General features: G+C 37.2%; 2 protein-coding genes across 3 annotated transcripts; both read right to left on the bottom strand.

Annotated features, from left to right (window-relative positions):
• Positions 1 to 29,144: 29,144 nt before the first annotated feature.
• Positions 29,145 to 53,890, bottom strand: LOC129756254 (uncharacterized). Of its 2 annotated transcripts, none has more exons than XM_055753061.1 (4): positions 53,363 to 53,890; positions 30,694 to 31,342; positions 30,377 to 30,629; positions 29,145 to 30,314 (listed from the first exon to the last, which is right to left on the bottom strand). In XM_055753061.1, exons 1-4 carry the CDS (start codon positions 53,527 to 53,529, stop codon positions 30,136 to 30,138), a joined length of 1,248 nt encoding a protein of 415 aa, XP_055609036.1. In that variant the 5' UTR covers positions 53,530 to 53,890; the 3' UTR covers positions 29,145 to 30,135. The 2 variants fall into 2 exon arrangements, with proteins under 2 accessions (XP_055609036.1, XP_055609034.1); XM_055753059.1 differs by lacking the exon at positions 53,363 to 53,890 and adding an exon at positions 52,639 to 53,226.
• A 16,623-nt stretch (positions 53,891 to 70,513) lies between these two features.
• Positions 70,514 to 71,926, bottom strand: LOC129753882 (uncharacterized protein K02A2.6-like). Its single transcript, XM_055749733.1, has one exon. It carries the CDS (start codon positions 71,924 to 71,926, stop codon positions 70,514 to 70,516), a length of 1,413 nt encoding a protein of 470 aa, XP_055605708.1.
• Between the last annotated feature and the right edge of the window lie 163 nt (positions 71,927 to 72,089).

The following is a 72,089-nucleotide window of genomic DNA, read 5'->3' on the forward strand; positions in this document are numbered from 1 at the left end:
GGCAACATAAAAGGAAAAAAATCAGTAGCAGCCTTAAAAATCTGCGCTTCCTAAGCCAATCCGTCTTTTTCCACCGGAAGGCCATATAAAAAAAACAATCAGCAGCAGCAGCCTTAAAAAATATGCGCTCCCTAAGCCAATCTATCTTTTCCACCGGAAGGCAACATAAAAACAAACAATCAGTAGCAGCCTTAAAAATCTGCGCTTCCTAAGCCAATCCGTCTTTTTCCACCGGAAGGCCATATAAAAAAAACAATCAGCAGCAGCAGCCTTAAAAAATATGCGCTCCCTAAGCCAATCTGTCTTTTTCCGCAGGCCGCATCCAAACAAACAATTAGTAGCAGCTGCCTCAAAAAATCTGCGCTCCCTAAGCCAATCCGTCTTTTTCCACCGGAATGCCAAATCCAAAAAAAAAACAATCAGTAGCAGCCTCAAAAATCTGCGCTTCCTAAGCCAATCCGTCTTTTTCCACCGGAAGGCCAAAATCAAAACAAACCTTTTTTTATTATTTATTTATTTTTTCCCCGGATAGGGAAAGCCCAGTGGAGTTAAGCTTATTTCAAGCCTCTTCTCCAACAGGCACAAAACGCTATCAAAACAGTTTAACAATTAATTTAAATGCAAGTTTTTTTAGTAGCAGCATCCTTAAAAATCTGCGCTTATTCAGCTAATCCGTCTTTTTATATCGGAAGGCCAAATCAAAGCAAACAATTAGCAACAGGAGCCTTAAAAAATCTGCGCTTCCTGAGCCAATAATCCGTCTTTTCCACCGGAAGGCAACATAAAAACAAACAAGCAGTATCAGCCTTAAAAATCTCCGCTTCCTAAGCCAATCCGTCTTTTTCCACCGGAAGGCCACATCCAAACAAACAATCAGTTTTTTTTTCATTTATGCCATTTTTGTTATTGAGATCATTTTTGTCACTTTTGTCACCTTTTGCACATTTGGTATTTATATCATTTCGCTCATTTTTATCCTTTTTGTCATCTTAGCCATTTACGTAGTTTTTTTTTGTGATTTTTAAAATTTCGTTTTTTATCATTTTTGAGTTTCTGTCATTTTTGTCATTTCATTTATAATGGAAATTTTAATCATTTCCGTCATTATTTTATTTTTTTTTCATTTGTGCTCTTAAAATTTGTCATTTTTGTTATACAAAACTTTTTTTTTATTAAAATCCTTTTTTTTAGTTTTTCTGTCTTTCATGATATTTTGTTCTTAAATGTTATTGTGTAAATTGAGTTGAGCATGAGATTTTTATTTCTGGTAACATTTTTGTTTGTAAATTCCACATTGAAATCTCCGGAATAAAATTACTAAACTTTCAATGTAAGGTCACAAGCCTTTTCTTCGACTTTCTATCCTTTCTCAACCCGATACCAAAATATTAAACAACTTTCATTCCACAAACGTTTTTGCCCAATTCAACTTTTGCCAAAATGCTGTACAAAAGAAAAAAAATATATATCCACATTCACCGTTTTCAATTGATGGAAAGCTGGCTGCTGCTGCTGCTGCTGCCGGGGAAATTTTTGGGCCATATCGAAGTGTTGTTGTTTACTGTCGGCTACCATGGGACACCCAACATTGGCGATCCTGCCACTTCAATTCCTCCCCACCTTGGCCAGGGATACGCGTCCCTTTTCTGCTGATGATAACCCGAGTAACAACAACGACCAGCGCGAACTTTGTGCACAATCAAAACATAAATTTCGCCTCAGAATTGGAGGGAAGCAGAGGGTGAACGGAAAACGAAAAACAAAACAGACAAGTTCCGGAATTTCAGCTTCTGTTTCTCTACACTTGAAAACCATAGGAAAAAACAAAATTCTGAAACGGTTCTGGGAACACAAACCTTTCTGTATGTGTGTTGTATGATTGGAGCTGGAGCTTTCGCGTTTTCTGCAAATGCATTTTCAGCGAATGACGTTCGGGACGCGCTGCGAAAACCCAGCGAATTTGCTAGCTGCACAAACCCGGAGAACACGAACGACACCGGATCAATTCGGTGTGTGAATAAAGGAAGAGGTGTTGTCGGAACATAACGCTACCTGTAGGTATTCGACAGACACTCGCACTTCGAGTACCTTTGTACCCAGTAGGGAATGAATAGAACTGCACCACCACTAACAAAAAAGGGCGAAAAGCTGTGCATTTTACGCCGCCCCTACGAATTGTCTGGTATCGGATGTGGGAGGAAAAATGAAATACTTATTGAACAGGGTCGACGGAGAAGGAGGAAAATCGCAGGGTAAAATCTAGACCCGAATGGAGGGGGACGTGTTTTATTGGCGTGACTCTGAGTGACGTGCGAAAATAAGCATTCTTCAGTATTTAGTACCTAACCTACCTATGTATGTAAAAGCCGGCGCGCGGTTAAACAAAGTATGAAAACAAAACTAGCTTAATAGGTGGGATCAACTGCTGAAGGCAGGAAGGAAGCAAGAAGACGAGCTAGGAAGCAACGAAAGGTTCTGCTTTGATGGAAATCGTAAATAAACACCGAGACCGAAATGGTGTAATTTTCAGTTGAAAAGGTTTTATTTTCTATGGCCACGAGCTAGCAACCGCCACTTAGAATATTAAAACGATAAAAGTCAATGAAAATTGAATGCTTCTAGAATTAATGTCAATATACCATTTCGGATGATTAAAAAAAATGTTAGAAATGATTCAGTTAGTACAGACTTTGTTCGATTTTGGCAATACGCCAAAATACTTTGTGTTACCAAAATCGAACGGTTTTTTTTCATAACTTTTTTTTTACTTGTCACAAAGAATAAATAATTTCAATTGTCATAAACGTCATTTTTCGTTAATTTTTGCCAATTAGTAATAATTTTTTATCATGTTTTACTAGACACATGTAGCAATTTTGATATACGGTTAACTACGTTTGATGTTAATAATTTTAGTCATTTTACAGTTTTTTAGGGTACTTTTTGTCGTTATTAGTCTTTAGTTTGTATATGGTTTTGTTTTTTTTCGAATTTATAATTATTTTGTCCTTTTTGAATACTCAATGCAATTTTTATGTTGTTTGTCTAAATGGTATTGACCGTGTAAAGGTGGAAAAGGTACCGTTGTTCAAAAAAAAACGTTCCATTTAAAAAGGGTTCCACTATGAAATTGCCACACACAAAGTTGATTCACAAAATTCGAGTTTTCATCCGATTGCCATCAAATTTTCTTCAGGGTTGAAAAATAACTAATAAACTTCATTTTACCATTTTACTCGTATTTTATTTACAGTCCATACGCAAATGCCCGCACCTTGGCCTTAAGATTCTGCACAACCTGTGAATCAACCGTTTGTTGCATGTAAACCCATACTTTCTACAGTTCCTCGACTGTCTTCACTACCTTGGATCGAGTCGTCAGATTCCTTAGTCTTGAATCGTAACAGGAGGCAGGGTATATATGCTTTTGACTTGAAATTGAGTTAACCGATGAGCGCTTAAGCGCGGACTTGGTCCCCCATTTCTGGTACAGCCTTCGATGCAGGTCCGGATGGGAATTATGACCAGAGGTCCCAGATGCACTGACGAGTACTTCTCGAGGGAGGGTTGAACATTTTCGGCAAGAAATTGACCTTATTGCCCGCTACTCTGGGTCCATGGGTGCAATTGGTCGACTCATGATACTAAGTACCCCTACGCTATAAAGTGTACCTGGGGCCTCTGGTCATAATTCCCATCCGCACCTGCATCGAAGGCTGTACCCGAAATGGGGGACCAAGTCCGCGCTTAAGCGCTCATCGGCTAACTCAATTTCAAGTCAAAAGCATATATACCCTGCCTCTTGTTACGATTCAAGACTAAGGAATCTGACGACTCGAGGTACGGCCTTTACTCGTAACTCAAGGTTCGCTACGGCGTAAATATTCTTCCCCCTACGAGCTCGACTGCGAAGAAGGTCAAGTCTTATCCCCGCAGCTTCCCTCGTAGGGAGCGCGTTCTACTCAGATACTCCGCGGGGGTGGAGCTCGGCCTACGCAGGGTAAAGTCTTATCTTTGCATGCTTCACTGCTAGGATCAGATGCACACTACTCGAATGCCGCCCACCGAAAGGACATTCTACTCCAACCGTGGTCCGGTCTTCCTCCTTCCTTTGGCGCCGAGTGCCGAATCGAGAGCAGCTTATCCTAGACTCGCGCCTGTCACAGCACGCGTCACAGCACAGCAGTAACGCTTGCGACTCAGATTAATCCCGACGGTGACTTCAGTCTACCCGACTCAAGTGACTCATCCGACGGCGACGTGAGACCAGTGAACTCTCCGCGACGTGAATACTCTTCCCTCTGCGAGTTCGACTGCGGTGGCTTGCTTATCCCCACAGCCTCAGTCGCAGAGGGCGCGTTCGACTCCATGAGCTAGATGTAGAGGTGTGGATGAACTCGGTTTGCCGTGGTATAGGTGATCGAAAAAACGTAAACATTGTGTGTATTACAGTGATGACGTCATAACATCATCGGGGCTGCAGTGCGTAATACAGTTTACTAGAAAAGTTGGTCAAATTAACATGATTAAAGTACTATAATACTGAAAATAGTGAACGCTCGTATAAAAGGTGAAACATATATCCTTGTTGAGTGAATTTCCCATCTCAAAATGAGTATTGAATGGCTTTTTTCAGCGTGATTCTGTTGTTACAGAACGCGTTTTTTTTACCGTGGATTGTTCCGTCGTCGTGGAATAACCATCTTAGAAGATCCTTTATTGTAATCGAGGGCGATGACTTCAACTGATCCCCAAATTTGCATTTCTCTGTAGAAATTCTTCGACCACTTGCCTCCGGTTCCTCAGTTTTGCTCTGATGGATCGAGCAGACTCAGTTGGAGGGCAACGAACGGATGGCAAAGCTGAGAGAAAAAAACGAAACATAAAGAATATTGCGACAATGCCCAAGTTAGAAATACTTACCAGATTTTATAAGAACCCTCCTTGCGTTTTCCATATAAACAATGACAAACTCCGTTAATTCGAAATGCTGAGAGCACACGTATATGTCGGATCCATCCTTACGGCCACAGAACGCGAGCCATTTTTTGCGTACCGCGGGTTCCTTCGGTTGCTGATGAAAACTCACTGCACTATTTTGCTTCTTAGCGTCGACCTGCGAAATTTTGCGGGATTTTATGCAGCACTTGGTCATTTTTTCATTAAACAAAAGTTATCTAAATCAAAAAGTCTTCCGTAATTGCAACCCAAACAACTCTTATGACGTCATTGATGCGAATCAGACCGCATTGCACGCGCACCAGTCTGAAGATACTGATGTATTTGTGACAGCATCAAAATATCTCCGCACCTTATGTAAAGCTCATGGCGTTCGACTCGGATACCCTGCGACGGTATCGTTGAAGGTATCCTACACACAGACGCGCAACATACCAGGCTGCTCGACATACGCAGAAGGTAGAGTCTTATCTTTGTATGCTTTACTGCCAGCATCGGACGCACACTACTCAGATGCTCCCCGACGAAGGAGTCACCCTACACCGATCGCGGACTGATGATGGTTCCAACTCCTCTACAGGGCAGTCATGATCCGGGTGAACCCATCGGTATGCGCTGATTACTCGCAGGTTCATCAGCCGCTGCACACTGCAGAGCTTTTGCAGGTTACACTGCCTGCTCAAGGCTGGTGCTCCGTAGCGCAAAATGGATGAGGTCAACTCGCCAGGATCCTCCTTCTGCTGCAGCGGATCGCCGAGTAATTCGACATGGCCCGTGAGAGGGCTGCTGTCGCCATTGCCGCTCTTTTACAGGCGTAGTCGACGTGGGCCGTAAAGCTCAGCCGGTCGTCGATCATCACCCCCAGGTACTTGATCGCACGCTTGGATTCGATTGCGCACGGTTCAGCTGCAATCATCCCAGATTGTGCTGAAATCAGGTTGGTGATCAGCACCATCTCGGGCTTGTGGTGAGCCAGACGCAAGCTCTTGGAGCGCATCCAACTTTCTACCTTCTCAATAGCTGTAGCGAGTAGCTGGACCTCTCCGGTTGATGGGCCCGATGCCAGGAGAACCACGTCGTCCCGTGGGAAGACGCAGTCTCAGCAGTTCGACGTAGACAATGTTCCACAATACCAGGCCAAGTATCGATCCTTGTGGAACCCCTGCCGAGACACTCACTGTTTCCAGTCTCTCGCTGGGCATATACTGTAGTTGGCGGTTACGGAAATAACGCTCCAACATCATACGGCGACATCTTCTGAGTGCGGACATGCTCCGGAACGCTGAAAAACAGGTTGCCGGGGATCTGTTTGAAGTCGGCCTTCACATATTTTTCGTCGTCCATGATGCAACATTCAACTTTCGTCAGCATGTTGAAGTGCAACTTGTTGGCACGGGTTTTGGCGGACTTGTTCTGCTTCTCGTCGCGATTAGGGGCCTTTTGTACCTTGAACGTTCGAAGCCCAGCCTTAGTCCTGGCCTTCTGGACAAAACTTCGGCTTAGATGCAGATTCTTCTCCCGAATGGAGGCGTTCGGGTTTCGGTTGAAGGCCTCAACTACGCGTTTATGATTTTTGGTGTCCTCTCCCAGCTCAAGACATAAAACGCTTTGTTAAAGACAGAATGAGAGCTGAGTGGGAACAAAATTTGTACGCTTCTTCAAATTTCCTGAGAAGGATTAAGAAATGTACCACTAAATGGAATGATCGCAGGAACGCTTCTGAACAGCGAGTCTTGAGTAGGTTAAGAATAGGACATACTCGATCAACTCATTCATTCCTTTTTGAGAAAGACTCGCCACCTGTCTGTCAATTCTGTGGAGTACGGATTACTGTTCAACATATTCTCGTTGATTGTGATGGATATGACCAAGCCAGACGAGATCATGGAATAACCGGAGATATCAGTGGAATTCTACACACTAAGATTGCAAATATTCCCCTCGGGATGATGATCCTTCGAATCACAGGGGAATGGCTTTACTTTCCCGAAATTCGAATGAACATCCACCCGAATCACGCGACACATCATTTTCCCTGTGATTTTTGATGAAACTTCTACGTGCCCACGGGAACTCCAACAAACGTCATTAATTCAGGACAGTGTTTTCCTGAATTACGTTAGACATACTGGTTGTCAAATCTCCTTTCTCTTTTCCGCCACTGCAGATAATTTTAACCGCGAATAATTTTCAACCCTTCATCCATTTGTCGGTAGCCGTTTGTCGTTGTTTGTATTGTTCGGTGGAAGGTTTTCGCGCAAAATGAAAATTATTTCGATTGAGTTCGTTTTTTTGATTTTGAATGTAGTTGATGCCTGCCAGTTTCCGGCAAAACTCGTGATGGGACCCATGGAGAGTTTGTTGACTTTTTTTTTGCACGAGTCTTTTGCCCCGGTTTGATTCGTGTTTGGCCGGTTCGACTTGCATAAGTTTGATGGCATGACCACAAAACGCAAGGATCCAAAAACTAAACTTGCATAAAGCATCGGTAAGTTTCACTGCCATTCAGTGCTTTATTGATAATTATTGAATTTGTTTTTTTTTTGTTTACAGATTACCTGTTTCGATTTTGTGATGTAAATTGTTATGGTGAAAATGTAATTAATTTGCGAGAAAAAGTGTGTTTTTTTTAATTTGATGAAAATAAATTCGTATTGTTTTTAACGCCATGAACGTTTCTTTTATTTAAAAGCGATTTGGTTGAAGTTTAAAATTAAAAGAAAAGGGGGAAGAGGTTAGCAGCATTCATTTAAAACCACAGGAGGAAACCGTTTCGAACTTACAGGAGATTTGCAAAACTCCCTGCAAATTACAGGAGAATACCTTTTCGAACCTACTGGAGGATTTGACACTTGTTTTCCTGAGCTGTTTTTGTGTCCTGAAATCGTCCTGTAATTTCAGCTGTTGAAAATACAGAACGAAATCGTCCCGACCACAGGAGAAAAGATTAAGTGTGTACATAACGATTCATCGAGAGCAAACAGCAATTATAAGCTCCATGAAAGCTATTGAAATGTTCAATAAGATTTAAGTTAGGATATCATTATGTAAATAAGCTTTTAAGAAACTTTAAGACACGAATACCATGAAAATGGTAAAATGTCTTTAATAAAATAATAATAATAATAATAATTTTTGGTGTTGTACGGAATACTTTTTCCTTCACTTCTGGGCTTCCGATCGGTGGTCAATCATTCCACGAACTACTTAATTACTCGCGACACCGGGGAATTCGCGATTCCCAACGTTTTAGCGATGGAACTATGCGGGAGATCCTTGTTCTCGTGATGAATGCGCAAGATTTTATCACGCACGAGCTGTTCTTTCGACAATGCACTATAAACTAGATCCACCCAGATTTTCATTAAATTCTACCCAACGGTTAAAAAGTTACAGCAATTTCACTGTGAGAACTGTGAAAAATAACACTAATTCAAGTGACAAAAACATGATAAAAAAGACAAAAGTAAAAAAAAAGGAAAAAAATAGACAGAAAATACCAAAATGACACAAAATAATATAAAATTACAAAAATACAAAATATGATTCAAGTTACAAAAATTAACAAAATCACCAAAATAATTACAGAAAGCCAAAAATAAAAAATAAATGAGAAAACCACCGATATCCAAAAAATAACAGAATATCTATATATACAAAAAGCTATTTCTATGTGTTTGTTTTTTTGTACATATGTTTATTTGTCCTCTATAGAATCAGCCGTCTTGAGGCCTATAGAGCTGAAATTTGGCATGAATGCTCATTAGGACCAGGAATGCTGGAAAATGTTTTCAGATTTTCGGAAAACCCTTACAAGACAAATATTGTTTCATCGATATTGGCGTTATACATCGGATTGTGATGAAAATTTGCACATGAGTGTTTTGAGAGACAAACAATTCATTCCAGATATCAAATTACACGAGAGAATTTAAATGTTAAAAGTGGGATATGAGCAGGAAGAGGCGATGAAGTGATGCTTCCTTGAAAATGTGTGTTCCGTAATATTTTGCCACAATCTGTCTCGTTTCAAAGCAAAAGTTGCCGAAGGCTGCCACAAAAAGCCGAAGGCCTGCCACAAGTTGTGGAAGACCGACACAAGTTGTGGCTAAAATGAACTATGTTCGACACACGATTTTCTCTTCACCGCCTCCTTCTGGTTTTGCCATAATCTATCTCTCTCTCATTTTAAGGCTGCAACAAATTGCCGAAGGTTGTCACAAGTTGTGGCTAAAGCGGGCCATAGACCACATTTGCACAAATGCGATGAAATATGATGAAATTCTGTCGCTGTGAACACGATTTGCATCGTGTATGACACTGTTCAATCAAGCGCGCAAACGGTTTGGGTAAAATCCGTCGGGATCGAAATATTTTGTACAAACAACCCTCTGTGGCATGGTGTATGGTGCTGTTTGTACAAAACTCAGTTTGTTTTGTTGTTGCTGTTTCTGTTTTCGCCAGCAATCGTTTGTGTTCGCGTGAAATATGTTTGTATCGTGCGTGGGCGATCATAGAACCAAACAATCGTCGTGGAATCATCGAATTTGCACAAGCCATTGCTGTAGTCTACGACCCGCTTAAAGTAATTCATGTTCGACACACGAGATTCTCTTCACAGCCTATCACTGTGAAATCCTGTGGGGAGCTTTATCATTACACTAGAAAGCATAAACTACCACTTAGCGCCCGAAATTAAAATCAATCTATTCTCTTGGAGCTTGCGCATATTTTAGTATAGCGATAAAATCCTGGATTGGCAGATTTAGACCAGGCCCACCAATGGTTGCTAAACCTCGAATCGAGTACATTCAGCAACATATTTATCAACCCATCATCGCACCAACAGTTGCTTACTTGATTCGAGAAATAGCATTCGAGCAGTAGGTTGTTACAGGATGCGTTTATGTAGCAACCCGGTAGCAACGCATCCGGTAATCGCTATCAGAAAATGAACAAACACAAATACCAACCTGGATCGCAACAATGGGTGCGAAAATAAGTGAGTAGATAAAAACGCAACCAATCAAAACTTCTAAAATACCGACCGAAATAGCAACTTGCGGTGGGCTTGGTCAGTAACGAAATAAATATCCACTTCTCCAACCAGCTTTGGTGGAGTAAAACACTCAGCCAGGCGGAAGAGGAAGGATTGCGCAGAGAGGGATTCAATTCTCAAACAATTTTTTCAAAACGATATCGTAAAAAGCATCGGCCAACAACATGGTAGTCTCCTCATTGTCGCCATCAATGCCGGTGGAATTTGCTCCTAGAGTACTCAAATTACTTTTCTGGTTGAGGGATGCTGGTCAGTCGGTTTCATTCCCGTTTCCAGAGTAGGTACTGAAGAAAAAAAATGAATTCGAGGCATAACTTTCGAAAAAGAGGACTTGGAAATAAAAACAAAGCTCGAACCAATACGTTGAAAGCTGCAGAAGGAAAACTGAATAAGCTCTCCCCTTAATTCCCGGTGTCTGGTAAATTGAACGAACGTATGAACGAACATTTCTGCAAACCACTCTTGTCTCACTATGTGGGGCTGATGTTGAATGTCATCGATGGGGATGTAAACAGTTGGGGGTCGACTTTAAATGGAGAACGAGTTTTTTTTTTTTGTTAGAAAGATTCGTATGTTACCATTCCTTTTCCAGCATACTTTTCATTTGTAACGAGAACGGGAAAAGCATCAAACGAATTATCATTTTTCAATTTTAACAGAAAAATCTAAAAATAAGAATGCCGAATAATTCATTTCTTAGTTTCTGTGGCAGTTTACATGATTTTATTGAAGAAAACTAGCTTTCATTCGACTTAAATAAACTACCTTTGTGAAGGACACTCAAGAAGTACGATGCTTTCTTCCAAAAGTAATCTTGAACTCATCAAATGTGTATGCCCAATTAATGTCCTCCCTTCCTTTAGAGTCAACGCTAGTCGAGATTTTCAGCTCATCTGTGGGGCAATTCCACACCACAATCCGGGAACGGCTTTGTTCCTGATAGGGGGACGGCAGCTTCTCCCCAAATCTGCTGCCAGGTCCCAAAACTGGACAACTTGCTGACCGAGGAACTATCATCAGGCTTACAATACCAATACAAATTTGTTCGTTCGTGTTAGCATCAATTTTTACTCTCTCCGGAGCCACTGCTACTATTGGAGAAACAAACCATGCTCTGTTCCGATAAAATATAGCATATAGCATACTCTCATCCATCGACCGGCTTCTGACTGAATCTGTGTTTTAATTCCTCAAACGCCCCTCCCCAATTACATGCATTGGGTGGGCAGCGAGCAGCGCAAACGACCACATGACCTCCCTTGTTTTCGTTCAACACCCAAGAGCAGCACCGGTTCTCGACTCGACCATCGTTTCCAAGAATTCCGCTGGCTGCGTGATCTTGAACGCTCTGCTGGCCAACAATGAGCCTAAGGTGCGCTGCAACTAAAGCAACCTGTTATTGAAGTTAGTTTTTAATAGATTTTTGAGTTCAGTGAAGTAAAACAATAATTGTTCATAGATTATGGTTTCAAATCTCTGCGTTATACCGCATGATTAAATATTTAAACGTTTTTTTTTGGAATAATCACCATTCTGATAAATGAAAGTCTCAGATAATTTAAATACAGAGGTCGTCAGATTTGAGATTTTTGACAATTGGTTTACTTATTACGACACATAAAATAAATATACAATATGTTGTTATTTTTAAATTACATTTCAAAACTTTATTATGTATTCGATATAAATTACTTCAAATTTTAAATACCATTATACAATTTTAGTCGATATTTTCTAATACAATCGTTTAAATAAATAAAACTTTCATGAGTGATTTAAAAAAAATTACTATAAACTTATACACTGTAAAATGTGAATAGGGATGACGTGAAAATGGTTGTGATTCGAATTTAACTCGAATATTTTTTTTACGCTTTGAGATAATAAGTAGGCTGATTTAGTACGTTAAAGTAGATGTAAATAAATTTAAAAAAAAACTGCATACAAGTTTGATAAACAACATAGCTTAACAAACGTGGCTTGGGAAAACCACAAACAGTGTTGAAGACAAACTTCTTGATGTTCAGTGAAGTGCAGAGGTCCGCAACCGGTAGAAAGTTCGGGTCATTTATTTGAATAAGGATTGATAGCATTTTGCGAAAAGCGGTCCCAATGTTGAGTTTAAAAATTCTTTAACAGATAGCGTCTAATGAATGAATTCATTGACCAAAAATTTTAGGCAGGACCACGAAAACTATAAGAAAGTGCCATTGACAGACCCCAAAAAAAGCTGAAAATCAACTATGTGACCAAAGTTCATATATGATTAAATCTTCTAAGAGTCCTAGAGGATTTGACAGTTGGCTAAAATTAGATTGATTAAAAGGGAAGATGATTGATTCAGGGTGACCACAACTTTTTCATTTTGAAATTCCCGTCTTTTTCCCGGTTTTCCCAGTCATAAATACAAGGTTTTCCAGGTTTCGATGGTCTGAAATTTTCATCTTATTTTATTGATTTGGATGATTCATCACATTCATATCATTGAACATTTAGACAAACTTGATTCTATGTTAAGGTTTCTTTCTGAAAATGATTAAAAAATGCTACGTGACGGTGTAGAAAAGCTGGAGTTGACGACACTTTAATGCATTTATAACATATTTTGAAATGAGGCTTTGAAATCATGTTCACAATGGTTTTAAAATGTTGTGTTAAATAATATTTTCAGTTAATCAGTCGTGTCACAAGTGTCACAAATAAAATAGTTACAGATACCAAGCGTGTCATTACAGTTCACAAAATTCATGTCACTGGGAATTGAAAATTGTTCCGAAGTGCTTTCTTAATTTCCGAAGTGCATTCAATCATATAACTCGCTCGTCACAGTGAATTCGATTAAAATGTTGATTTCAGCAATAGATGCAATTTCAGGTGTAATAAATTATTGCTAAAATTGATCTCACAGACTCTCAGGGGATTTTCCATAGTTGCATCATATTTTTCAAAATTATAGTAAAATTTTAGTTAAATTATAGTAGTTATGAACACTTGTCTTAATGCATTTATTAATTGTTTAAACTTACCATTTATGATTAAAATACAACATCTTGAAAATAGCCGAAACATATGAAACATATGAAATGTCAAAACGAAAATACCCCATGACTAACGAATTGTAATTTTTGAAAGATCACAAATCCTATCTAGAATCTAGACGCAGTATTCAGAATCCTCTAGAAATATTACCAATACTAAAAGCTTTTACCTAACGAGATATCAGAGTAATTTTGATCATAATCACCTAAGTTGACCCTACCATTTTTGAACATAGGGCTTGTGATATAGCTCAGTTGGCAAGTCTGTTGTCTCCTGAGCCGATGTCCGTGAGTTCGAGCCCAAGAGTAAACATCGAACATAGTTGTACCGGATAAGTTTTTCAATAACGATCCGCCAACTGCAACATTGATAAAGTCGCGAATGCCATAAAGATGATAAAACGACTATAATCGAAACAAAACAAATTTTTTTTTTCAACATACATACTTGTCTTTTGTTTTAACCTGTTCTATTTTTAAAACAAATTACAATTAAATAAAAAAAAAAATTTTTAGTTCTGAAAAAGCAAACATTTTTTTTATTGCAGATCCAAGCTTACTTATGGTTTTCTTCCAATTTTAGGTGAATTAATTGTTTTGCAATGTCATGCCATTTCGCAAAAGAAATACCGCTATTCAATTGCTGATAATTTTTTTGCCTAATAAGAAACGCAGTTACAACCTTCGACGAAGTGGTTAAGCGGTAATTTACCTTATAAATTGGCAAAAAAAACTGTGAGCAGGCTTGGTTCTACAGAAGAAAAAAAAACAAAAATGAGGTTTATTTTTCAAAATTAAATACAAGCATAAAAGTTCCAATTTACTCAACATATCGTTACTTAAAAATTCTGCCATAAATAATGGATGAATTAAGAACCAAAACAAAGCTTTTTAGACCCCAGATTTAAGGAATTAAAAAATCAACCTATAACAACTATTTTTCCACAGTTTTTAAAGCTTGATCCAGTACTGCAAAACGTTGTAAACTAATTTAAAAAATAGGTATATATATCTTGTTTCTTACACTTTTCAAAGAATTCAAATTTTTGTTTGGTCAAATTTTTTAAGTTAGTGATGAATTAAATTACTTCCATCGACAATTTTTTTTTTCTCAACTAATTCATAATTCATGCAGTAGAGGGTTAGCTTTGTTATGCAGAAACAAGGAAATTTCAGCCTTTTTCAAAAGTTAATACTTTTGTCGCAAGATAGAAATAAAGCAAATACCAAATTTGGATTCGGCGCCCTCAAATTAGTCAAAATTAGCTCTTAGACCTTTGGCACCACAGAAAAAATGTGAATTTGGTTGCCTTGTTTTATCGAACAAAGAACCAAAAAAAAAAAAACAATTAATTCTGATGCAATAATTTTGTTACTTTGTTTGTTTGTTGAAACAAAACCTCTTTTTAACATTCAAATAACTACAATAATACACTACCTGATAAACAAAAAAAAAACAATAATACTATCTGATATACTTCATTCTAAAACAAATATATTATATTTTGAGTATGGTTCCATGCAGTTTTGAATAATTGTTACAGTTTTCATGTTTCTAAATACACTCTCATTGAAAAGCTGTTATAACTTCTTTACAGTAGAACTAAAAAGTTTGTTTCAAGAATATTTCAAGTAAATTTTCACTGGAAATTAATCAAATTTTCGTTGTCACGGATAAAGGAAAAAATAAGTTCATTCAAAATTTTTGTATTTTTTTTTTTTAAATTTGAATTGTAACACATTCAAGCTTTGGAAAGTGTTTTGAAAAGTCTTCTGATCGTTTCCTATTTAACTCCGCAAATTTTAAGAGATGTCGATTTATTGTTATTAAGCTACAAAAAATACACGGTGATGTGAGTAAAATTGATTTTCAGATTTATTTTTAATTTTTGTCTTGTGTTTAACTCTTGAATTAAACACAATAACTGGAAAATATTATATTAGTCTCTTTTTACTTTTCCAAGTTTTCAATAAGTTCAAAATTCAAAATTTAACATTAATTTACTTTGAGCCCTGGGTTCCGGTGAAAATTGAGTTTTTTTTTTAAATCAAAGGTAATTGAAGAGAGATCAGTGAAATTTTAATTAGTTTTATATTTCAACCCATTCATTATGAATTTCTTACCACACATTTTAAAACTGAACAATTCTGACATAGAATTTAAATGATAATTTTGAATTTTGGGTTGAATCCCTGATCTTGGAACCAAAACTAAATTTTGGCTTTATTTTGTAAGTTTTCCCATTTTTGGGCCTGGATACCCGGTTTTCCCGGTGCGATTTCCAATTCCCGGTTTTCCCGCTTCTGTGGCCACCTTGTTGATTCCACGAAGGTGATGAACGTGAAAGGTTTCATCAAGCGCAATCCTAAAATTTCGAATGGGGAATTGATAAAAAAGATATTTTTTTTTTACTGGTTCATCCAGCTGACTCATAAGTGTCGCCAACGGTCCGTTCGGCACATGTGCACACTCACATGGCGGTCGAACCATCCATAATTAACTGTATCGAAAAATGTAGTGCCTTCTCTATTGGGTACTACTTCTTCAATACAGTTAATTGATGCGGGACAAAGAATTTAGCATGTGGTCAAGCTTCTATTTCAAATGCTCTTCGCTCTTTTCACCACCTTAGAATTTTCTTCTGATCTTCTATCCGTCTTTCATTTCAACTCTTTAACCCTCACCGATAAAGCCGCAAATTCATTTCATAAAACAAATTCACGGTGATTTCTCCTCTTAAAATAATATAATGTTTTAGTTTTGCACCTAAAACTTAACCTAAAGTTAGAACATTTTCAAAAAATCGCACTCAATATTCAAAGCCAATCATCTCGCGATAGGGTGAACCAAATTTCAAAATTTGAGTTGCATTAGAATCCTTATTCTATACTTCTCAAAACACAATAAAAAAATTTTGAGCAAAAATTTAAGAATGTACAATTGATTAAAAAAATAGACACTTAAGTTATCGTCCAAAAGTTTGGGATCACCCCTCAGTATGGTGTATCGGCCAAAAACATATAAATTTATCTCATTCATATCTTTCTCATCTAATATCGTATTGCAGATCTGAACGGTGCATTTGAAGGCTTAGGAATTGTTGTTTTTTCATAAATTCATAAAAAAAAATATATTTTAAAGTGATAACCATAAAAAAATTACCTGAAATTAATTGTTTTTTTGAAAATTCACACTTATGATTGTGATTTTTTTATGGTTATGGATTTAAAATATATTTTTTTAAATGAATTTATGAAAAAACAACAATTCCTAAGCTTTCAAATGCACTCTCCAAATCTGCAATACGATGTTAAATGAGAAAGATATGAATGAAATTAATTTGTATGTTTTAAAAAGAATGATCCCAAACTTTTGGCCGATTCACCATACTAGGGGTGATCCCAAACTTTTGGACGATAACTTAAGTGTCTATTTTATTAATTAATAGTACATTCTTAAATTTTTGCACACAAGTTTTTGATTGTGTTTTGAGAAGTATAGAATAAAGATTCTAATGCAACTATTGAGTGCGATTTTTTGAAAATGTTCTAACTTTAGGTTAAGTTTTAGGTGCAAAACTAAAACATTATTTATGGGAAAAATACCTCCGAAATAGCTATTGCTCATTATCTTTCAAATGAGATCAGAAGATTTGCAATATGTCCTAAGACGGCTGAGATATGAACGATCAAAATTTGCATGTTTTTTAGCGGGTGATCCCAAACTTTTGGCCGGCAGTGTAAACACACCTTGGGTACCACAACGTTGGTACACTGAACGAAATCGGGCTATAAGGTTTATTGGGAATTTTAGTGTTTTTGCACTAAAAGAAAATCCAATACTTTTTACTAATATACGGTCGAAATAGGGTTGATTAATTTTATAGGAAATTTCAATGAATTTTAAAGTGCGCCAAGATAATATAATTCATTATGAAAAGAAGTAAAATGAATAGTGTAAAGATTCAATAAAATATGTCCTAGTTCAATTTGTTATTAAATTTGAAGTTTTTTTTTTCACTAGAGCGTAAATAAAATACATTATTGAGATTAATTATTAAAAATTTATTGTTACTGGATTTATCCCGTCTTAAAAAATACATCCATCTCTGGCCTTTGAAATTCAAGGAAAATTTTCCGTTGAAATCAATTGTACCATGTAGATTGGAGCATTTTCCGGATTCGGTTATTGTTCTCAGCCGTTCTATTGATGAGGATTCTGTAGTGATTCCCCTCGCCAACTCGTACTCCGTTTTTATGTGATCATCTGAAATCAACATTAATAATAAAATCATTACTCGTTGAAGATGTATGTATGTTTCAAAACCCACCTATCTAAGACTTTCCATAATCGCGAAGGTATAGGTCTGGAAGTTCTTCTGGTCCGGGTTACTCCACTCTTCTACAGAAAGGATATCATCCGAAGAACCAAATCTCGTCGGGAGTTGAATGAAGTATCACGTACTACGTAAATTCTGAAGTTGTAGCTTAATTATTCTCCTTTCTGTTGTTGTATGGTGAACCTTTTGAGCATATTCGCCTGATCAAAATCTTGCGCCCGCAAGTTACTCTGACCAGACGAGCAAATTTCAATTAACGATGCTTCCGTTTAAATCAGATGAAAGCTGAAAAAAACATTAAAAAAGTTAATTTTATTTAATTTTGAATTTGTGTTTACTTACTTGACCAAAAAAATAATGGAGTTTATTTTTTTACCCCTTGTTGTTCGATTCTTCGCTGCCAAATGATTTTTTGATTCCGCACCAACCAGATGTACAAACTAATGGGCTCAAAAACACATCAGCCGATTTATTTTTGGGCATTTAAGTTTACCAGCAGCTAGGCTTACTTTCCAAGTCTAAACAAGTACCGAAAACTAAATAACGAACAAAGCTACTGTATTTTCCTATACGTTTCAAAAAGTGCTACAAGTATATACGATTCATTGGATTTTCTAGTATGTTTTACTGGATACTGTCGGATATCGACGAACTTGTAGAAAGTATTGGATTTCGTAATGTTTTTTATAAAATTTTTCATTAGTATTTATCAGGCAATGAAATTATAACAATTATTGAAATGAGCCTATACATTTTATAGCCCGATTTGGTTCAGTGTAATACCTTTTGGTTACACGGGTTTTTTTCGGTTTTTTTAAGCTTTGACAGAGGTGCCAGGTGTTCTGTTTGTTAAGAATTTGTTTGGATTTTCTGTTTGTTGAGTATTTTATTAGAGATTTTAAGCCTCTTTGGTTTATTCATCCTATACACACAGCAGTCTTGACCAAGGTCTTTTAAATTACTAGGTTCTCTGACTTTTACAGTCAGTAGGCGTGGAGAGCGCGATGAAGTGGGGTGATGCTCGTTATCTTTGTTTACAAATTTGCAGTGTGCTAAAATGAAAGTTAAATCCCTGGAAAAAAAAAAGCTAAAATGAAAAGACAAGCTTAAGTCTCAACTGTCCTATGGACTAAAAGTAAACAAACGCAACGAAACAATCAATATGGCTGATTCTGAAATTTGAGAGATCGTATCACCTCCTATTTACCCCCCTTAGTCTTGACTCTTGATTTTCGAAATATCCTTATTTTTTTAAGCTGTCCTGATTTTCAAAAAAAAAACATCTCAATAAGGATCACATTTGTAGTGAAGTTGTGAGAACATCGAATAAAGCTGCAATACAATATTTAAACTCATTTAACGGATGGTAATCTTTGGTCCAGATGATATTTCAATGGTGCTTTTCGATATGAACTTCAGTCCAGCCAGGAAGATGCTGAATTTTGATGCATATATTATAAAGGTAGGGACCACTTTGAAAACAACTGATTTAAACGAATTCGGTAGTGAATTTTGATTAGGGCGAATGCGCCATATGTAAACACATGGAGTTATCAGCATGGTGATAAAGTACGTTCGGAGACCTACATTTTGATGGTACAACGTTAACTGAAGGATAATTGGTTTTCGAAAAATAATGAAAACAAAATAATTTTTTGCTGGGAGCTTATGGAGATGTCAAACTTTGAACGCGTTTTTCTCGAAACAGTGATGTTGGCGCATTCGCCGTATTCAAAATTCGATACCGAATTGTTCTACATTTATCAGTCATAACTTTCATTAGACCAAAACATCTTTTAAACCTGTTCAATTGTTATTCGAAAAAAATGATAGAATTCCGTATACTGAGTATGAATTTGTGGCAAGGGCTAAGCGCCCTTATGTCCACAATCCGGTATTCTCGTTTTTCAATCATTACCCGACCCACGAGACCGTCCAGCAATTGGATGGGTGCGGTGCGGTGGGTGGCATAGCACAACGAGCACGAGGCGAGGTGCATAATAAAAACGTGTTGATTTCATGCTTCTTTGTTTTTCATACATATTCCATGAATGCGGTTGATTTAGCTCTCACTTCCTCTCACCGTTTTTTTCTCTCGAAAGAGTTGTTTTCTTGAAGCCGGAGTTTCTCTTCTCTCTACGCTAAGAATATTGGTGGGAGCGGGAGCACAAGTTTGCACATGGCAAGCAGTGTGTTGGTTGTGCAAAAAGAGCGATCGATCCACTTAAAGGCCAATGGCATTTTTTTTTGTTGCTGTTTTGTTTCTAGGTAGAAGTGTGAATTCGACTGTAACGGCAATTCGTAGCAAAAAAAAATCGCATCTAGAAGGGTGGTATCATCATGTGATCAGCCAGCAGCAGAAATGGATGGGGGCCACCGCCTTCTTTGCGGCGGAGTTCCGAGCGTTCCGACCATCCGGAGAAGCGTGTGTGAAACATATGGATAGGAGAGAGAGGTGGTGATTTTGCACCATCTATGGACGTACGAACGACCCAGGGATGTTGTCGGTTGGATTCGTTGGATTGGATTGGGCAGCTTCTATCATGGCATGAGGAGTTCCGCGTCATGTCACGTACACTTTAATGTGTACGAAATCGCTTCGAGTTGACTTTCGGTGAGGGACATTATACACACCCGAGGTTTTATCGACGCCACTGGCCAGTGCCAGTGTGGCGTGTTGATGAGAAGAAAATGTCAAGATTGTAAATTGTAATCCAAGAGCAGAAATGCGGGACGCGCACGCACACATCCACTCTCTATATATAGAGGGTTAAGATGAAATAGTCACACCATCGCCATTTACTTGTTACTTTGTTCCACTAGTTTTTTTTAGTAGTTAAGTACAACAGAAAAAGTATTAAATTACTAGTTAAGGTACTAAAAAAAGTAAAGGAGCAAAACGTCAAGAACCATTATTTCCAGGTTCCGTTTTCTTCGTAAGAGAAAGATTCATAAAGAGAAGGTATACTTACTATTTTTAGCAGCGGTGGATGAAATTTGTGTTCAATTTAAAAATATATTTACACTCCCGCTGCTCACGGCTATTTTAAAATCACTTCAATTAATGTTAATACTGCGAAATTTTGTTTGTGAAGATCTCTCAGTTCACGGCAATATAAAAATAATTATTTACAAGTTAAAATCAGTGCTGTTCGGATTTAGCACACACTCGACGACGAGCAAAGGGGGGACACGACGAATCAAATCCGAATCGAAACCGGGGGGAAGCCACTTGAGTCGCTCTTTTTTCGGCTTCAGCAGCAGTATTTCCACATTTTCATATACGCAAATTAGCACCCGATTAAATTTTGCAAGCGGCTAAACAGTCGTCGACCAACTACTATACCGTATATAAACACTGGAGTGGAGAGTATAATGATTGGCGTACATCCGCTGCCACTTTTTTCTCCTTCTATATTTTATCTTCTGTACACTACACGATCGTATACGGGATACGGATCAAAACGCGGTACTGAGAAAAAAAAATATAACCCGGTAAACGGCACAGGCGAGGTGTTGTTCTACTGATACTTTTAGTTGTCGAGTTGGGATGGATGGTGAAAAGTGTAAAAACCGAGACCGGAAAGATGGTTGCGGCGCGCCCGTTTTGGTTTCTGTCGTCGTCGTTCGAGAAGAAAATCCGTCCAGCTTGGGGTTCGACACAGTAATGTCGAACGTTTTGCTCTGCTCCGAGCACGAACGCAGCGCAGCCCGTTGCTTGCTGTTGTTGAGAAGGGAAAGACACGCGGCAACGGTGATGAGGATGGAGCACGTTACGTTTACAACACAACGACGGCCCAAAACAACCGGAGGAATAGAACAGGAGAAGAAAACAACGCTCTCCCGTACACAAAACAAACACCACGCCACGCTCAACTCATGCAAGAAACGGAAAGAGAGCGAGAAAATACGGAGAAAGAGAGTAATCAAACCGGCCCGGCTTCATCAATCCGCGTCCGCGTGGAGTTCTTCAAAAGAGGAAGGTAACCTGTTCTGTTGCTGTCACTTGACAAGAACGTGCTCCTCTGGCCATGGCGGGCGGGCGTCGCGAATCGCGATACCAACACACACGTCGCGCCTACTCGACACGTTGGAGTTTTCTCTCCGTTCTCAGGATCTTCTCTTCGTTTTTGGAAAATTCAACTCCCACAAAACACACACACCCAAATGAAATCGAATAAACGCCATCATAGCCCCCCGCCCAATAAACGTTGCGAATTTTAAAACGTTTCACACAACTTTAATAAATCAGTAATTCGGGATTAAACGGTCAGTACCTTCATAAACGACATGAAAAAACATAAGTATTCTTAACTCATTATTCAAATTATTGGCATTCAACAAAATATTGCCCAATGTTTAGTGAATATGCAGGTTTGATACCAATTTTAATAAAATAAAAAATTACATCCGTCCGCACGCTCTACAGTAAGAAAAATATAAAAATATGTTTACAGTAGTAGTTTTACATTTTCATAACACCGATAAAAAAAAAAAAAGAAAAAGAGTATACCACAAATATTTGTGTTACTAAGATCTTGCGAGATTTCGAAATTGCAGCGCACGCGTTTTTCCCCCGTCTGTAAAAATCGTGTTTTTAAATTGTTTGGAATAGTGAAATATATGAAATAGAGAAAAATTTCAACAGAAGCTAAAAAAAAGATGACTCGTGGATGGGTCGTCTAAGTTTTGGTTGGAAGTGATTCAATCAACCCCCTGGCAACTTGACGTTTTCCATACAAATCGCGTGTGCCAGTTTTTCTGGTTCTCTGGTTCTGTCAAATCCAAAATCAAGCAACTTAACATGTCGGAAGGGTGCATTTTCTTTTGATTGATTCAATAAATGGAAAAAAACGTTACGAATTTGAAGTTTATAGCTTAGTTTTATGTAAAGTTTATCTGTTTTCAAATGTTCAGTCCAAGGAAACTACACCCAAAATTCAGCCTCTGTGCCAATGGCGTGTAGTCAATTACATAGCATCATTGGTACAAGAAGATAACGCGACCGGTGCTGATTCGATTTGCTCCCACCGGCATTAATCTCCCAAGTTAACCGAATTGCGTATGTCTGAAAGAAACAAAATAAAAACGCTTTCACGTCCCTCCCTATCGCATCACAAGACGAAGAAGGATGGAAATAAATACCGGCCAACACCAGGCAGCCAGCCAACCGAGCACTGTGCGTGTGAATGTAGCAAAAGCAACAACAAAAACATCCTTCTAATTCAATCCCTTCAATCCACCAGCAAACTACCACGGCCAAGCTGTGCGTGTGTATGCAGTAAAAGCAACAAAAAAAACATTGCTTCAATTCAATCTACCGGCAAACAACCACGGCTAAGCTGTGCGTGTGTATGTAGCAAAAGCAACAACAATTCACCGGCAAACAACCAACGGCCAAGCTGCCCGGCTTTAGCAGCTGTGTATATGTAGCGTGTGTATGTAATAGCAGGCAGTAAGCAAAGCACAGTTCTCATTCAATGGGTTTCCCGTTCCTTCGCTCCCGTTCCCTTTGCCGTTTCCATCGCAAGACAAAGGCCTACCTTGAAAGGCGGCCAAACGCCGGGAAGCCACCGTTGTGCGATTTTTTCGGTGGCAGAAAGCCTATGACAAATATCCCTCGTCCTGCATGAAGCTCAAATAGTACACTGGTTAAGATGTCGGACTGGCAAGACGATATAATTGGTGATATGAGTTCAACTCTCCCTACGGGCGCTGTAATTTTTTTTTCTTGTTTCTGGGGTGAATTATCCAATAGGAAAGAAATCCCATAAAATGTTTTTCTTGTTTCGCTTCAATGTAGTGGTCATGCATCATTTTAGTTGGAAGCCGAGTCCTTATGCCAGTTACGGTTTTTCAAACATATCATCTTCGGCACAGTGCACATTTCAGCGCATTATCGGCACAGAGATTTGCTAAATAGGCATTGGATTTTTGCAACCTCTTCTATGGGTGTAATAGAACGTCAATCTGTGTGTTCTTCATGTGTTCTGAAACTTCTGAACTGATTAAAATATTTGACTGATATCTAGTAGATCTCTCTACGAACTAAGATCCGAATCTTCAACTCAAACGTCAAATCCGTATTGCTGTACGGGTGTGAAACTTGGTGCACATATGCGGTGACGACGCGAAAACTGCAAGTTTTTGTGAATCGCTGCCTGCGGAACATCATCCGCGCTTGGTGGCCTGGCAACTGGATCTCAAACGTTGAACTGCATCGCCGGTGTCATCAAAAGGCGCTAGAAATCGAGATTCGGGAACGTAAGTGGAGATGGATCGGGCACACGCTGCGAAGAGATGAAAACGAGATTTGCAGAGAGGCGCTTGACTGGAATCCAGATGGGCATCGAAGAAGAGGCAGGCCCAAAAGCTCGTGGCGGCGAAGTCTAGCCGCTGAAATCCGCACAGTTGACGAGAACCTTGGCTGGCAGCAAGTGAAGACGCTGGCTCCGGATCGCCAGCAGTGGAGATCTTTTATCTCAGCCCTATGCGCCGGTCAATCGGCGCTGGACCCTTAGGTAGGTAGGTCTAGTAGTTTTCTAGGACAAGGACCCCCCATCGAAACCATAGAAGGCAATCGTCGTCAATACATGTAAAATACAACGTCACCACGTCAATCATCAAGTGATTTTCATAAACTACGATGCATAAGAATACTTTGGAATGGCAAAAAAGCCACATTTTAGCTAAACATTAACCGTTAAATGGAAGCTATGCAAAAAGTAAAAAGATATAATATTGAATGAGAATAATAATTTCGGTTGAAACATCCTTTCCTTCATTCGAAAGTTATGAATTTGCCTGATTCGCACCACATTTGATGATATGCCCTTTCCATGTTCATGACTCGAAAAGTATGTAAACAAGCGGTACACATGCGACATCTGCGATTTTGAAACAGACACACGAAACTCGGCCGAACTGTCAAGTTGCCAGGGGGTTGGATTCAATAGCGCATTCAAAAGTGTTTGTGAAACCGCAAGACGATACCGTGGAAAAATTAAAAGGTTGTGGGATTTTCGTTTGCAGTTGAGGTTAACAGAAAAATATTTTCTAAATCACAATGTCCAAAGATGAAAAGTTGGAAATTAAAAATGAAAGTGCGTGTTGAGCAATTTTTATTTTGAGAGCAGCTGAAAAATTCATTTTAAAACGGACGTGAAAGCGGGAAATATTTGTGATTTAGTTTTCATTGAGCAAACGTCTTGAAGTTGACTTGTTGCATACCGCGGATTACTGCGATTATGTAAATTGGTTAACTGTTTAGGACGTAAAAAAGTTAGAAAACGTGTTGTCTGGAAGGAAAGGGATTAGTTTTTGATATTTTTTTTTAATATACCTCCGGCCGAAGCAGTACCGAAGTATCATCACTAATGACGAAAGTGATTCCCAACGAGAGCCAAAACCCGGTGAGCCAATTCCAATCTTTCGCCTTTATATTTTTTTTTCACTTATGCACTAGTTGATGGTTTTTAAATGTTTGTATTTTAATAATGTTTTTTAATCATATAAGATATACATTTTTAATTATTAAACTGAACACAATCATCTACTTTTAAAACAGAAAGTTCATTATTTGCAGAGTGGTTTTGAAGTTATCTCACTATCAAATTCTCTTAAAAGGGTAAAATATTTGAAGAACCTTTCGAGCTCTTAACAGACCTCGATAGGTTTAATGTTCTATTAATGTTTCCGTTTCTTTTTTATTTTCAAGAGCGAGTAAAGGCGCTTTATCCTTGGTCTAAGACCAGAAATGATTGTACACTGAAATCCAAAACAGTTCAACGCAGAAAATTACAAGTAAAATTAAAAAAACTTTCATCGAATATATCAAATTATTAAAAAGATTTCTAGTCTTAAGTTTTGTGATTTCTGTGTACCAAATAAATCATTTCCAGCCGATGAAGAATGGCTCTAGTGATTGGTGAAGTTATTTTACATTCAGCATGTTATTTTCATCACGGAGCATTTTTCTTAGCATGCTTCCAACGATCCCCTTTGAAACGTATGGTACTGGTGGTCCACGTTTCTTCCTGTTCCTGTGTTCCAGATGTCTTTGCGTTCTCTGCTCCATGGTAGGCCCAACCATTTTATGTTTTTGATCATTTTGATGTTCTTTATGTTAAAATGATCAAAAATATGAACAAAGACAAGAAGAAAAATAATACACGCTTATTATTCTTTGGGACTCAGACATAAGTTCTGGCTATGGAAGTACGATTAGTGATTAGTGATTAGTGATACCACAAATATTTGTGTTACTAAAGTTTTGTCAAAAGCTCATTTTATTTTCATGATTTACATAGGATGGCTTCAGAAATTATCACCACCAAAAATTTCTGTCAAAAAATTTTGCATTACAAAGAAAACAATCAGATTATTGGCATTTGAAAATAATCACAGCCGTCCGCTTACCACCACATAAATACATTTGTTAAAAAAAAACCTTCGACTACACAAATAACTAAACTGCAGAATAACAAAAATGAACAAAATAAAATGGCTTAAAATAAAAAAAAGATACAAGAATGACAAAAATGACAATCAAGACCAAAATGACATAAATGCCAAAAATGACAAAAATAACAAAAATTACAAAAATGAAAATAATGACAAAAATAACAAAAATTAACAAAAATGACAAAAATGACAAAAATGACAAAAATGACAAAATCGACAAAAATGACAAAAATGACAAAAATGACAAAAATGACAAAAATGACAAAAATGACAAAAATGACAAAAATGACAAAAATGACAAAAATGACAAAAATGACAAAAATGACAAAAATGACAAAAATGACAAAAATGACAAAAATGACAAAAATGACAAAAATGACAAAAATGACAAAAATGACAAAAATGACAAAAATGACAAAAATGACAAAAATGACAAAAATGACAAAAATGACAAAAATGACAAAAATGACAAAAATGACAAAAATGACAAAAATGACAAAAATGACAAAAATGACAAAAATGACAAAAATTACAAAAAATGACAAAAATGACAAAAATGACGAAAATGACAAAAATGACAAAAATGACAAAAATGACAAAAATGACAAAAATGACAAAAATGACAAAAATTAAAAAAATGTCTTAAATGACAATCATTGTCTTACTTAGCTTTTTTAATTTTGTTCAATAATGTCATTTTTGTCATTTTAGGGTTGTTTTTGTTTTTATCATTTTGTTCTGATTTTCGACACCTTTTGTTACGTTTTGGATATTTCTGGCTCTTCGGTCATGTTTACATATCTGACCAGTTCTCGATTTGCTTAAGATAGTGGTTGTTATTCTTTATTTTCTAATCCTAATCTGTGTCTCAACTCATGTTTTTCTTCAAGGTTCATCGAGAAATCTTGTTCTCATTTTGAGCGAAAGGCATTGCGAAAAGATTTTATCGAGAAGTTAACATATTGTTACTGAATTATCTTTGATATTGTTGAAGGTGTGCGATTCATATCACTAGACAAAGGCCAACCGTACAGTGACAGTATTCAGAGCATATTAGCACCAATACCAGAACCAAATCCATGTGTCGAAATCCAAAATCCTTGTCCCTCGATGCTTGCAGCAGTCAGCAGTCGCATTTCACATATTTATTCGACTCGGGCAGGCAGCAGCGCGGCGCATAAACTCGAAACTCTAGTTTAGTTGCCAGCCAGCCACCAATCGAAGCCATAACTAGCAGCAAAAGAAGCAGAACATTGCGCTGGGTGCATGCAGGCGTGAGTTGAATTAGTAAACACACTCTTCAGTAGTATCAGAGTCAGAGTCCATCTCGAGGGTGCACTAAGCCTTGTCGTTCCACCATTATCAGTTGGTCCGGTTCTTCGAACAAAGACTGAGCACTGCGAGAAGTATGAGTCAATTTTAAGTATTACCTACTTATCATATCTTGGTTGAAACTTGCTGTGTAAGTGCGCGCAATTGAAGAGACGTCGTCTTCCCGTTCGATTGTATTCCTCTTTCTGCTTGTGAAAAAAACGAAAACATCACTCAAATTCAAAGTTAACAGCAACAAAAACAAACAACCAAGGCAGGAGTGCAACAACGCAATAACAAACCAGCATCAAATCGAATCGAGAAAATTTGAAGGGAGGAAAACTGCCGAATCCCCTAGAATCACGTAAAAGGAAAACTCGAGTTTGTGTCAGTGTGTGTGCCCGAGGTTGACATCAGTATCAGCATCTATGTAAGTACACGTGGTCCCTTTCTTCCGCATGTTCATCCCCCCATTATTCTAGCGTCTGTTGTTGTTATTATTGGAGAGAACAATGCACTCGCTTGCTGCTGCCGTTGCTGTAGGCAGGTAAATGTCAATCAGTGAAGAGTGAAGAGCACAGCAAGCGCTTGTTGTTCTTGCACAGAACCATGCGTGCAGTAGCAGCATGGCGGCGCTTGATGTGTTTGTATTGGTGAGACAGGGCCAATAAAAGTTTTTCATGAGAAAATGCACAAGCTGTCTGGCTCGGGTTTTTTCAGGGACAGATTTTCAAGGTTTTCCTTTTGTGAAATTTTGAGCAACTTTTGCGAAAGCGCTGCAATCTGTTAGCAATCGAAAAACAAGTCTGATTCACCCATAATCAATGAGCCTTCTAACATTTAAACCTCCCTGATAAACATTTTCCGGGAATGGTTTTGTTATTATTTTGTGGGTGTTTCTTCTTCTTACAATTCCGGCACGAGCGGCAGGTTCAATGAACAGTTTGCGAGGAGTCGGTCAACAAAAAACAGCTGAGCGATGAGAGTTTTCTGGAGAGAGGATTTCTAAAAAGAGAAAAAAGTGCAACCGATGAGAGTAAGACTGAAAATGTGAGCAGTTCTCTCAGAAGAGAGAGCTTCGCTGTCAGAAAGGCTTTCAAAATGGAAAGCTTCAAAAGCACAGGGAAATTTTATAGCAACAACTGACTGGAAACGGAACTAACAAAATTAAAGGAGACGCAGCATGTTTCGTTCAACAAAATTTCATTCATTTTGTGAAATAATCTGAAATCAGAATTCGGTTCAAAGTCAATTTTCGATTCTTTATCAAAATTTGGAAAATTGTATTTAAATTAAAAAAAAATGAAACCGAGTTATTGATCTTATATATTAGATTTCAGATTCAGATTTGAGATTTAGATTTCAGAATCGAATTTCCGATATCAGATTTTAATTTAACACAATAAGAACTGCTATAAAATCTAAGCCGGAAAACACCGTAATTATCTCTGAAACCACTTGACCAAAATCTACTAATTTTGCACCTTTAAGTTACCAAAAGCATTATGTTTAAGTTTTTCGAATAAAGTTTTATTATTAAATTTAAAACATTGTGGTTTCCTACTTCGTACTACTTAGTATAGCGCCGAGCGAAAAAAAAACGAGATATCTCGTAGTTGGTCTGCAATATGTTTATATTTGGGATACTTAAATAGAATTTCAGGATTAAGATTTTTCTTTACCTTTCAATGACTTTAACTCAAGTCCTAGATTTTTTTTTATTTGATGTGAGTCCATCAGGAAATGTTAGATTGCCAGAGAAGTAAAAGAAAATGAAAGAGAAATATTTGAAAAATGTTGAACAAAAATTTTGAACACAATATGTTTCCACTAAAATATTCAGAATTTGTTAATGATTCCCGTTTTCGTGTTCCATTCAAATTCAAAAAATTTTTTTTTTGGTTTTATTTCTGGCTTAACCAATTCTAAATTAAGCAAAAATAAAAACAAAGTGTTTAAGTTTTACAAGTAGTTTTATTTATTGTATATATGTTTCCATTTTGTCACGCAAACGACAATAATATTCAACCTCATTTTGTTTTACCAACTTTGCTAAATGAATGCTTTGTAAAAAGACAAATGCGAATTTTGTTGTCTAAAAAGTGTCTTCTGTAACCTTTTGCATATTTCATGTAGAGAATGAAACTTAATGATTTTCTTTTAGAAAAGAAGAACATTTCTATTTGCAAATATGGACAAATATCGGACTTCCTCTTTCTTAAGATTAAAGAGATTGGACACTACTGAATCTCAACCTAGGAAGTGAAATGCTAATAATTTACACAAAAATGGATTTTATTTCAATTTTCCGTTTCTTCCTCAGGATTTCCAACCGTTATCTTTTTGTAAATCTTTTCAACTTACCTCCAATTGATACAACAGTGTAAAAAGAATTGATTAACTTAAAATTAAAATCGAATAACATACCTACATGTACAAATAAACTGACAACTTTCACTAATCATTTAAATTAAAAACAAATTTATAAGAGAATTGAACACTTATTCGGTGTGTTTTTTTGTTTGTTTTTTTTTTTTTGTTTGTAAAGAGTGCTTCTCCATAAGCTCGACTTATAATCAAAGTTATTTCTTTGCTTTTCAATTGTTGAATTTAGAACCAATATGATTAAGGCTTCAATAAGTTAGGCATGTTTTCTGCTTAGAAAGCATTAATTAATGAACACAGTTTTCCCTTTTGTTTTGTGCTAGGAAAAGCTTTCACCAATTCAATTTAGGCACAATAATTGCGATTTAAAAAGTGAAGGATTAATCCGTCTCTTCATGGCTTAACTTTTGCTTTCGTTTAAAGCAGGTACTTATTCTAATTGTGTGTTGATTTTTTTACAACGACTTTATTACTATGGCTTGTGTTTTGTTGTTTATCTTTGATTATTGAATACTGACTAAGTACTCGAGGACTATCCCTACTTTTTTTATACATTCGCCAGGGCCAGAGCATGACTACTTTATAGGTAACCCATCCGGACCATATCGCGACAGACGCCCTTCATCCGTTCGATGTAGAGCGGATTGTACAGCAGCTCCACGGCAAATTTGTCCAGATCCTTGAGCTCGTTTTCCAGGGCAGCCGAAACATCCGGCATGTCAACGCAGCAGGTCGAGTGCAGGGACATCAGGGCCATTCCTGAAGTGCATAAAATCACACATTTTCATCATGCTTCATAAACTTGAATTCCTCAAACTTACCGAATCCGAACCGGCAGAACTTGTTCAGGTGCTTCTGAAGACATTCAAATGGGAACAACAGTTGCCCGTTGCTTCCCAGTTCATCGATCCGTTCCACGAGGGCACTGTGATACGCCTGGATCAGCTCCGGCAAACGCTTTCTCAGCTCGGCATCGGTACAGCAAAAAATGAAGTAGGACAGATCAATTACCGGTGTAGCACACCGGGAAACTTGCCAGTCCAGGAAATTTAGCTGCGTCGAATGCAATTTTGTCTGCAAAAAAGCAAAATCACAAAATTAAAGCCGACCTCAAAATTCCAAACTTAAAAATTCAAACCTCCCGCCGGAACATGATGTTGCTGATCCAGCAGTCTCCGTGACAAACTACGGCAGCCTCCCGATTCAAGCAGCACTCCACCATCGCTGCTCCATATTCGTCCCGGAAGCGGAACAACCTCTTGATAACAGCCTCGTCACCTTCAAGCGGTTCCTGTTCCAAGGTTTTAATCGCATAGCCCACCTGCCGTTGCAGAAATCCTTCGAAATCCGGGTGCAATGGAGCCACGAAAATAGTCTCCCTCAGCTGCCCGACAATCTGGTTGAAGATATGAGGCGCTTGGTCTTTCATTGCGAAAGAAATCGCATGGAAATGTGCCAAATCAGTTAGAATCTGCCGCACACTATCGTAATCCAGTGGTTCTGTGCGTACGAAATTTTCATAACCCTCGGCAACTAAATCGTTCAGCAATATAAATTCCTGACCCTCGGTCGTATCAGCTGCCAGCACCCGAGGGTAGTGGTTGAAAAGGCGACTCGGTTTCAGGCCACGGGTTTGTTGAAACTTTTCGAACGTTGGAAGGACGATGTCGAAGATGTACTTTTCCCGCTGGAAGTGAGCGGAACTGTTGTAGAGGCTGCGTCGAAGCGGCGTCGTTGGGGCAACCTTGGCGATCAGGCTGACGACCTTGGGAACGGCGACGATGGCGCTGGAATTGAGTTAAGGGAATTGATTATTACTTCAAGTTTATAATATGTTTCGTGTATATTGCAGAGATGAGATGAAGGGTGTGCAGAAAATAAATCAAATTTAATGAAAAAATAAAATTAAAAAATAGTTGTACGGCAACACTGAAAATAATAAAATAAAAAAAAATCTATGGCAACGTTTGTTATTTTGGCAACACTAGGCAAAACAAACAAAACAAGGTCAGTCATTGGTCTATTTTTGTGAGTGACAGACGTGTATGAGTGAATCTCTGATTATACGACATATATGTTTTGTATTAAGAAAAATGCAGAAAATCCGCTTTTCTTATAACAGAAACAACTATCGGTAGTTAGCATCAAATGTCGCAAATGGTTGTCCCAATTTGCAAATAGAAATGTTCTTCTTTTTTCAAAAAAAAAAAAATCAATAATTTTTGTCACACGTTAGACACTCTCGACATGAAATATGAAAAAGTATAAAAAAGACATTTTTTCAAAATTCGCATTTGTTAAAAAAAACATTGATTTAGGAAAGTTTTTGAAACAAAATGACGTTAAAAATAACTTTTCCAACATATCTTGAGAGATCGCGCTTATTTTATGTTCTTTAGTTGAAGCGTACAATATTCAAGATTCAACACTCCTCAGTAATCATCCCCCCTTACCTTAACTCAAAAAAATGGAATGGTTTCTTGAAATACTGATGGCAGATCGAATGGTGCAGGAACGGGGGAAGGGGGGTTTTGGGATTTAACCCCCCCCCCCCATAAGGGTCCAAAAAATTACATGCAAAATGTGCTTCTCTAATCTCAAAATTTTAAATTTTTAATCAAATTTTGATGTACGACTAAAAGTGAATCAACAATAACAATCTCGACTCAGAACTAAAGCCAAAACCTCAAAATCTCATACCAGGTCTACAATTCTACTTCAGATTTCCAAAAATTTCTCTGTTGATAGATATTTAAAGACTGTACTTGAAAAACGCTATCAAAAGTTATTCACAAAAAAAGTTGGTGTATGAATTTTGAGCACAGTCCTTAGTCTCGAATATCGAATTTTCAATAGGATTAGACTCCCTAAGGTTGCGTGCTTGCCCGGATTTTGCTCGAATGATTTCACCTTATTTCACCAAAACAACAAAGCAAATTTCAAATTGCGTGATAACAATTATGTATTTTGCGTCCAACACAATTTTTTAAACATAATTAGCGCTCATATTTTGGATTTTTTCTGCATGCATAATAGTTTATCCAAATTAACTGGCTGATGTGTTTCGATGGAAAAAACAATTTTTCTATTTTTTTTTTATTTTGATTTTAATTTAAGATCTCCTTAATTTGCCTGATTATTGTCTAGATTTTGGGTTGTAAACTTTGAAATCGAATGTTCGGATTTTTTCAATGTTTAAAGATAAAATAGCCCGGATCGGTTGTACTCCATTCTCCCGAAAACCATTGACCAGGATGAAAAATCACCAGAATTTCAATCACCAGAAAGCCACTTCCCCAGATTTTTTTTCCCTGAAAGCACCATTTACCAGAATTTTTTTTCCCAGAATGAACCATTTCCCAGAAATTTTTTAACCAGAATGAACCATTTCCTTGAAAAACAAATTTAGAGATCAATTCTACGAAAATACTATTAAAACATCTTTGTATTGGGGTTAGAAACTTTAGTTGCTGCTCTCTTTTTAAAGCATTTGCTTCTGAGTTATGTTTATATTTGGTTTGAAACGCTGTCTAGGAATAAAACTGAAATTCAATTATTTTAACAAATTTCATAAAATTTTGGAAGGTGTAGCAAAGCACACCGGGTCAGCTAGCCTTATATAGAAAAACTAGCAGACCCGGTAAACTTCGTCTTACCATGTTAAACTTGGCGTCCATTTTCAATTTTTCCTAGTTTTTTTTTACATTTCCCTTCTTTCCCTTTACTCGAATCGTCCTGCTTAATTCTATCAAAATTAAACCATAGAATTTTAACTCAACGGGTCTTTTAAAATCCAATTTTTGTTACTTGTTCCATAAATAACTGTATGTTGATAATATGTATGTTCCATTTGCTGTATTCCATTTAGTGATTTATTCCGTTTTGTTCGAGTTCACAATAAGGTTTAAACCGAAATAAAAAGTATCTCATTTATTGGAATATATTGCTTATGAATCTTTGGAAAATTTTTGAAGTGTTTTCCGAATATTTTGTCTAACGCAGCGCTTTCAGCTCCCAATTAGTTTTGGATGGTGTATTTTTAAGAGCTGAATAATTGAAACACATAAGAAAAGATTTTTTACTAACCATTTTCAAACAGCTTTTTATTCATCATCCTCATGCTTCAAAGCAGTTTGAATAAAAATCCATATTTTCACCAAAATCATTTCCAAAAAGTTTCGCCTGATACTTAAGTTTACACATTACACACTTTACACATTTCAACTTAAAATGTTCCCAAACAGCATTTGTCATGGCAATAAATCTGACGATTTTGTAAATTGCAAATTTCTTTTTTTTATTCAAGCAACAAATGCAAATTAGTTCATTTGATTTCATTTAGGATTATGTAATATTTTTAAGATTAATAACATTTAATTGAAAAGCAGATTTTTTAAAATTTAATAGATCGAAATGAAATAATCTGTTCAGGCTTTGATGGTTTCGTGAGTTCATTTCAAAAATGAAACATAGGGGCAAATGCAAACGAATATCACCACAGTTCAACTTTCATATTTTCTGAAAAAAATCATATTTTCAAAAAAAATATTAGTTATGTTGACAAAAAGAAATATCGAAGTGTACATTTGTATCATTTATTGGGGAAAGTGATAACACATAGGTCTTTTTCAGATGCGTCAGTGAAAAGACGTTAAAATGAATTTAATACTTGTTCTTGTTTGTCTGTTTTATCAACTTTTATTGATATATAGTTTTCTCCGGAATAAATTAATGTTTGGTACTTCAATTTCACTGAATGCTGTTCAACCAAAAGACCTCGATTAACAAAGACATTTACAATTATTTTGAATATCCGCTTCAGATTCAACACTCGGGATATCCTTTCTGGCCATTTTGGAAATAAAATTCTTAAATTGTAGATGTTTCATAGCTAAATGGCGCGTTTTCACTTATTCCACCTAAGAAATTACAGGAATTAAAATTATTTTTGACACTTTCAAGTCATATTAAAAGTTTATAATAAAAATCTGCTGCCCCTGGAATATCAATCACAAAAAAACTTTTCAACAAAAAAGTGAATCAAAAGTCTCTTCTATATAGCCAAAATATGTAAAACAAAAACACACTTTTCATGTTAAGTTTGTACTTGAATTGTGTGTGCAAACAAACAGTAAACGTGTAAACAGTTTTTTGGTGAATGATTTTAAAAAAAGTTTTAAGTTTATTCAATCAAATTTTTTTTTGGGCCCAACAATTTTTAGATGAAGAATTAATGTATACACTTTTCGTAAAAGTTGAAAGTTTGCACTTGCTCTAGTTTACTTTCTTAATTGAAAATTCTTCCGGAAAATTCATATCCTCACTTTTATAGAAAAGTAGATTATTTTATTGATAACTTCAACTTACGTTTGCAAAAAATCAAAAAGTTCATTCGGCCTTTAAAAACTTCAATCCTATCTAATCTATTTCAAAGAACAGACTCTCGTTCAGTTAATGTGCCAGCGTTCTAGGCTATCGGATTATACGAAATTGAATGTAAAGCTTCCCAATTTCTTATTTTCAAACGTCCAAAAAGTGTCATTATTTTATATTTATCATTACCAAATTCATATCTTTTGGACAACAATTTACTACTTAAATTAACACGAATTAAAAATTGTTTTAATATTTGAAATCGTTTATACATCTAGGCGTTATTTATTACCATGTGCTGTGTACAAATAAGTAAGGAAAAACCACATCTAGGTTGCATATCGCCCCAACGTGCATAAGAAATATAGGTTCTTGGTTGAGAAATATGCGCCTAATTTTTAAATTTTTCCAGCGATCAATGAACAGTATGCTTTGGTTACTATTATCATGCAAAGACGTTTGCTAGCGACGCCTCGCCCATAGAGACGAAAAACAAACCCCTCGAAGAAAAGAAAATCTCTAAAAATGGATGCCTGACTTTACAATTTCAGATTTTGGCAAAACAAATATTATATGTTTTATTCGATCAGCAAAATGTCTTCCTGAGTCACATCTAGGCGTCATTCATAACCATGTGAGCTAGGAATCAAGAACAAAAAAAATCACATCAAGGCATCCTATCGCCACCACTTGCATTGAAAATATGCTTGATTGAGAAATACGCGCCAAAATATTCTCACTGATCAGTATGCTATGCCATAGTTACTATCTTCTAACGACGTCAGGTCGCGACGCCTCGACCTTGGAGACGAAAAACAAACCGCCCAAAGGAAAAAAAAAATCTCGAAAAAATGGAAGCCATGACTTTCATTTCATTCAAAAAACTACAAATTTAATAATTACGGACAATTGATGCGACTTTGTGTTGTTTTTATTCGATATAAACCGATTCGCATGGCTACAGAATATTCTAAAAATAATTTCATTCGAATCGTTTGGGTCATTTCGGAGGAGTAGTACTACAAACACCGTTACAAGAGAATTTTATATAATAGATGAAGGGGTAAATATGTACGTACAGTGTACGTCGTACACGATCTACTCTTGCAGGGATTATTCGATTTGCATACAATTTTTTCATGTGTTCGTTTTCGCGCAGAGCAGAACATGACGAAGATATTAAATATTTCGAAAATGTTTTTGTGGAATTTTAAAATAAATTTTTAGTTTTCATTCGTATCAAATAAAAGTCATGGCACCCCAAGGAATATTTAAAGAAGGTAGTGCCAAGGCAGCCCTACTCTAGTATTGGTACAGGCTGAGACGTCACAATCACGAACAATCTGTTAATTTACTAGGAAACTTATCTTTTTCGTTGATAATTCGAAGAATCTGCTGGAAATTTTCCACTTTGAAAACATGTTATTGTAGAAGGATTCTTGCTCTTCAAGATCGGTACAAAAATGTTGCATTTTTGAATAATTTTTCTATAAAATAGACTATCGAAGTTAGACAAAATGGTGGGTTTTCCCCACTGAAACTTGCAAAACTTTAAAATTATTTCAAAGTCTTCCATGAAAATGTTCAAGTCAGCGCAGTTTAAGCTCCTCATTACAATAAATGATCAAATCACAAATTTTTAGACAAAACAATAATGTTTTACTGGCATTTTATCACAATCATGGCTAACGAAGCTAACGAAGAGTGAAAGTGTTTGAGATGTTCATAACAGAAATTGAAATGTTTTTAATCGTTAAAAATCTGTAATACTTTTTTATGATAACATTTGAATCAAGATTAAATTTTTAATGAATTTATTAATTTAGTTTCGACAAACCATACTTTTTATGGGCATTTTAAGTCTAGGTCCAATGAAAGGAACCAGTTCGGTACCAAAATAGGAACAGTAGGTTCAAAGATGGAAATTTCGATCATCCATATCTTTGCAAATCTTTCGATAACGGTGAAACCTATGTTGAAAATTTTCATTGAAACTTGCAGATTAGATCATGAACTTTAAATAAATTTCCTAAAAAATGTAAACCTCACGCCCATTTATGAGAAAAACATACTTATTCTAAAACCACCGCTTAAAGGGTCCAAAATAGGGCAACTAACCCTATTAGGCGTCCAAATGTAGCCATAGAAACTTATTAGTAAGAATGTTTGGGACGCAAATAAAGTTGTTTATTATTTAGAACTCATAGCTTCGCCGTTCTAGGCATCAGGAAGAAAAAGCGTAAATCAAAGGGTGCTTTGAATGTGATTTTTTGAATAACATGAAACGTTGCATGTCGTCGATGAGTGGCGACTTCAACGTCGAGACGCTCATGAACGTTTGTGATGTAGCAGTGATTTTCACACTCGTGCAAGGATAGTTTTGTTCCCACCTATAGTCTTATTAGCCGCTGGTAGTGTTCGTGATATTATGCTGGTTGTTTCACCAACACTTTTCAGTTTTGGGACAATTAACCTCAAAAACGACGATGTTTGTCAACTGGCTGCCCTTTTTTTGTACCGAGAGTTTTTGAGGTTAATTGTCCCGTCTCATTTGTACACGCTCAGCAAGTGCGTGTAAGAAATGTCAAAAACAACTCTATAGATAAAAAACATAGTCTATAGGTACCTAATTGCTTCAAAATCAAGACAACTTAAAATTTTTTTAAACCGATTTACCCAAACTTTCCAGATTTCCTGGTTTACCTAGAATTGCCCGGATATCTGATATTTGATGAGATTTTGAGAAAGGTCCGGTATGACCCGGTTACCTGAATGCCATGAAAAAAAACCCGGATTTTGCCCGAGTTCAATAACTTTTTCCGCCAAGTAAAACAAAAATCTTCAATTTAGTTATTTTAATTTTTGGCATTTGAAAACGATTGTTTTAACAAAATAATCATGAACGGTTTTTAGAATCTTGAAATACGATTCAAAATCTGCTAATGTGTTTCGAAGAAAAAAATTGATTCAAAAATTTTTAATTTTCGATTTTTGTTGAGTTTTTTTATGACTTTGACCAAATTTTCTCGGATAGTTCCAGGATTTTGGTTAAATTTTTTTTTAAATCAAATGCCCGGATATTGTCTGGTTTTGAGATAAAACAACCCGCATTTGAACGGTTCGGTTAAGTGCAGGAAAAAAAATGGTAACCTTGTTAACCGTTATATTGTTCGTAAATTTTACGGCTATATTAACGAGTGTTAGCGATGATTATGACGACAAATTTGATATGTTCCAAAATTTTCAAAGTTTTCTTTTCATATTTTTAGTAATACCACGAAAACGTCTTATTGGTAATTAGTATAAGGCAACCTTAAATTGATTGAATTGATATTTTTCTAAAAGTAAAGAATAGATTAGAGATTAGATTCCATGAGAATTTCTTTTTTTTTCTAAAAATAGAATTGGAAAAGGAGGAAACTTTAGAAAATCTCCTCTTCTTTATTTCATGCAAAGATGCTTTAAAACCTAAACGGAACTAAGAATACAAATAAGAGTGTTTTTAAATTTTAATTCTTATTTTCAGTTCGAGATATCAAAGAAAATGAAACTATTGAATAAACGTTTTAAAAAAATTTAATGACATATTCCTAAAGCCAGTTTGTGAACATTGATTAGAAATATCAATCAAATTCAGAATAAAAATTTCAAATTTTTAATTTAATTTTTTTTATCATTGAACTAAGAACTCAAATCATTTTTCATTGCGTAGAATTTCAGTTCAAAGAATCTAAACGAGATTTACGAGAAAGAAAAATTTAAAAGTCACTAAGAAAAAAGATCAACGAATAAAATCTAAGTCTAAAAATTTATTTACAGACTCATAAAACGCGGACTTTGAATTTATAAAGTGAGTTCAAGGAAGAAATCATGTTTTAATTCTTCTCGTATATGGAGAGTTTTGAATTCCTTTTTGTAAAACACAAATTTCATAACCCTTTGATTTGAAGTAGCTGTGAATTATAATTCTATTAACATTTTAAATGTTCTAATTTTCTTTGTTCAGAACTTGAGCATTCATATTTTGATAAATATTATAACATGTAGAAAGAAAAGATGATAATATGATTCAGAATATTTTATAGGAAAATTTTTTGAGGCTGTTCTTCCTACTCCTAACTTCCTAACTTCAAAACGCATATTGTGTAAAAGGTTTCTTTTTTCATCAAAATGAACGAGCGAATTTTTTGCAGATTTTAAAATAAAATTAAGGTTTTGATTTTAATTTTTTTTGAAAACGACAAATCTTGTTCTAAAAATTCAGTGTTTGATTTGTTTTCTTCATACTGGAAATCTCTCTAGCAACAACTTTGCCGAAGACCATCAAAACCAATTTGTATTTGAAATACCCGACGTTTCCACCATTTTCAAGAAATTGTTAATTTTATTGAAGTAAAAAACTTGATCATTTTACAAAACCATGGCATTTGTCGACTCCTTACTTCTGGTAACCTAAAAAGTTCTTTTTAATTCATAGAAAAAATTATGCATATTGAGTCACCCGAGCTTTACACGACTGTAAAATCCAACAACTTTCGATCTCGAACAATATTTCTGAAAATAGGATCATTTGCTTATGGCAATCTGAGAGCACTCTACTCGTTATGCTCTTAGGAAAATTGGTAGCCAGAGAATTTTCCAGTACGTTCCATATATTCAATTTAGTTTTGCATTGTTGAATAGAAAATATATTAAAAAAAAACAAAACAGTTATGTTCTCCGAAATAAATATAAAAAGGTTCTCCGCCTTTTATATATAAAAAAACATTCAAGCCGCAACCAGAGTACCTGAATCTCACACGTGCATTTTATCTTAAAAGGAATTTTTTTAGACTAGACTACATGCGATTTGAAATTCGAAAAAGTCGTTACTAGGCACATCCTCATATGACATAACCTATCATTTGAGATTTTTCATTATGTTCTCTCGAAAATTTGAGCAATTTTACCATGTATCTTGCTCAACAATCACTGTATAGTACACAAAATGCAAAAAAAAACTGTTGCGTAAGCGAACGACAGACAGAAGAACTAATTTCCGGTTTGATAACAATATTTTATTTGCTATTCAGTTGTGTTATTAAATCCCTTCGAGGAAGACAAATGAAACCCCAATTAGGCTAAGTGATTTTTAACTTGTGTGTACATTCGTGTTCGGGTATTTTACAAATTCGTGTTTATGTTTATAGTAATGATTTTCACTTACGTTTAGTGTCCTTCAACTGTAACTGTGCCTGTCCTCGCAAGTAGCAACGATCCGTACTATTTATGACTGTAGAAATTGTACATATTAGGTTAGGATTCAGTGTACGTTTTGGCACTCAAGTTACCTGCTAAATTAACAATCACTTTTTAGTTTGTTCGTGCAATGTTTTACTCAACCGTACTGATCGTAGTAGTCTAATCTAGATTAAGGTAATTGTTAAATGTTAAATGTTCCACTTCTTGCGCTGAATAGTTTTAATTTTACCTTTCACTCCTACTCTCACTAGCTATTCAGTTAACTTTCCCTACACGAAACGTGATGTTGTTTTGTTTTTGTCCTTTTGGGGCTTTTCGCTCGGACCAAGGTGATCCATAAACCTAGTGTTACCTTTCGCTGACAGTTGACAGCAAGTATCGATGACGAGTGAGAAGGTTGTTGTTATTGGGGAGGTGCGTCATTCTGCACCGTCGTGACAAAAACATTATGAAGATGGAAGAAAGACTCGATAAACAAGCTCTCATGGGAGCTGACTTACTTGAAACTGGCTCATTTTTTGTAGGAAAGCCTCATATTTGTTGATTATGGAAAACCATGTAATATGGGATTCGATCAACCTGCTGCATTAGTGCAGTAACAAAGTCATTGACCACCGAATTTGTCAATACTGAAGCTTTCAACTTACGTTGCCAAAAGTAAATAAACTATTTGATGTGCCCAACAAAAAAGAAACCTCTGTTATATTTGCAAAGTGTCAACATACATACGTCACGTTACTTCAAAGTCCAAATAGACGTCAATCAAATTTGTACGTAACAAAACATGCAAAATCATCACCGGAATACCCACCGAAACCGATACCTCGAAAGGTATCTAGCAGTGGTCAGCATTTTGCCAACACCTTCCGAAATCCGATCGATCACTCGTCGTAGAATCGTTCTACGATGGTGGGGGCTGATGTGAAATATGATTTGGGCTCGTTGGGGTTGTTTAAAGGTATTACCTATTTGTTGATAAACAATCACCGAGGTGCTGTTGCTGGTATAAGCAGTTTGACATTTTTCAAGTGGTATCGGAGTTTTTTGTGCTATTTTTTTTCGTATTTAGCCCATATTTTCCCATTGCTATCGAAACATGATGTGGCTTGAAAATTGAAAAGTATGAACTCAACTATACAAACCGGATTAAAAGTGAAGACATTGTTTTAAAATTTACTCATGACCAATACTCACGTTTGTCGATAAACGATTTCCAAAACGTTTCGACATTATTCCGAAAATTGATCACACATCAAATGCAAACACCAATTGTCTCTTCCCAAAGCCAGGAGAAAGCTTCACTCGAAAAATTCGTCACAACTTAACTTACCAAACGCCCGCCGTAAGACGTCAACGACGTCAACAAACAAGACATGTGCCACAACAACGGACCGAAAATAAACAAAACCGAACTGACCTATCCACAGTTGTAAAAAGTTGAATCTGTTGGCGTTTTTTTTGGGGGTTCGGTTTGATGAAGTTGCATGAATTAACGATGACAATCAAATTTCGGTTCAATGACCGATTCAAAATAGCAATGTAAATAACATTTTGATGATGGACATAAATAATTTAAGCGATGGATGATGCAGTTCCAGCGTAAACATATAAACCTTGGTCTACTTTATCGACAACAGTTTTTTTGACAGGTTATGGAATGTCATTTTAAATTTCAAAATTTGTGAATGTTAGAAAACAGATCTCGAGTTTAGTTACCAGCCAGAAGCTCTCATATGTGATTTATGTGAATTTCATTTGAAAGCAGTTTTTAAAGCTTGAAAACAATTTTCGAGACAAACTACAAATTCAACTTTTGAATCAGTGTTTCGTAAGATAACCTTGGTGAGAGAATCCTATATAGTTCATCAATTAACATTTTCCCATTCCCTTTCTGTACTTCCAACTGTCATGTTATAGCATTTTTTTCCTGAACGATACCATAATTTGTTCGACTACGAAACGGTTTGGAAACAGTTGCTTAACCTCCACGCATGCCTAATTTGCATATAGCCCTGCAACGAGTTCATCGACCTGGTTCGAAAATTCAAAATTCAAGCCCGAAAAAAAAATTGGCACTCGTAACGAAAACCCATTCATTACCTACACACAAACAGGTCTCAGAAACTGGCTTTCAGTTTCGGAACCTTCACGCGCCGCGCCGCCACCGGTTTTTTGGAATAAAAGAGCATCGGATAAGAAGTGCGTACGGGTCCGCGAGACAGTTGCATATCGGCTGGTTAACGGTTACTTACTATGTAGCTAGCCAGTCAGACAGCCAGTAGTCCTGCGTCCGACTTTCGTTTTCATTTTTGGGGACCCCAAATTTCTCGTCACGTACAGCGTTTCTGCGGCTGGACAATGGAACAAAACCCACCTGAGATGCATAGATTGAATTGGACCGGTTTCGATCGGCATTGAGAAACATATGGTTACTGTGCGTCGCTTTGCGGATAAGCAAAGTTTGATATGTTGGTCCCTTTTAAGATCCACATGGCTTAACTGTGATCAGTGGCTTAACGTTCCATTAGCCATAAAACCAATTTTTACAAGAATACTCTAAAACACTAATGAGCAACCAGCGACTCGTGGGCCCCACCCATTTTTTTTTAAACTGGCTCAGCCTTTTTGTGCCGGGTTCCAAACTTTTCTGGAATTGAAGGTCGTTGAAATTCACCAAATTACAGATTGTTTTTACTATGTTAGTGGCTCGCAAAAAAGGAATTAAAAAAAGCTGAATGGTTGATTAAAGAAGTTGCTCATTCCTGCTCTAAAACATAGGTGGCCAGAATTTTCAACGAAAATTCAGCCATAATTTGAAACTGACAGCATAAAAACGTAATTTTTTAAAATGAAATTTCGCATTATGGATTATCCTCTGGGCTGTTTGTGTACATTGAAAATGTAAATGAAAAAATCGCCTCGTCCAGGGATCGAACTCGAATCTTCTGATCACCTCTCCGACACCTTCCCAATAGGCTAAATCGTCAGATGTAAACTAGTCAAGCAGCTGTAGCTCTTCAATTTAGTTGACTTCATCGAGTTGAATTCGCTGCTAGATTCTACGGCAGAAAATCTCAACTCGAATTCTCCAAGCTGCATCTTAGAGCTGAAGATTGCCGAAGACCTTGAACCTCTAACATGCCTCAATCAAAACTTATAACGATTTCCAAATTTAATCATTTAATTTATTATTTTCGTATCTTTTTTTTTTTTTTTTGGGTAGCACTTCTGCATACGGGAAAATACGCCAGCTAGCTTCCAACGTATAATGGCTCCTATACCCAACATCACAGAGAGAGAACAGAGGTCTGGCCCAGAACAAAAATGAGCCGAAAACGTGTGTAAGAATTTGAATCCAAATACGTTAGTACTTCGTTCAAATATTACTCGGCGTGTAGCCACTAGATGGTGCTGATTGCTAAGTGAACGAAAACTAAACGAACTGCCCCGTTACTGAACAGGGGTGCCAGGTGTTTTTTTTAAAAAACTGCTTTCAGTCTTATGCAGTGTTGTTTCATCAAACGACCGGCACCTTACTCAATTGACGAAGCCTCACTACTCGCATGACGGATAAAGCACGACAACAATCAACATTTCTCCATCATGCGACTGGCGAAGCTCCTACACATGGTCAAATTTCTCCTGAGGCCTGAGAGTGACTGGAAAATCTCTTCACACTTCGATCGGCTGCTGACGGCAGGTACAACTAATTGAACGACTTGCTGGCAGAGAGCAACAATAGCAATAAAAAACTGAAAACGAGCTTGCTGGCAGGAGCAACAATAATAATAAATGCGTTTCTTTTTCGTCTTCAGTTCGGTCGACGACTCGTTCGAATGCGATTGAAAAATGCTTGATTATGAAATTTTTTAGCTTCAAACGACTGGGGGTTGAATGACTGGCATACGAAGTGACTGGTCGTTAACGAACAGTCAATTGAGTTCGACGGACCAAGAGGCTCAACCGTTACAGTCATTTGACTAATGACGATGAATAATGCCAACCCTGGTCTTATGCAACTAATCCTCAACTTCCTAAAACGCAACCAATATCATAATTAAGTTAATTTTTAGAGGGATTTATATTTTCGATTTTAATTGGAAATCGAATGGGTGTGAAATCTAAAAGGGTTTTGGAAATATGTATTTGCGACAGTGACTAAATCCAAAATGTCACATGACTAACCTTTCCAGGCAGAACAAACCCGGACATTTTTACCAGAAATCTTTGCAAAATCATAGTTACTCAAGATTTTAGAATTAAAAACCGGGCTGATCAGTTTCAGGAGTGAACATGAATTTTTTTTTCTCGAAACACCTCTGTAGCATTGATTTTATTTATAATTTTATAAAATGGTTATAAGTTCAATTTGATTAAGCAAAAATTGTTATTTGATGCACAGAGAACAGACGTACAAGCTAGCCCACGAAACTTGTGTAAAAATCCCAACACCCTTTTTGAACTAATTTTTGTTTTTTGGCTACAATTACGCCTTTTCGAAAACTGGGCACTTTAAAGTTGATTTGTAACTCTTGAACGGCGCAATAGATGGCACTGTTTGCAGTCAGTTTCTAACGTATTTTTTTGGTGATAGCATTTGAAATTTTACACACTTTTTTGACGGTTTTTTGTTCGAGCTTGTACGTCTGTTTTCTGTGTTTGATGCAGAAATCATAAATCGTTAGTTTTATTGGAGCATTTGGTTTTGATTTCGCCAAAATTGTGTATATATCCCAGTAAAAACCGAGCCTTTTTTCCTCGAAATCGAAATTTTTTCCCAAATATTTATTTATTGATGTCTTTGACTGGGTTGTCATACAGACCATAGGTATTAACGTGATCTTAAATTAGGTTATAAAGTTGACTTAAAATTTGGTTACATCACGAATCAGACATTTTAATTTTTCTTTGGATACATTGAAGTCAAACAAATAAGAAACATCATTAAACACTTGGCAGCATCGTTGTAGTGGATGATTTTGGCCGAATACTGTTCTGCTTCTTGGTAGCCAGAAAAGAGTCTGGTAACGAAGTTGTCGAGTTGGAGCGTGTAGGTTCAAAGAGCAAAGCAGTTGCGGACAATCGATAGCATTCGTAATAATATCATAGACGAACATTCGTTGTAGATAAATTCTCCTTTGACTCAGCGACGTCAATGATAATAGAACACATCTATCGGAGAACGGTGGCAATCGAACGGGATCTCGCCAAGGCAGATGACGCAATGCGAAACGGAGAAATCTTTTCTGGACCCTCTCAATTCTTTCTATGTGAACGGCATGATACGGTGTCCAAACTGGTGCGGCGTATTCCAAGACACTGCGTACGAGCGAGCAGAACACAGTCTTTAGAGCATAAGAGTCTTTGAAACTCGGAGTATTTCGGCGAAGGAATCCGAACAAAGCGAAAGCCTTTGCTGTTGTTGTTGCCATCTGGGGGAGGAAGACTGAATAAAAAAAGAAAAAAATCTTTCAAACGTCAAATTTCTCTCATCAATCTACCGACCAGTGCGAAGGTTCAAAATTTTACTTTCTTATTTAGAGATTTTCAATAAAACATGTTTGATGCTGAAAAGCACTTGTTTTGCATTAAACAATCATTTAATTAGATTTTGTTTCACTCTGGCAAATTCTTGCATGTTCAGGCATATTAAGTCGCTCAAATTTCGTTGAAGTTTTTGAAGATGATAAATAAAAATTGTTTGATCAATGGTTGTTCTTGAAATTAGCTTCAATAACAGATTTAGATTTTGGGTAGTTCCCTTGGACCGAACAACATTTTATATAGTTCAAAGTTGATATTTACGACAGAGTTGACAGACTGGTATCGAATAATCTAGCTGTTGTATTCGATTTCGATGTTTACTTTTGAATCTGCAGCAATTAACTCAGAAGACTTAAATGTAGCACCTAAACAACTGAGTTACATGACTCGCTACACAAAATTGATCATCTAAAGTTAAAATTTTAACGATTACAATTTTTTTTTCTAAAATTGCTGGTTTTTGTCGAACAGTAAAAAAACGATACAGAAAACGATACAGCGAATTTCAGTCTTCCTCCCCCAGGTTGCCATATGCTGAGCGAAAGAGAGCTTTTGATCGAATGTTACTCCAAGATCTTTTATCACGGCTGTTCTTTCTAATGTAGTGTCGCGGAACGAGTAGTCGAAGGCAACTGAAGCTCTGGTTCTGAAAAAGCTTATACATTTACACTTATCGGCATTCACTTTCATCGCATTTGTTTCACACCAGAGCAATAACCTTTCTATATCCTCTTGAAGCGCTGCACAATCCACAATTGAGTCAATTACTCTGTAGAATTTCAGGTCATCAGCATACAGAAGCTTTGATGACTTAAGACAGGTTGCCAAGTCATTTACAAAAAGCACAAATATAAGCGGGCCTAAATGACTTCCTTGTGGGATTCCAGACGGCTTGTTGAACACCAAGGAATGTGTTCCACGGATGTTTACGAATCCATACCACCCCCAAACCTCGCTTTCCTAAATTTTTTCTTTGAAAATCCGCGTAAGCTCGTAAATAAAGGAATTCAATATCACAAAGTAATGTAAATCGAATTGTGGCTCAAGATTTCTAAGGAAAAAAGAAATTTTCATCAAATTGGCATCCCTGATAATGTTTTGAATTTTCGTCGTCACGTGGTCGAAAATTGTTGTTTACATAAAAATTTGCGTTTCACACGCTCCAATTTTCTCACTAATTTTAATTTATTAACTAGTTTTACATTTTACTCACATAAAATGTAACTGTAGGAATCGATGCATAAAAAAAAGTTGGCTAGTTTGAATGGTTTGAATCCTGAAGCTGAAATGAGTGTTTTCATCACTTCAAATCATACAATCATTCAATCAATCATTCAATGGTTGGTTTTGAATACTATTTATAACTTACACAGCAAGCACCATTTTTGTTTCCTACAATTCAAAACAAATATTTAAGTGTCTGATGTTCTAAATTCTAATATTTAGGCGCTTGGAAATGCTCAAATTCCTTAGTTTCTAGTAAATTAATCATTTGTAACTGATAAACCAACACACCTTTATGAAAAAATACTAATTTTGAATTAATTTGTTATCCTCTAATCAATTAAGGTTTCTTTATTCTTCTTGGATGCGTTGCGTGGCTTTTAGGTCTACAATTTTTTTTTCAAGGATTTCTATTTTGCTTCAAAAGTAAAAAAAAAATGAGAGCTCATAGAAGAAAAAAACCTAAGACGCCTCCAAATAAATCATAACTATGTGTATTTCGGAGAAAGTAAATTTGGTAGACCCGTGTTATCAATACCTCTGTAAAATATATGAAGAAAATTTGTGTTTTTCTTGTTGATAATTATAGTTCATCAAGTTGGATAAAGTTTGCACAGTGAAATGCAAACAAAGATAAGGATTTTACAGCCATTCCTTTAAAATGTTGGATCGATAGCTTTTCAACTGCCGATCAAGTTAGTAAGTAAACCATCTAAAACTTTGTCGTTTGTATACATAATGAAACTTTTCTATTTTTTTATTCAATTTCATAAGTTAATGCAATGGATGTTAAATACCAAATAACAATTCAAAAATGTTCAGACAGGTTGTACATTACGGCTTGAAAGTGATTTTTACCTTAGCGTGCATGTTTAACGAAAATAAATAAATCTTCGTTAAGTTTGTTTTTAGCGACATCTAGTGGCTATATGCTGAGTAATTTTTTCCTTTAAAATTACGGTTGGCATTTTTACACAAGTTTTGAGCTCCAGCCTGACCTCTGTTCTATGTGCCAACATGCAGTGCAGGGGTGCCATTTGAAAAGATGCGAAAAAATCAAATTAAATTATTCAATTTGGAAATCATCATAACTTTTGATTGACGCATTTTAGAAGTTCACGGTCTTCGGCAAAGTTGTTCTTTAAATCTTCAGCACTAAGATGCAGCTTAGAGAATTTGAGTTGATTAACAGTGAGGCTGTTCCATACTAATTTCCATAAAAACTTTGAATTTTTACAGTCCATTTAAATTGCACCAATCGTCCATTTAAATTTTGCACAGTAGTTATTGGGCCCAAAAGGAACCCAAAACCGTTTGATAATATTTTTAACCCGATTTTCATATACATAGTAATGACATATCTAGCGTAACATTTAAAAAGGGCGAAACTGCCAAATGTAAACAAATCGAGTTAACGGTCATTCCGGATTTACGCAGTTGCACTTTACCTAATAAACGCGGTTTCATCTTAAAATCGCTTAAAACTTTCAAAAAATTGATAAAATTAGAATGGGCGAAACTTCATGTTGATGCATTTTCGTTGGAACGTGAAGTTACGCCTATTCAAAATGGGGTTATTTTTTCTATTCGTGTAGGGCCAATAGGCGTAACTGAGTTGACCGTGTGTGACAAAACGGCCTAATTAGTTTTTGCGTGTGAGACAAATGAGCGTATACTTCAAAACCAAAACAAAAACGGCCGATCAATTGGGCGAAACTTGCAGGCGTAACTGAAATCGAAAACATTAAAAGGCGAAACTCGAAAATCTCGTAAAGTTAAAGATTTTGATAACCAACGAACAATAAGTGAATATAATGCACTTTTTTTGATTTTATTGAACAAAAAGTGATCGATTTTTTAAATAGTATTTGATTAGATGTTCCGAAATTTCCAACGCGATTTTCTCGTTTCGAGCTAACTGCTAGTTTCGCCCTTTTTAAATGTTACGCTAGATATATAATAAATAGTAATGAAATCGTCAAAAAGCCCGTTCAACAGCCAATTGAAATCGGTTTCAATCGATTTCGATTGGTAAATTGTTGTTCACTCAGCCAATGTTGTGATCGAAACTAATCCAATTGACGTTCAATGAAGCCAATCGGAATCGATCGAAACCAATCGAAATCGATCAAGCTCGAGAGCAGGATTCGTTTCTATCGGTTTCTATCGCACTAACACAAATGCAGTTGTTTACTGTCAAAAAACAGCTGATTCGGTTTTGTTTTTTAATATTCAAGTTTGAAAGTGATGTCATTCGGTGCGGTGTCCTCTGTCGTGTACTGAGTCGGTGGTGCTGTGCCGTGCTAAGTCGGTGTCGGTAGTGCTGTGTTGGTCGATGCTGGTCGGTGCTGCTGTGTCAGCCATGCTGTGTCGGTGGTGCTGTGCCAATCATGCTGGGTCGGTGTTGCTGTGAAAGTCGTAGTCTGCCAGGTATTCTGAGTCGATGGTGCTGTGCCAGTGAAATTGATGTCGGTCGATGTGGTGTCGGCGGTGCTGTGTCAGAGATGCAGTATTTTGTGATAGCCAGCCGGAAAATAGACACAAAATTTTCCAGAAATAAATAATCTTTATTAAAAAATACTTTATCCGTAATTTTTTTCATTTTCCTTTTTTGTGGGGTCGAATCATAAACTCAGTTTTTTTTTCAATTCTAGCGGAGACGCATCGGGAATCGAAAAATTAATTAAAAGTAAAATTTAAGACCATTACGATTTTGCTTCTTTTATATAAGAAAATTAATCCTGAAACCTCATAGAGTATAGCTGAATAAGAAAATGACAATAAAAACAGCGCGTTAGTATTAGTGTCTGGCCGTTCATTCAGCAGCCTGATAGAAATCGATTGAAGTCAATTGGAAAAACAGCTGATCAACTGTCAATCCATATCAATTGATTTCGATTCAGTTCTGTTGAACACACCTAAATAACACAATACCCCAAAGTGCTCCGATCAAATTCGATTGGATTTGAGTTTCTTAGAAACTTTTGCATAAAATAATAATTATTATTACAGAAAATAATTTCTTGTTTTCATCATATTATTCTTAACGCGTCTTTTTACATTTTAAGCACTTGATGAACGACGTGATCCTGTAGACGATATAGAAGCATTTTCGTGGAGCGGAAAAATAGCGATATTTTTTAAGTTAAAGGAGACTTCATCCTTTAACCAGGGGGGCCCAATATTTTGCAAAAATTTAATAAAATTGGAAGATAAAAGATGACTTTTTTTGGTCAAATTATTTTCTTTTATTTCACAGTTTTAAAGTGTTTGGAAAGAAAGATTCTAAAAGTTTGTCTACAACTCCATTGTCATAGAATAGTAAAGGCGTTTTTTTGAAAACAAAATCAATCTTGAGTATTTTTCACCAGCAATTAATGTAGAAGAAAAGTATATCTCTTAACGAACATTTTAGATCACTGTTTCCATAAAAAAAAAGTTGAGAGTTTGCCACTGCTTTACAAATATGACATTTATGGCATACATATTACCACAATATATTTTTATTTTGGAATTATTTGAAAATAATGAAAAAAGATCATTATCAAATGAAAAAAAAAAACAATTGGGGATAGTATATCTAAAATTAAACTTAATTTATTCATTTGATTCGGATGTTTTTATTTCAATTTTGCTGAAAAAATCCAAATCTTAAAGAGGCAAATCTAAGTTGATTATCAAATTTATCTGCAAGATATGAATACTTAAATGAATGAATGAATTTTTCAACTAGTGGACAAAAAAAATTGCTATGAAATACCTCAATACCGGAATCTGTATCGAAATTTTAAATTTCCGATCTTTATTCTGTGCTGCGGATTTGTCAAAAACAAAAAAAAAATTATAAAATTCCGACGTTTAGGTTAATCACGATTTTCACAAACTTTCTACTTTGTTAACATTTTTTGAAGACAATTTATGAAAAATCAGCCTAATTGTTCGAAGGTTCCAAAACTTTTCATAAAAAAATAAGTTGTGGTCGATACAAGTGAAACCCAAATGTCAAGTTTGAGCTCTTCGAAATCCCATTTCAATTATTGAATGTACAAATTCTCCATTCAGTTTGCAAAGAACTTCAATTTGAACAGGATATCGGTCATATTTATATAAGAAACATTCATGAATATTTTTGCATAAATTTTCAGGTTTCCATAAGCAATGTTTCTTTTTGATGCAGTTGATAGACTTAAAGTTATCTCCTTTTATGAGAACGGTTCGGACTTTCGAACTCCAGGAGTAAAATTGTAGTGAAGCAGCCTACCGGCCACCAAGATCAATCCAAGATCAGTTCGGTTTGAATTTCCTTACAAAATCTCAAATCACTTGCCACACCATAAAACAAATGAATTCTTTGAAACTTCAATTTTTGGAAATTGAAATTGTTCTTAATTGGATTTACTAGCATCGAGAACTTTGCTAATGATAATTTGATGCTGAGGTTTAGCGGTTCCCCTCATGTTTCATAGACACTAGACTGCCCCAAATGACCCGACTTTTGAAAAAGTTATACGCTGCAGGCTAAAATTGATCCTGGGCCTAGTACAAGATCTCATGCCAAATTTGGGCCAGATCGGACCACGGGAAGGGGTCGCTCAATGAGCCTGAAGTTTGTATGGGATTTTGAGACATTTTGTTCGAGAGAAACATGGAAATCCAATTTTTCATCAATAACTTTGGTTCCCGTCGGCCGTTTTCTTTCAAAAACGGGTTTTCTTAAAGCCTAAATTATGACAAATATTTCATCCGAAGACAGCATATCGATAAGAGTTAAGATAAAAAAGTTATAAGGCTTCAAAAATGGGCTAACTTTTTTAAGGATGGTATTCATCACTGTTAGTGAGTCGGGGCGGTCGAACATATTGACGCCTCATTAACAGTGATGAATACCACCGTAAAAAAAGTTACCCCATTTTTGAAGTTTAATAACTTTTTTATCTTAACTCTTATCGATATGCTGTCTTCGGATGAAATATTTGTCATAATTTAGGCTTTAAGAAAACCCGTTTTTGAAAGAAATCGGCCGACGGGAACCAAAGTTATTGATGAAAAACTGGATTTTCATGTTTCTCCCGAACAAAATGTCTTAAAATCCCATACAAACTTCAAGCTCGTTGAGCGACCCCTTCCCGTGGTCCGATCTGGCCCAAATTTGGCATGAGATCTTGTACTAGGCCTAGCATCAATTTTAGCCTGCAGCGCACAACATTTCACAGGTTTTGAATTTCCCATACAAATTTGAGGCTGTCTAATAGACACTTTTAAATATTCCTGAACTATGCACTTTCTAAAGTTTTGCTGCCGTTCTGGGTTTTTTTTTTTCATCTGATAAAATATTTTAACTTAACTTCTTTCTTGGAGTAACAATCGCATTGGCAAAACTCATCGTTAGCCTTATCACTCAGCCAGCCAACGATCCAGGTTGTCATCGGGTTTTACGATATCTTTGTCTGGAAGACCCGCAAAATTTTTGATAACAGCTTGCAACAACACCACTTTCGGATGACGATTCCCAAAAATCCGGCTCGGACTGATAAAAGCAAGGACAAAAGACCAATGCCCGATTGGAAATTCGCGAATTGCAGAAATTGAAGTAAAAAAAAACAATTCACAATGCTCTGTCATTGACTTTGGGGTTTACGTCCACTGCATTTTTGCAATTGAATGTTTTTTTTTAAATACACTTGTGACAAACGTGACTTACCCATCGGAATTGTTGTTATCGCAATCCTCCAGTTCCCGCTCACTCGGCGTAATTACGATCCGATAGACGTCGCCGGAAAAATTGTCCCCATTGCGGGATCCGATCGAGATTTTGAACTGCGGTTCCTTGAATCCAACGGATGCAGCGTGCTCTTTCACCGCTTTCATCACGTTTTTCGGTAGCTGTAGATTCATTTTGTTCTTGCTTTACACAATTTCTTCGTTTAGAAATTTCCACGGAATAAAATTCTCTCAAATAATTAGGAGAGCACGAAAAAGCACTAGTTCAAGGGATGGTTAAGTTTCAGAATAGCGCGCACTTCCCTAGCTTCCAATTCACAAACCGAAGGGAGAAGCAGAAAAAAAGCTTGCCCGGGAAGAGGGAGAAAACCCGAAAACCACTTGCTTAGACGAGCCACACCGCTCAACTGACCGGGCTCGCGCAAATTCGCCGATATTTAATGATGTTTGTACACAATACGCCTCACTCAGCTACTCAGCTCAACGCCTAGCGAGCGATTCGTCGAAAGCCTAGGCGCGGAAGCCAGCAGCAACGACAACATTCGACAACCGGGCCAATCTCTTGAATTAGTCTCCAGTTTTTTTCTGAATACAAACAAAATGCATCCCTGATTGATGCTACTCCCAAATATATAAAAACAGCACAATGCGCGGGGGGAGAAAAAATCAACACCCCAAAGATTTGCTCTAGTATATTTACCTACCAAGTGATCGAGCGTCTCCATCCAAATAGCGCGAATATGCTGGTGGCGCACATGGTTAGACCGCGTGATGACGTCCTATATGCACCCATGTAGTGCCGGGGCGTCCCGCTGTACATAAGACCTAGACCTTCTTCTTGGTGTGGATCGACACAAACCACTACAAACATTCCCGTTGGCCGGCCGCTTCTTCATCATCCAGCTATCTAACTTAGTTCAAAGCTTTATGTGCTTGCAAGTTCACGCGTCATTCCATTGCAACCCTTGCTTGCATCCTTCCATTCCACCCAACGACTCCCAAACGAGAAAGGGGGATGGATGGTGGTGAGTTGCTCTCTTGCGATTGTCGAACGGAAAACTTTACTCTCTCGTTCTCTCTATTTTTTTATGGGACTGCCGATTATGCTCTCTGTGTTTATACATGGTTGGGTTGGGATTATTCGCTCACTGCCACCCTTTTGCCTCTTCCGTGAACCGAGGGGAGGTATTGTTTTGTCAAGAAATGCATTCTCCGTCATCGCTAGAACGTGTCCAATTGGCGATGAAATCGAAAAGTTATTCTTTCTCTCCTTAAGAAAGATCCGTAAGATCTGTCAAAAGTTGGGTGAAATTTAAGCTGCATCCCAGTTGAACTATAGCAAAACCATCACCACAATTCGTCAGCGCTTCCATCGCCTATTCTATAAAAATAGACTTTGTTTTATTATTGAAAATATGCTCAATTGGGTAACCTTCACTTACTGTTTGATCGCTGTTAGATCACTTTGATCGGCATTTGAAATAAAAACATAAACAATTGGGAATCTTGCAACGGAAACATATCGAAAATATATAGGACCCATTCCAAGCACCCCTCAACTGGAGAACCGATTTTTATTTTTCATTATCCAAAACTAAATTACATAGCGTTAGAAAGGTTATTTCTTGAGTGTCCGTTTCCATTAAAAAATTTTCAGCTACCTTTTTATAGAATTGAGTATGTTAACGTTGAAATTTAAAAATTTTAGTATGAAATTAAATTGATTTTTGCAAATATTCTTTATTTATAACATAACTCTGTCAAAAACCTAGCTATGTCAAAAAACATTATTGCAAAATGATGGTAGAAAAGCCATCTTTCAAGCATTATATAAGATAAATAACAGTCACTGCAAGTTTAAGCTCTAGAATCGTTGATAAAGCTATCTATTTTTAAGCGTTGTGACGTCACGAAAATTCTACTGTTTTTAAATTTATGATTCACTGAAATTTCACATATTGTCGAAAATTCTAGGTCTCTTCAAACTTTTTGAGTGGAATTTAATGCAATTTTTAGATTGAAAATCGGTTTAGCAGGTTGTGAGTTGCACCCGGGTAAAGAATGCGTTGTGACGTCACGAAAATTTATTTACTTTTTATCGAAAACGTTCAAGACTTTTTACTTCAACACTATGATAGTATTTCTTCAATACAAGTTCAACACAACAATGTGCTTCAATAAACGAATTCTATTATCAAGTTTTTAAAGAAACTAATTTTTTTTTTGCATTAACTCAGTTGTTTTCAAACATTTCTAATAAAACATATAAAACAGCGCTTAAAAACGCTTGATTCAAGAATAAACAAACTATCAAACAAATGAAATCCTCATCGATTTTGTAAAAGAATATTTGTGAATCATAAAGCAGGTAGATATCTGTGATTTGAATAAAAATATTGCAAAAGATCAAGTTCCTCATATATCTATGTTAGAATGAAAAACACCGCTAGTAGCTTCTATTTCTTTCTGGCTTTTTGTTCAAACAAAATAAGTTCCATGAAATAAATGTAATGAGATTCAAAAAATTCTTTGAACATGGTAAACTTAACAGATCCACTTTTTTTATTAAAAAAATCATAAGATTTTCATAGAAAATTATTAAATAAAATTAATTAAATTATTTTAATAAAAAACTGCTCTTATTGAAATTTCCACCTCAAAGAATGTCACTAGAAAATCCAAATCGAACCCCGTGTTCACATAAAATCTCACAAAAGAAACTTTGAACTGAATTACAAAATTAAATAAATTTAAATAAGTACTAGCACAAGGTCTGCAAAATTTGGGCTAGATTATTCTAAGGAAAGGGGTTGCGCTACGCACCTGAAGTTTGTATGGAATTATGTAGATTTTGTTCGGCATGATAAAAAAAACCGTTTTTCGTCAATAATTAAGATCTTTACCAACCAATTTTTCTGTTATTTGAGTATTTTGAAGCTTTGATTATGACAATATTTCATCTGAAGAACGCGTTTCGATTAGAGTTATTATAAAACAGCAATAACGTTCAAAATTTGCGTCGATTAACGATCATTCAGGTATTTTTTGTATTTGACCCATAAGAAGCTAATTTTTGAAACTCAAAAACCTTTTTAACTAAACCATGTTTGAAATGGGATCTTGGGATAAACTATTTGTCATAGTGAAAGTTTTGTGAATGACTATAATTAAAACAAATCAGCCGATAGTTACTTCAGAATTTGGTGCATAACTTGGTTTTCATGTCTTTCCAAACCCAATTTCTCATAATTCCATACAAGTTTTAGGCTCATTGTGTCCTCTATTTCCTTGGGCCAATCCCCAAATTTGGCACTAGATTTTGTGTTAGACCTAAGATCTATTTAAGCTTGCAACTTATAAGATTTTTATTAGATGGCTGATTTAGGCACTCTAGTGTCGATTAATTATCTTTGAAAAGATCGAAGGCTTTGAAAATATCATTTATTTTTCCTTTCCTTTGCAATTGAAGATTAGAAACACATTTCATTGCTTTTACGAATAAATATTTTCTAGTTTTAGTTTTGTCCTAAATTATATTCACATGATCGCACAAAAAAACTTCGAATGAAATTGATGTTAACAGTGTTGCAAAACTTATCTGCTTATATGGGCCTTTGAGATTTAATTCCTTTTAATTTTTGGGAATAAATGGATCGATTTCATCACCAAATCACAATATTTATTAAGTTTTTAAGCATTTTAAGTAAATTAGGCATGCATTTTAAGATTATACTTTGATTTATTTCATGTAGCTAACCATAAAATTTCGTGACGTCACAACGCTTTGCAAAACCCTGCTTTAAAAAAATGGTGCGTTGTGACGTCACGAAACTGAATCGCTCTAAAATGAATCGAAATCAACATTTAAAAAAATCAAAAACAGCTATTTGTTGGTTGTAATGAATCGATACTTTCCTGAAACTTTCATAAAATTTGATCAAATAGAAGAGCAGAAAAATGCGGCGTTGTAAAAAAAACTGAAAAGTGGAAAAAGAGGCGCGTTGTGACGTCACGATTCCTTTTGCTTATATTTTGGTTACTATTTATTCTATACAAATACTTTTGGTTTCAAATTGTAGAGAATTAAATTTTGACCTTATAATGTACAATTTTTAACAATGTGCGATATGACCTGTAAAACTTACATACAATATACCAAAAAATTGTTTTGCAAACGTTGTGACGTCACGCTGGAATGGGTCATAGATATTATACGCAGCGCACTAAATTGGAGTGCGCACTCATGACTGCGACATCTGTGCGAACTCGCACATGCTTGTGACCTGTCAAATCAGTGTAAATCTGTTGAAGTTATACACTCAGGCAATTCTTATTACATTTTTCATAAGATACGTTGAAACAACTTGAGCACCACTGACTTTCACTGTGTGCTACACGACTAACTCGTACTCAAAAAACAAACAATCAAAACCCCAGAACATGTAGCTATTACAATAATTTACTTCCACAAGACTTTTAAAAAACTTAACGAGCATTTTAACAAGTAATTTTGAGTTTTTATTTATATTTTTTTCTTTTTGTATACGATTTACAAACTTGGTATATTTGAGAAAGTTGTTCAAATTGTTGAAACACACAATAAGAAAGCAGATATACAAAAAAATATCCAAAATAATGCCTTTTTCAGTAAGTTATAGCCTTAAGAGTTCGGACGAGTTCGTATAATTTTTTGAGTGGGTTTTGTTGGTCAAGTTATTGGCTTTCCATTGATATATAAATTTAACATTAGTTTTGGATTGATTTCCTGCAAACTAGCAATCAATAATGCGCTTTTTCCTCTAGAAACACTTCAAATTCGATGAAAAAAACCTCAATTTTCCTGTTTTTAGAGGAAAAAGCTCATTTTTGATTGCTACTTTGTAAAAAATCTATCCAAAACTAATGTTAAATTTATATATCAATGGATTGATTTCGCCGCCTCCAAACGAATGGCTGTACGTAGTACCGTTTTCCAGCACCGCCTCCCACACAAGTACACCTGGAGATCACCGTACCAAACGCAATCACAGATCGACCACGTTTTGATTGACAGCCGGCACTTCTCGGACATCATCGACGTCAGATCCTGTCGGGGCGCCAACATCGAGTCGGACCATTATCTGGTGATGGTGAAGATGCGCCCAAAACTCTCCGCAGTGAACAACACGCGAAACCGGCGCCCGCCTCGGTTAAATATCGCGCGACTGAAGCAACCTGAGGTCGCTGCAGACTACGCGCAATCGGTCGAAGCCCCTCTCGAGGACTGTTGGGATACCATCAAAACAGCCATCAACAGTGCTGCGGAGAACGTCATCGGTTATGTGGAGCGATCTCGACGGAACGACTGGTTCGACGAGGAGTGTAGGAGGGTGATGGACGAAGAGAATGCCGCGCGGGCGGCAGTAGTGCAGAGAGGCACCCGTCGAAATGTGGAAAATCACCGACAGCGGAAGAGGCAGCGAGTCTGACTTTTCCAGGAGAAAAAGCGCCGCCTGGAGGAGGAGGAGCTCGAGGAGCTGGAGCAGCTGCATCGTTCCCAAGAAACACGAAAGTTCTATCAGAAACTCAACGCATCCCGCAAAGGCTTCGTGCCGCAAGCCGAAATGTGCCGGGATAAGGACGGGGGTATCCTGACGGACAATCGTGAGGTGATCAAAAGGTGGAAGCAGCACCTCGATGAACACCTGAACGGCGCACATGCAGGAGATCAAGACGGTGGGGGAAGGTACATTGCCGGCGTAGCCAACGACGAAGAGGAGCCACTCCCAACGATGAGTGAAGTTAAGGAAGCCATTCGCCAGCTGAATAGAAACAAGTCGGCTGGGAAGGATGGCATCGCAGCTGAACTCATCAAAATGGGCCCGGACAGGTTGGCCGATTGCCTAAACCGGTTGATAATCCGGATCTGGGACATAGAACAGCTACCGGAGGAGTGGAAGGGGGGGGGGGTAATATGCCCCATCTACAAGAAGGGCGACAAATTGGACTGTGAGAACTACCGAGCGATCACTGTCCTCAATGCCGCCTACAAAGTGTTGTCCCGAATCCTACTCCGCCGCTTAACGCCACAAGCAAACAGATTCGTGGGAAGTCATCAGGCTGGCTTCATGGAGGGACGGTCAACGACTGACCAGATATTTACATTACGGCAAATCCTCCAAAAATGCCGGGAACACCAAGTCCCTACGCACCATCTATTCATCGACTTCAAAGCCGCATACGACACGATCGACCGTAACGAGCTATGGAAAATCATGGACGAGAACGGCTTTTCCGGGAAGCTGATCAGACTGATCAAGGCGACGATGGATGGAACGCAGGGCTGTGTGCGGATTTCGGGTGAATTGTCGAGTTCATTCGAATCTCGCAGGGGGCTTCGACAAGGTGATGGTCTATCCTGCATGATGTTCAACGTGGCGCTAGAAGGTGTTATTCGACGAGCGGTGGGCGAAATGCGGGGCACGATTTTCAACAGATCCAGTCAACTTATCTGCTTTGCCGATGACATTGATATAGTCGACAGATCATCTGCGGCGGTGGGGGAGATCTACCGCAAACTGAAACGCGAAGCAGGAAGGATTGGGTTGATGATTAATACATCCAAGACGAAGTACATGCTGGCCTGCGGATCCGAGACCGACCGAACCCGCTTGTCCAGTAATAACAAGGTCACGATCGACGGCGACGAGTTGGAGATAGTCGAAGACTTTGTCTATCTCGGCTCACTGGTGACCGCAGACAATGACACCAGCCGTGAGATCCGGAGGCGAATTATCAGCGGAAGTCGTGCCTACTATGGACTCCACAAGCAACTGCGGTCGAGAAGACTTAGCCCTCGCACGAAGTATGACGCTGTATATGACGCTTATTAGACCGGTTGTTCTCTACGGGCACGAGACATGGATATTGCTCGAGGAGGACCTGCGTACAGTCGGAGTATTCGAGCGACGAGTGTTAAGAACCATCTTTGGCGGCGTACAGGAGAACGGAGTGTGGAGGCGAAGGATGAACCACGAGCTCGCGCGACTCTACGGCGAACCCAGTATCCAGAAGGTGGTGAAAGCTGGCCGGATACGCTGGGCGGGACATGTTGCGAGAATGCCGGACGACTGTCCTGCAAAACAGGTGTTCGCTACGAATCCGGTAGGAACAAGACGAGCGGGAGCGCAACGAGCGAGGTGGTTAGACCAAGTGGAGCGTGATCTGGCGAACGTGGGGTGCCCGAGAAATTGGAGAACGGTTGCTATGAACCGAGTGAATTTTAGGAATTATGTTCGTCAAGTTATGTCGTAAGACGGAATACTATGTAAATAAAAATAATATCAATGGAAAGCCAATAACTTTACCAACAAAACTCACTCAAAAAATTATACGAACTCGTCCGAACTCTTAGATTGTATCTTACTGAAAAAAGGCATTTTTTTGGATATTTTGTTGTACTTACTTAATGTTTTCGATCCTCCGGTGCATAAGGCCGTGGAAAAAGACCTACACTGTCGACAATCAGGGGCCAGCGTCTTCACTTGGTTCCAGTCAAGATTCTCGTCGACAGTTCGGATTTCGGTGGCTAGGCTTCGCCGCCACGAGCTTCAAGGTCTGCCTATCCATCGATGTCCTTCTGGATTCCACTCAAGCGCCTCTCTTCTACGAATCTCGTCCACATCTCTTCGCGCAGCGTATGTCCAATGCATCTCCACTTACGTTCCCGAATTTCGATTTCTAGCGCCTTTTGATGACACCGGCGATGTAGTTTCTACTTTTGAGATCCAACTTTTAGGCCATCAAGCGCGGAAACAGGCAGCGATTCACAAATACATGTAGTTTTCGCGTCGTTACCACGTATGTATTCTGGGGTTATGGGACACAAACTCTCGTTTCAAAGGTTGAAGCGAAGCTACTGTCTTCAATACAATTTTGATGGGATCAACACGTTCGTTAATTTTAACCTTTCTTTACAACTTCTTCCATCGCATCTTACCTGTTACGGAAACAATTAAAATTTATTAGGTTTCTTACCCTGAAAGTTGTCTTCTAAATTATTAGCAGCCCAACAGTATTATTCTGTTGTTATTACCAACATCTTCACGAAAAATTTATTTAGCACACAATATGCATTGAAAAAACTTCTCAAAACACGGGTTGGTTAATGATAATGAGCCGGCATATGCTCAAAACGAAAAAAAACTGAATGAAAAAAAACTATTACGAAAGTGTAGCCAAAGCAATAAAGGGTGATAAATGTGTCAGCGCAATACTCTCCCGTATAACATGCTTTGGTCATAAAAAAAACCACAACAACAAACCAACATTGAGAGTGAGAATTCCTCGCCTGCATCCCATTGGTTGCGAGGAAATAAATATAGCAAATCAAGAGAGTGTGAGAGCGAGCGGGAAAAACTAAAACGCAACGGAACCCCGCCGTGAGGTGGAATCCTAACGTAATACCTTCAAGGTCAGCTGGTTTTTTTATTGTTGCCTTTCGGTTTATTTTTCCCATGCTGCTCCTCGTACAACTTTTGGTTGGTTCACAATGCATTTGAATTTTCTAACCCCATCGAGGCATCTTTTCTGTGGCAGTGGGGTGTTTGCGAACGGTTTAGAGATCCCGATAAACATGTTTTGAACTTTAGAGGAGCGCGCTCTTCCTTTCACCACGTGATCGTTCACCATCAGCATCTGTCCCCATATTTAGGTACATATCAACAGTATGGGGTGATCGATAGCTGGAAAGGATTTTAAAATCCTGGCAGAAAATATTCGGGTGTCAATTTTTCTTTTGAAGAATCCGGTTTCAAACATTTGATGGCCACTAAATCGCAAAAAAAAAATCGTTTAAAAAATTTCCATATTTTCGTCCTGCCACGTAAGCCTGTTTGATCAGAAATTTATTGCCTTGTTTTATTGTTGAAAAAAGTCACCTCTATTACGAAACTGCGAAGAATGTTATTCCGATGCGTAGTATTTGAGAATTTTTTTTTGTTAGTTTCAATCATTGAACTTATTTAATGTTTCAGAAAATATTTTAATATGATGTCTTTCTGAAATATAGTATCTTATCATGTATTGTTTAATCTCATTATGAATTGTCACCCTGAATTAAAAGTTACAGTGGTCGATGGGTTATCCTTTGTATTGTACCCATTTTCGTGTTAGAATGCCAGTTTTCTTAAACTTCTGTATTTACGCGGGAAAGTTGTAATTAATGATGAAGATTAAATAAACGTTCTCTTTTGAGTCTACCGTTAACGAGACGAGTTGTCTTTCATTTAAACCTCGAAATCTTAATCTTATCCTTGAAAAGGTCTGGAAATAAACATGTATGTAATGTTTTCTCTTTTCAAAAATATGATATCGCTATTCAAAACTCATCCATGATTTTTTTGCTAAATTTTGTAAGGATCAAGTAGGCCTAGATAAGTTCAAGAATGTTTAGTATACGCAGGTCACTTCAAGATGTCAAATAATAAAGACTTGAATCCGAATTTGTTTATTTTTTAGTATTATTGGCATCCGACAATCTTCAGAAGCGGGATGGTAATTTCAAGTTTCAAGAACCCTTGTTAGTTTTTCCGAGGATCAAATCATTTAAATTCGGTTGATTAGAAACTTAAGTCCCTAAAAGTATCGAAATGTTCCGGATCTATCGGTGAGAGCTGATGGAGCATTGCCTGGAAAAGCTGCCGAAGCGGTAGGCAGTGCTGGAACCGAAGATATCGGAAGTTTGATTCTTCAAGTGGACGATGTTGGCGGCAGATAATTCTGGAGGAGACCTCAAACGTCAGAATTAGAAGACAGAAAACACGAAAATTTGTTAATTTTCAAGGAAACATGTCTTTTTCGTTGATAATTCGAAGAATTTGCTGGCAATTTTCCACTTTAAAAACATGTTATTCTAGAAGGTTTCTTGCTCTTCAAGATCGTTACAAAAAAAAGTTAGATTTTCGAGTAATCTTATGTATAAAAATGGAGGCGTTTTCTTTGTAACACCATCACGTATAAACGATCGGTTGGAATGAAACGTGAAATTTGGTATCCGAGGGTTTTTCGGGTCAGAGATGGTTTGTTCAATAGTTTCGAGAATCTCACTTTTTATGAAAGGAGGGCTCCCATGCAAAATCAACTTGAAATGGGACACAATTCGAACAATTTTATGGCGATTTTCATGAAAATTGATTTACAAGCACGAAGAAGTTAAAGACGTGTAGATGAAGTTAAACATTTTCCAACGTTTTATTAAGTTTTTCTATAAAATATAGACCATCGAAGTTCGAAAAAATGGTGGATTTTCCCTACTCAAATTAGCAAAACTTTAAAATTAGTTCAAAGTCTTCTATGAAAATGTTCAGGTCAGTGCAGTTTAATCTTCTTATCATGAATGAAGTAATCAAAACACAATTTTATATACAAAATCACAATCTTTTATTGGCATTTTAGAAAACAATTATTAATTGATGTTAATTGTATTTGTAATTGTATATGGTAAACCGGTTGGATAAAAATCATGACAATCAGTTGAACACTCAATAACTACCAGCTAGACCTTTCTAAAAAAAAACATCATATAATAGTGTAATAGATGTAATCAGAATGAAATTGGAATTCATTTTCGTACCAAAACGTGTTTATCTTTGAAATTTCTTCCATTCCAATATAGATTTTCGATACAATCATTTTTGTGACGTCAATAAAAAAAATGCAATACGACTCTCGGCACTACCTTATTTAAATATTCCTTGACTGACAGCATCTACCAAACTATGGGTTACTTCTTTTGCAAGCAAAACAAAACATTTCTCGGTTGCTAGCTCAACCCAATCGCCCCTTGAATGTATACTAGCAAAGAACGCCCCCAAATGTTTGCTAGAAACTTGTTGATTTCTATGTTGATACTCGGGTGTTGCAAATTGAAAATAAAAACATATTTGAATTTAAAGAGGAAGTATTTGATGACTGAAATTCCTGACTGAAAATTTATAAATTGGCACAAAACCCATGAGCAAGCTGGGTTCCCCAGAAGAACCAAAAATGATGTTGATTTTTCAGTACAAAATATTCAATTTTCCAATACAAATCAAAAAAGTTCAAATTTACTCATGTAAACGTTACTTTAAAATTGTGCAAAAAAAAATCATGGATGGGTTTTGAACTAAAGCGAAGCTTTTTAGACCCCAGGGTTTGGAAAATTCATAAATAACCCCACATTGACACAGTCTAATACCCCTATTCAACAGCTTATAACTTTTTTGCCTTATAAGATACGAAGTTACGGTCTACGACAAAGTTGTTCGGCGGAAAATGTCCTTTTAAGAATTTATAAATTGGCCAAGCAGGCCATGTGTCACAGAAGAAATAAAAATGATGATGGTTTTTTCAGAATAAAATACTCAATTTTCTCAAACAAACCATCGAATCAAAATTTACTTATGATGTAAGTGTTAGTTGAAAATTCTGCAGGGGTAATCGTTAAGCCCTCTGGCGAACCTCTGGCTTATAAGCCACAGGTCCAGGGATCGAATCCCGCAACCCTAAAATCTAGTTCAAGGAAATTTTGTAATTCTTTGGACGTAAAACGAACACAAATACAACGAAATGGAACAATGTAGCAAAGAAAACGGAAATTGTAAACTCTACGGAGTATAAAAGAATATAGCTGGTCATATAGTCTCTGTAACTGGATTACAACATACAGTATGCAAAAAAAGTTTATCCACCCCCAGCAAAAAACTAGATTTATTCCAAAAAACCCAACGGAAAATTAAAACACAGTTAATTGTTGTTAAGTTTATTATTATTTATGTTAAAACAAAGTCAATTCATTCAAGTTCCAAATAAAAAACATATTCTGTTGCATTTGAGATATGATGTTAAAAAAAGATAAAAATTAACGCAAAAAAAGTTTATCCACCCCTCTGGCTCTCATAGCTTTAGTACTTCGTGTAACCTCCTTTGGCTTCAATAACTGTTTGACAACGTCGTGGCATTCAACAAGCTTAGCAGTAGTTTCCGGCGTGATTTTGTCCCATTTAGTTGAGATTACCTGCCGCAATTGCTGGATGCTTGTTGGTTTTTGCTCCTGAACCTTAATTTTCAAAATTGACCAGAGATGCTCGATCGGATTAAGGTCGGGAGACTGTGCTGGCCACTCCATAACCTTGATACGCTTTTCTTTGAACCATTGCGAAACCAGCTTTGAGGTGTGTTTCGGATCTCCGTCTTGTTGGAACGTATATCTGCGCCCCAACTTTACCTTTTTGCAGACGCTGGTAGTTTCCGCTTCAAAATATCCAAATAAACCTCCTTGGTCATGATTCCATCGATGAATTCAAGTTCTCCAACGCCGGATGTAGCCATAGATCCCCACACCATGACTCTACCTGCAAATGAAAAACAAAGTTATGCTCAGTTGGTTGAAAAATCAATGTATGTTAAGTAACGCACCACCGCCATGCTTGACTGTAGGCCGCAAACACTCCTTTTTCAAACTTTCACCGGTTCGCCGCCATTTTCTTGTGGTACCATCAGATCCAAATAGCATTACTTTCGACTCATTTGACCAAATCACCTTATTCCAGTCATTCATGAAATGTGGTCCAGGGCCCACTTCAATCTTTTTTTGATATTTTTTGCGGACAACCATGGCTTCTTAAGCGTTACTCTGCCCTTAAGACCTTTCTTATGAAGACGATTTCGCACGGATTGTGATGTCAGTTTAATGGAAAATTCGGTTTCAATCTGTTTCGCAATTTTCGGAGCTGATCGTCCCCGGTCCAGATCTGCCTTCTTCACGGTAGCTCTGTCAATTCGGCCTGTAGTCTTTGAAGGACGCCCCGATCGCTTAGCTGGTTAGATTGAACCACGCTGTTTGTACCCCTGAACAATCCTACCAACCGTATCTTTATTAATCTGGACAATTTCGTCAATATTACGGTAGTTCTTGCCGGTTTTGTCATGTTCAACAATCATATTTCGGATGCTGATCGGAATTTGTGCTTTTTTGGGCATTTTGCAACCAACTACTTTCAATTTTGAACACGAAACACGAAACGAAAACTTCAAGAGCGCTGAACAACAGCTAGACACAATGTTTACATTCCAGAAAGTTGCAGGCTACACACTAAAACTTTGTAAAACACACTTAAATCGTAGTATCCATTTGAGGGTGGATAAACTTTGTTTGCGTATTTTTTACCCTTTTTCATAATTTATCACATAAAACCCCGAGAAAAGATATAAACGCCGTATTTTCAATGGCAATATAATAAATGAACATAAAATGATAAATTGTGGAGGAACGTTCATGAAATCAACTTGATTTTCACCAGAAAAACATTACAATTGTAAATTTGTGAGGTGGGTGGATAAACTTTTTTTGCATACTGTAGGAGCTAGTCGAGGCAGCTCCGAGTCGTGCTAAAATAGCATCGGCGAGTAGAATAATGAAAAAAAATCTGCAAAAAATTATGAATGAGGTTTGAACCATTACGAAGCTTTTAAGAACCAAAGGGTTAGGAAATTCAAAAATGACCCAGACTCAGTTAAATGTATAATTAGGGGTGTTAGTTGCCAGTCCATTATTTTTTTCCGGTACTTTTTAGAGGTTCATCATTTCCACGGAAATGTTTTTTTTACACATACATATATATGTACATATGTATGTACGTCAATTGGTAGTAAACAAGCCCGGGCGCCACGGTAAGGAAAATGGGGGCCAACCCGGAGGAGTTCTGTGTTCTGTCCTGGCCGGGATTGAAACTATAGAGTGCCAATTGGAGGTCTGGCGGGAAAGTTTATCGATCGATGAAAAGTCTCGGAAGTGCAGCAAACAAACAAATGCATCGATACCGGATGACGTCGTCGTCGGTGGCCTTGATTCTCATCCATCGGGACGACGAAGAACTGCGGCGCATGTTCTGTAGTCGCTTATGTACTTGCAAGCAACGTTGACCTTAGAGCGTTTTGCATTGCTCTTTTAATTCTGCCTGTTATATTTATTTCCGGGCCCGGGCTGGAGTGAAAACTAGTGCACTAGTGCAACCGTTTTTTTTATTGGCATTGAAAATTGCCGCTGGAAAATACATTGCACGATTATCGGATGACATATCGAGGGGAGAGGCCAAATAAAGTCAAGCGAAGAAACATGACGCAATCCTCCTATGGGAAAACTAATTGTTTGTGGGGAAAATTTTGCAAAATAGAATTCTCTCAAAAGCGAAGCCAAGCATAAAGATGTTCAATTGACTCCTTCACTAATTCGATCGTGAGAATGAATCTTCCTTTCGTAGTCATTTGGGCGTTTTTATACTAACGCATTTCTGGCAGTTTTTCTACAGTATAACTTGGGGGCCGAAGAACCGGCCTTATAATACACTATATGTGCTATTTAGCCCTTTTTCAGGATCTCCATGATAGACCCAACTCTAATTGATCGCAGAAAATTCACTGTGAAGTGTAGTTAAGAAAGTTACTAAAATTTCCGCTCGTTACAATTACTCAAAAAAACTGCAAGAGATTTTCGAGGAATAAAGGAAAAAGAATTTTTGAAGGTTAGATTTGACCTTTCCTAAAATCTATTGAACTCGATTTTTTTTGTAAAAATATATTGTCGTCATGTCCCAGTTTATAAGTTTGAGACGAGGAACAATTTTGGCAAGCAAAATTCAAAGAGGTCAAGAGAACGCTTGCATATTTTGGTAGACGAGTTGAGAAGAAGCGACCCATACATGCTATGCTACATTCGCGATAATGAATTCTAACAAACTTCGTTTGCTTACCCAAAAGTTCGTTAAACAAAACACAGTTCGCAAACTGTAAAAACAAATAATATTCCTCGAAAGGGGCTATCAGCTCACGGTCAAATGTTCTAAATAAGGAAAAAAAAAAAATACCTCCACCGCAGTCTGTCATAAACAAAAGCCATAATTCCGGTGAAACCTAAAACGAAACCATGTTGATGATGATGACAGTTTAGTTAGCTGCAGCCAAACTGCCATCGGATGCCGTTTGTTGTATGTTTTTTTGTCTGTCTTTCTCACCGTGTGATACCAAAATGCATAAGTCCGCTTAGCCACTCACTAAACATCAACCGATAAATTTGGTAGGTTGGCACTTTTTTTTTGTTATCTTGTGCTGTTTTCCAAACAATTCACAAAAATTTGCATTCTCTCGTTTTCCGAAAAAAAAAACTTAACTCAAACATTCGGTTCAAGCATCTTGTTTTGAAAATACATATGAATGGTGACAGAGAGGAGAAAAGTTCAACGAACTCTAGCACAATTCGATCCGATAGAGCTTTCATAGTGAGTAACCTTGAAGGCAACGACAACGTTTACTTGCCGTTTTTTTTTTCTTCTAAATTCAACTATAGAGCTAGCTGTAGATTTCGGCTCAGCTCATCATTCAGGTACCTACCTACTGAAATTCGGTGTACGGGACGAGGAAAGCGCAGTTCATAATTTTTTTTTGGCAAATGCCGGTCGCACATTTGCCAAAATGCAACCGGTTGGCTGCTGCCAAGATATACATACGTACAGCAGCATGTGAGCGAAAAATGCAGATGTTAGGATACGTTTTGAATAAATGGGTTTAGTTTTTTTGTTGATTATACAATTCCCGAAATTTGACAACGAAAGATTTAGGTTGGTACGTTGACATGGGGTCTTTGTCCCTACAATAAGAAAAACATGCGAATGAAAAGGGTACGATGATCCAGTGAACAATTGAGGGAATACAAATTTGGGAAACAAGAAGATGAAGAAATTTAAAAATCAAGCCACAACAATGTTGACCAACCGGAATTTGCTATATCCGAATAAAACAGATCTAACAAAAAAAATTCTAACGAGAAATATTAAAAAAATATATATAAATACGGTACAGTCTGTTAAAAGCGAAGATACTGTTGCGAGAAAATTAAAATACCCATTACGGAAATTCTTTTTAATAAAAGGCGAACACGAAATTATTGCGACACAGTCAACAGGGCATGACTTTTTTAATCATTGGGTAAAAATCAACCAAATTTTGCACGCTTTCTCATTGATGTGTATTGTTGACATGCTGTCAAACTCGAAGTCGTGTTTTTCGATTCAACGAAAATGGAGGTGAACCAATGCGAGTCGAGGGAACAAATTCTTGCCAAACACCTGGAATTTCCTGACCTATTGCATCGGCAGTTGGGAAAAAGGTTGAACATTCACTATTCAACCGTCTCCAGAGTGTTGAAGCGGTTCCAAGAGCGGTGAACGTTGGACCACGGCAAAGGAGCTGGAAGAAAACCGAGACCGGAGAACAAAAAGACGGAGGGAAAGGTGAAGCGGATGATTAAAGCAAACCCCAACATCTCGAGCCGTGATTTGGCAAAAAAGATCGGCATGTCGGAGAACTACGTCCAGAATGCAAAGAAGAGAGCTGGAACACATATATTCAAGGTACAGAACTTCCCAAACCGCGATGAGCGGCAACAATTGACGGCTAAAACTCGGGCACGGGAGCTCTACGAGAAGATGCTGATAAAATATGGCTGCTGTGTGATGGACGACGAAACGTATCTAAAAGTCGAGTTTAAGCAAATTCCGAGGTTGGTTGACTCGTTCTTGCGGACTGAAGAGTGAGTCTTTCGTGACAAAGGGCACAATAATTGGCGAAATCTACTAATCTGAGTGCCTCGAGAAGCGCCTTTTGCCGTTCTTGCAGCAGCACAACGAAGCTCCGCTTTTTTGGCCAGATATGGCATCATGCCACTATTCTAAAAGTGTCCTGGAGTGGTATGAGGCCAATTCTGTCCATTGTGTTTCAAAGGACTGTCCGGAGCTGCGCCCGGTGGAGCAGTACTGGACAAAAATGAAGCGGGAACTTCAGAAGAACGAGAAGACAGCATGTTAAGAATTTTAAAAAAAAACCGGATGACACTGTAAAGATTGTGATGGAGGGCATCAAGCGAAAATGCGTACAATTTTACACTCAAAACAATAACAAAAGCTGAATAAAGGCAAACTGAATTTCTATTTCAGCGTGTAAAACAGTTTTAGTGCAGCTAATGGGAGAAGTTAAAGAGTAGTTAACGTATCATTTTTCAGCTTTTGTGCAACCATTTCTGCTACCTACGAAATTTGATGATATGAACTAGTAAGGTAAAGTTACAATGTATGAAGGCGGATATTTTGACCTAAAATTATTTTTGGTTTTTCTTAACGGCAGCCAATTTCCATAATTCCTTACTACCTCAATTGTAAAAGGTAGAATGGTTTTCAGGGATGATTTCATAAAAAATGAACAAAAAGATTCGCTAACTTTCAGATACTAAGTTCAGAGTGACGGTTACTCAGTTGTCGTCAAAACCGCACTTACTCAGTTCTGTTCAAAATGCGCGAATCATTCCGGAGCGAATTTTGGCCGTTTCTTTTACGAAGGAATAGTCAAACCCAGTTAAATTAATAGCGATGTGTCGAATCCGCCGGTGGAGTCCATCTTTTTTTAGCCAAACCTTGCACAACTGATTAAAATTTCAACTCACACAACCGTTTCTACCAATAGTCGCTGAATGACTGACTCGTTCGCCCGCGCCTCGTTGCAACGGCGAAACGCACACTCTGATTCTCAAATCACAATTTGACGTTTAATTGCTCTCAATTTGAAACACGAGAATTTCAAAACACCGTGGGTATATACATTTCAATATATTTAATAATGAATTACTTATTCGATCTTTATTATTATTTATTATTCTCTACTTCATTAATCCTCCACATTCATCTCCTCTTCTACTCTCTACCTGTAAATAAATTGAATTATAATGTTTGGAAGAATCAGTTATCTTAAATAATAGTATCAAGACCTTACCATACAGAATATCCTAATTAACTAAAAATGCAATAAAGGATCATGTCTTTCAACTTTTCTGGCTGCTTCGGCATTCGTTTCGGTCTTTGACATTGCTGGTATCTGTCCAAATCTTCGTTGTTATTATTCGTACCGCCTGTATTATTAGCAATGTCCTCTTCCTGTTTTTTTTCAGGAACACGTTTCACTTCATCCACATGTCTAGTAAGCTGTACACCTCTACTACTTTTGACTACTAATTTCGCATTTTCCCTTGTTACAACAGTGTATCGCTCTGTTCCAAACACAGGGTCTGATTTCCTTTTCTTTTGTTGAGTGATAACTACAGTATCTCCAGGGTTGATGTCAGAATATTTGGCCCCTCGTCGGTGATCAGCATACTTCTTGCTTTGAAGTTTTGAATAGTTGTCTTGTTCTGTTACTGCTTGGCGATCTAATGAAGTATCTGATTTTCGCTCCCATAAGCAAGGGAAAGTTCCTCTAAACTTCCAGCCGACTAACAACTCAAAAGGAGTAACGCCAAAACGTGAAAGGGGTCTTATTTTGTTATGCACATGCACATATTTTTGTAAAGCAGTCTTCCAATCCTGTCCGTCGAGTCTAGCAGCAGCAAGAGCATTTTTAATTCCACTGTTCTGGCGCTCAACTGCGCCGTTAGACTGAGCGCTCAATGGAATAGACTTCCAAACTTTAACACCTTTTCCTTCCCATGTTGAAACAAAGTTATCGCTCTGGAATGGAGGTCCATTATCACTCTGTATTACAAGAGGGAGACCCCATTCTGCGAAAATTTTCATAAGAACTGCATTAGTGCTATCTGCATCCGTTTTGCCCATTTCTACGACGTACAGGTAACGTGAATACGTGTCCACAAGCACGAGAAATTCTCCTTTTCCAAAGTCCCGGTCAGTGAAAAAATCCACTTGTAAGACTTCCCAAGGACCATTAGGTAGCCTTCTACTAGTAAGGGGTAGAGGAGGGTTTTTGCGCGAAAGAAGTAGACACGTCTCACAATTTCTGACGAATTCTTCTGCCGAAGTGCTCATATTGGGCCACCAGAAGTACTCTCGAAGAATTTTCTTTACCGACGCTATACCGACATGTCCTTGATGAGCAGATTGGAAAGCTCTCTCTCTGAGAGAAAGTGGTAGAACTATATTTTCGCTTTTGAAGACCATGGAACCGAGCCAACGTAATTGATGTTTCTCGGCTTCGTATCGACGCAATCGTTCTGGCCAGTGCCCTGATATAATTGCATTCTTCACTGCTAGTAGTTCCTCATCTGCTTCAGCTTCCGACGCTATCTCATCCCAGGTTATTTCCAGCTTTCCACTGTCCAAATAATGCAAAAGATGCTTATCATACGAATCATCAAAAGGCATCTCTGGTAGGCCATCCACTAAACGAGATAATGCATCAGCCACGTTCATTTCACCCGGCACTCTTTTCACTACAAAGTCGAAAGGTTGTAACCTTAAGGCCCAACCTTCCGCGCGAGTTACAGCTCTCTTGCCTATTCGGTGCTCTCCATTAAAAATAAAAGTGTTGGCTTCTGCATCGGATCTGATGGTGAAATGTTTTCCCACTAAGTAG

Source organism: Uranotaenia lowii, chromosome 3, assembly GCF_029784155.1.
Source record: "Uranotaenia lowii strain MFRU-FL chromosome 3, ASM2978415v1, whole genome shotgun sequence".
NCBI lineage: Eukaryota > Metazoa > Arthropoda > Insecta > Diptera > Culicidae > Uranotaenia > Uranotaenia lowii.

Coding starts and splice junctions, on each gene's coding strand:
- LOC129756254 (XM_055753059.1), bottom strand. CDS start 52,832: ATGAATCTACAGCTACCGAAAAACGTGATGAAAGCGGTGAAAGAGCAC. Junction 31,343..52,638: donor GATAACAACAATTCCGATGG/GTAAGTCACGTT, acceptor ACTCAATTCCAG/CGCCATCGTCGCCGTTCCCA. Junction 30,315..30,376: donor GTTCTGCCGGTTCGGATTCG/GTAAGTTTGAGG, acceptor TATGCACTTCAG/GAATGGCCCTGATGTCCCTG.
- LOC129753882 (XM_055749733.1), bottom strand. CDS start 71,926: ATGAACGTGGCTGATGCATTATCTCGTTTAGTGGATGGCCTACCAGAG.